The sequence below is a fragment of the Pinus tabuliformis genome, chromosome J (assembly GCF_031772625.1).
Source record: "Pinus tabuliformis cultivar Carrire ecotype Pingquan chromosome J, CPIR1, whole genome shotgun sequence".
Lineage (NCBI taxonomy): Eukaryota > Viridiplantae > Streptophyta > Pinopsida > Pinales > Pinaceae > Pinus > Pinus tabuliformis.
In genome coordinates this window covers 120,087,983-120,160,071 of record NC_142295.1, presented here as the reverse complement: position 1 = coordinate 120,160,071, position 72,089 = coordinate 120,087,983, and positions in this window count along the sequence as shown.

Genomic DNA, 72,089 nt, shown 5'->3' with positions numbered 1-72,089 from the left:
TCACTAACAATCGATCTGCTATGGTGAGACTAACTCTTTGATATGTTTGTGATGGTGAAGCTAGTGAGATGATGCCAAGCTTGATCATCCATGATGGTGTGCATGCACCTCATGGTGACATCTTTCTGAAGCAAACTCTTGCTTTCATTGAAACCAATGCATTTGTTCGTGCCCTTCATCTAACTTGTCTGCTAATATGTGCATGGTCTTCTTGGGTGCGGATGAACTGGTAGCACACTAATCCATAGTGTTTGTGCTGATCTTAAAATGTGTGCTGGTGGTCATGTGCATCAACTTGCCGAAGTACCCGTTTGGCTCTTGTTGGATTTGCTTCTTGTCTTCAACTTGGTGAGTGTGTTGAATAGGTTGGATTGCATGCGTGCGCACAATGACATTCATGCTGCTAAATCCATTGCATGCAATCAACCACACTGCTCACCAAGTCTACTCTATGTTAGCAGCTGGGATAGATGTTTAACTTGTCCGTGCGTAGTTTCATCCATGAGTGCACGTTGTGCCCACTGTTATTCCTAATCCTGTTGAAACTCATTTATCTGTTCGCACAACTTCATGTTCTTCCTGAGTTGTTGCTTCAGCACATGCAACTCCTTCTTTGTTACATCTTCTACCTTTGTGTGATCTCAATGTTGCGTCGTCACTCCATAGCCGGAGTCTCCAAATTTTCTTTCATCATCAGTGGACCTGGTTGAGCTTGCAACCTTGTTCCGCCTTAATGTTGTTAACAAACCTCCTCTTGCATTCATTGCATTTGGTATGTTGTCTTCAGCTATTGTTCATGATGTTGCTCATTGTGATGTTGCCGCTTGAAGTCCATATCTACGAACATCTTGATGTCTTCATGAGTAGGCAATCTCATAGACACTTGATCAAATGCATCCCCAAGCATGCTTTGAATGATGTCCTCGTCTCTAGTCTACTGGAAACCATTTTACCTGTACTGCTGAGAAGCATATGAACACCTGCGATACCTAGAGACATGGCAACACTCATAGTAAGAAATTTGTCAGTTGAAAAGCAAAATGAACATGATAACTAACTTGCAACATACCTGGGTGAATGATCATTATGGTTGCACAATTTCGGCCGGGACTTCGGGAGACTGACTGCCAAGATTGCTCAAGGCATGGCCTAGGCTGCTAGGAGACCGGCTGACTGGTGGGGCTGCACAATCCACACTCTAGTCTGGGCTTCTAGGAGACTGGCTGACTGTTGGGACTGTGCAATGCACAGTCCAGTCTGGTTGTTGACTGTTGGGATTCCGAAATGTGTAATTCCAGCTGGGAAGGACTACTGGCCTAGGGACAAATATGCGTAATTTCTTGGGCCAAGCAGTCACTGTCCTCCAGAAATGTGCAAAACAATCCTAGAGGCCAGTGTCGGGAAAGAATGCATAAATATGGAGAGGAAGGTGAGCCTTCCTTTCCAAGATTACAAATGTAGCCTTGGTGAAGGCAGAGCCCGGGCCAAGGTTGGCCTGACTTGTTCACAGGTGACTGAAATAAAATAAGTCAGTGAATGCATGACGACACTAAGTGATAGTAGAAGTGATTGACAGTGCTTGCAAAACATGAATGAAAGATTCAGAAAACAAATCAACATGCATGTGGGCAAGGTCGTTTGTCGGTTGGGCGAATGTTCATGCAAAACAATTTCATGCATGTGACAGCAATGAGATAGAAATGAAAACTGAAACAGATCTAGGACAAGATAGTATATATGTAAATGAAAGAAAGTTTTCAAAGAGATCAAGTAAACAATACTCCTACAAGTGAAAACACAAAAAGCGACAGAAATGCAACACAAGGCATGGGAAGCGGGCTTACCCCAAAACAACTGAGTTATATGTGCCGACTGCTCCTAGATGTGATGTGGGATGTTAGAGTTGCAAGGTTGATGTGAGGAATGAGCTCTGTAGCATCTGGTTGATGAGTTTTGATAACATCAAGGTTGTGACGCGCGTGCCATGAATATAGGGGAAGCGACACTTAGTGGGAGGTTTCAGAATTGCTCCTTGCATGTAACCTCCAACTGCTAAACATAGTTCCCTAAAAGAAGGGATGCCTTTGCATGCTGCCTTCGGAGAAGCAACCCATGCATGTAAGTTTGGTTTGCTCAGTCCCAGAGGGAACTGGTCAACTCAATTGCACATGCAAGAGACTGCTCGACTGCTAGAGAAAAATGCGCATTTTTGGCTGGGAGCTGGGCTAGTTGCCCAGGATATTTGCGCAATTTCTGGATAGAGTAGATGACTGCTACCCAAATTTGCGCAAATCCTAGGTTGAACAACCTTTTGCTGGGAAAATTTGTGCAAATCCTGCTAGGAGGGTTTGCTGGAGGGATCACGCAATCTTGGAACCCAGATGGCTGTGAGAGAGGATTGCACAATTCCTCGAGGGAAGGCTGGTTTCCCTCTAGAAATGTGCAATTTTCAAGGGCAAGCTACTCAACCTACAACTGGACCAAGTCTGGGTGAGAAGCCTGTGAGGGGAATGGATTAACACTTGAAGCTTTAGTGCTTGGCGAAGCAAGACAAGGTGTTGTGTAAGGTTGGTAGGGAGACTCCAAAATAGGCTAAGGAAAAATTTTGGAGGGTGGTTGTAGCCGCTACAGTAGGTCTCATACTTATTTGAGAACCGCTATGAAGAATTGTTCCCTTATATCATTTGTTGCATTATCATCTATTATCTCATAGATATATTGTTCATTCATTTACAATTAAAAAAATGATGAGAGCCATACATAGCCACTTTCATAAAAAATATGCATAACCGACATAATAGAAATAGAAATACCAAGGAATCACAACCATATGATCCACATATAAACTAGTATAATACTCATACAATACAAGGAGAAATAACCTCATATTGATGCTGAAAAATCCAAACCCAGGATGAGACTACCACGTTCCACCCAACCATAGAATGGCTGATCCAAATATCTCTTCAGCCATTCACCCTCGTGCCATATTCCAAGCATGAATGTGGGACTCAAACAAAAAGAACAAACAAGGGCGTCCTGAGGCTAAACCACCTCACCCTCATCAAAAGAAACCATACTTTACCATAATCCATCCCGTATCACTAGGCCAACACAATAAGCATGTAATAAAAGGCTTTATCATGATCTCCAACCAATCACTTGGCCAAACAAGCATGGATGCCACTAGATATCTCCACCTACACGATGAGGAATTTTCATGTCTTCTAGTCTCTCATGATTTACCACAATCCACACCAGATCACTAGGCCCTAAACTGAGACCCACTCTTTAGGCTTACCGCATATCCCAACCCAGTATTACTAGGCCCAACGAAGATCAATCCAGCACTTGAATTTATCTTAGATCCTGCCATTCACCGAGAAGTATTCCTAGGCCCATCGAGGCAACACAATCTTGGATTTACTGCAACCCATAGTCTGGCTCAAGGGTTACTAGGCCATTGGCTTTACCGTGATCCATAGTTGGTTCTGGGACCACTAGTCCATGTGCTCTATCATTCATATATCCACCTCACTCAGCTTCAAATCCATCCAGGAATCCAACTCAACCAAAACATGAGAACCCCATCACACCATCGCTATCCAGAAATGGAAAGGCTAGGATGAAAACACTATCACACCAGGAAAACCCCATGCCATAACAAAAAAACAAACACATGCAATACCATGCATGCCAAATATATCAAGGAAAGCACACATGCAAATCGATACCTACAAAGAATCTCGCTGTAGGTACTTGATCCCACTCTTCTTTCTTGCTCCTTCCTTCCTCTTTTCTTCTTTTCCTTTCTTGATCCAATGCTAAAATGCTCCAAGAAAACTCTTAGTGTCCAAGAGTGAGAGAGAGAGAGGATAATGAGAGAGCTCCAAAATTAAACTAACAAAAGGTTACAAACTAATCCTTAGAAGCCTTTTTATCAATTAGGCCTCTATTTTCTTCATTTTCCATTATTTTCCTTCATTTTCCTCCTCACATGCATCTTGTGACCTTTCACTTTCCTTTTCTCCTAATTTTCATTATTTTCATAAATAAATGTGCCAAAAATTCCATTTTTCCTTTCCAAAGCCTTAGCCATTGCCTTTGCCAATTTCCTTAGCCATAATAACCAAATGAACACCCAATAGGTTTTCTTGCCCAACATTCATCTTGGAATAAGTGTCCCATCAACTGTGGTTATTATTTTTTCCTTTATTAACTTTTATTACATGAAAGTTTCACCAGAGTTGCTACAGGTATGGCATAGGTGCAATCCCAGTTGGATGCCTTGGCTTCCAAACTGCAAGACTTAATGAAAGGGAAAGGGAAATGGGAGGAAATTTGGTGCACCATCTGTCGAACAAAGGGTCACCATAGGAATTAATGTAACTTGTTGACTGAATATATGGTAACATGTGTAGCGAATCTGATTGCATAGGTAGAGGAATGTGGTGTGAAATTTGCAGGATATGGGGCTATATATCATCTAGTTTCCTGATGATGCAAAAATATGAGGCCATGACTTGTACTTTATTCTGAAATTTCTACAAATCTATTGGGCATGATATCCATGAATGCTGCACACTGGAGCTCATGCAAGAATGCACATTTGATTCATTTCTATTGTAGGGGCCTGAAAGGACAGAAGCAACATAAAATGGATTGAACTAGCCTACGTACAATCAAGGGAAACAATACAACAATCAATGGTGAGGACGAGGTATGGTAGCTAGGCGAACTAAAGGATAGGTAGAGGAAGAGGAGGATTTGGTTGAGGATAGAGCACCATAATTTGTTATAATTTCCAGTAGGAGGAACACTTGGCTTGAGATTACACCAATCTCTATTGCACTTGTATTTATTGAAAATAGTTAGATCATCCAACAAATAATTGTCCCTAATTGTTCACCAAGTGGCAAGGAAAAAGTGGTTTAATGTACAGATGATAGATGTCGAGCCAAGAAGGACTCAACAATGGATGGGCACGATAACATGAGGAGGTGTCAGAACAAGATCCGATGCTATGAAGCCCCAGACATCGTAGCCCCAATAGGATAATAGAGGCCCTCCAAATTTTGACCCGGTCAGAGGAATGACCACATATAAGGAGGCCCAATGGGAAATAGTTATGGAGGAATGGAATAGGTTGGAGTGTAGGTGCAAAGTGACCATGCCAGAGATATTTGATGCTACTATAGGTAGAAAGTAAAGGAATGTAGTAGATTTAGTCTAGAGTCTGCTGCAGAGTTGCTTGGAGTCAGTAAAATATCTATAGGCCTTGAAGAAGTTTAAAAGGATGGTAGAACAATGCATTAGCGGAACTAAGGAGGCTACTATGTGAGCTTTACCATAGGTGGTGAATCAAGTTGATCACAAGAAGAGGACTAGTAAGGAATTCTAGATCCACACATAAGTTGGTGAGTACCAGATGGAAAACTTTATTCTAGACCTGGGATCAGATGTAAATATTCTCCTGAAAAGAACATGGGAAATTATAGGGAAACCCAAGTTGACTTGGTCACTAATTCAACTCAAATTATCCAATTAGTATCATATTTTTCTTATCAGATGGTTGTTAGGGGTGTCTATGGAGATTGATGGGGCATCAAGCATTGCCGATTTCGAGGTAATCAAAATCATAGATGATACCGATCCCTATCTTGATCTTCTAGGGATCCCCTGGGCCTTTAATAACTAGGTAATTATAAATTTAGGGAGAAGCCAAATGATATTCTAGGGTGGAGACATCCAAGTCATTACATCATTGGACCTACATGAAGGGTATCAAACCTATGAAAGGTGGGCTTAGTCAAAAGGAATTGGATAATATTTATAATGACATAGCTCGATGGGATGACTATGTAAATCTGACAACATGTAGAGTGCTAAGATGGCACAGCATTGGATCCTGTGCCTATGACTTGGAATAAGCCTTAGATAATTGGAAGAATTGGTTGCATAAAGTTAACACTAGGAGATGCACACTTGTTATAGGGATGGTGCACTAACCTAGGGACTTATGTGCATAGTCCACCTCATTTTGATGGGTTGTTGGAAGTAGATATTTTTGTTCAAAAGTATGAAGATCAGATACCAGTGTCATAGGATTCTCTCACAAGACATTGTGTTGCGCACCATACTAGCTAGGTGGTATGCTGCACAAAAGGAGCGAGTTGTGGGGTGGTGACAATGTTAGAAACTATTGAAAGTTAGGTTTGGGAACATCTCTAGGGTTCCTAGAGGTAAATATTTAGGCATGGAATGCCCCAGGACCCACCTAAATTGGTGTATTGCAACATGGATGAGAGGACAGGTACCAAAACAAGAATGGGTACATCTGTTTATACACACTTTGGATGTTGTTCCAACCAACTCGTATATTGAAACAGAGGTGCATAGAAAAACACAATATTGGGATGAAGTGGCACAATATTTCAGGGCAACGTTTAACTTTGAAGCAAGAGAGCCAACGCTAGAGGAAGCCCTAAAGGTGTTGTGATGAAGCATATTCATTGTTAATGATCTCTTCATGACTAGGAATGGACAGCTATGTGCCACACAAAAACACTTACAACAGGTACATGAGTTTCTATAATGTTAAAACATTGCGGAAAAGGGAGAAGATGATGAGGATCCCTAGGATATTCAAATTCCAAAAGTTTAAGGTGAGCGCACAGTGGAGGGATCACTATTGTACTCCAAGGAGTATGTGCAACTGATCAGGACAAGGAAGGTAAATATAAAAAATGACGAAAGTCCCAAGATGGATGCTGTTAGAGATTACTAGGATGAGGATACATGAAAAAGGTTGCAAACCTGCTGCATGAATACCATGACCTGTTTCATAATACATTTGAAGAAATGAAAGGGATTGTGGGAAAACTAGGAGAAATGAGGATTCCCCTCAAGCCTGATGTGAATCCAGTAAAGATTATACTATATCAACTGAACCCTATTTACAAAGAGAAGGTAAAAAGGGAATTATAGAAGATGTTGTAGGAAGGTGTCATTAAGTTGATGGAGGAATAATAGTGGACCAGTCTAATGCTGGTTCAAAATAGGAAAACAGGTGAGATAAAAATTTGTGTGGACCTGCAAAAGCTAAATGATGTCTGTGCGCATGACCCTTTCCCTACCCTGTTCACTGATGATATTCTAGAAAACGTGGTTGGACAAGAAGCGTACTCTTTTAGTGATGGATTTCCCATGTACCACCAAGTGTGTTGGGTATACGACCAAATTCCCACATTGACTAGAAGTGGGTAGGATCATGGGTATATAAGGATGGACAAATATCTCCATTGGTATGAGGCCTTTTGGGGTAAAGCCCAAAAACAAATCCATGAGGGCTTAGGCCCAAAGTGGACAATATCATACCATTGTGGAGATATGTGGTGTCCAGAGTCCTAACAAGTGGTATTACAGCCATGCCCCGAAGTTAGCCAAGTGGATGAATTCTCGGAATGCCGAACAAAGGTGGTGGGCCCCGGTAATATCATGATGGGATCCGTGGATGAGCTTGGTTAGACAGGCAATGTGCTCCAGATTCTTCATGGACGTGTCCTGGTCCTAACACAGTGAAGAGGAGTTGACCTGGGAAGAGCAAGCTCTCGAGGAAGGTGGTGCTTCCATGTAAGGTGTGTCCTTCCAACGCATTGGAGCAGAGAATCCTGGTTGGTAGAGAGTGGACGGATGGATAATCGTTTGAGGGGAGGATTGTTGGGTATACGACCAAAGTCCCACATTGACTAGAAGTGGGGAGGATCATGGGTATATAAGGATGGACAAATATCTCCATTGATATGAGGCCTTTTGGGGTAAAGCCCAAAAACAAATCCATGAGGGCTTAGACCCAAAGTGGACAATATCATACCATTGTGGAGATATGTGGTGTCCAGAGTCCTAACAAAGTGAGAATTGATAAAGAGGACTGATATAAAACCAATTTTGCAATAGAGTGGGCCGAGCTATTTTCAGTATATGACAATGTCATTTGGCCTAAAGAAAGCCCCAATAATATTTTCCAGAATAATGGTGGCGGTGTTCAAGGAATTTATTCATAGACTCTTAGAGATTTATTTAGATGATTGGACGATATATAGTTTATAGAAAATAAATATTAAGGTATTGTGGCTGATGTTCGATAGGAGTAGACAACTGTAAATTTCTTTAAATCTCAAGAGGTTTATATTATGTGCTCCCTTGAGTATCTTGCTAGGAAACATTGTATGTAAATAATGGTTGCTGGTAGACCCAACCAAGATCACTATCATTATGGACCTGCCACCACCTACTATAGTACAATAGATGAGATCCACCTTGGGCCATACATGGTACTATTGAAATTTCATACAAGGATATGCCAAGATCAATGTGCCTATGGAGCTCGTATTGAAGAAAGGGATAAAATTCCAGTGGACCGAAGAGTGCAAATGATCTTTTGATACTTTGAAAGAGAAGATGGTATTGATACCCATTCTACTCTTCCTGGACTGAAGTAATGAGTTTCACGTAGCCATCGATGCATCTTTGATCACACTAGGAGCGAAATTGGCTCAGTCAAGAGAAGGATAGGATCATCACCCCATTGCCTTCGCTAGTCATAAATTATCAACTGCAGAGAATAATTACACTGTTATATAAATGGAAGGGATAGTGATGTTTTATTCCCTCCAAAAGTTTAGACATTATTTGTTGGGTAACAAATTTAAGCTATACACATACCATTCTACTTTAAAGTATCTAGTTAATAAGCCTATGTTAGGATAGACGACCTACAAAAGGTTTTTATACTTTCAGGTAGTAGTTAAATCAAGATGACGAAATTTAGGGCCTAATCACCTGTCATGTCTAACTTCAAGTGAAGAGATGCAAAATTTGGAGGACAAATTTCCATACATGCAATTGTTCACAGTAACCATGGTATATGATTATTTTGCAAAGATTTCACATATTTTGAATACCAATATGGAACCAAGAGAATATATAGTTGCGCAAAAGAAACAATTTGTGGTCAAGGAAGAGAACTATCAGTTGATTACAAGAGTGTTATATAAGCTAGGGGCCAACAAATTCCTGAAGAGATGCATCATGGAGCATGAAATACCTATGATCTTGGTGGAAGCACATGTAGGAGACATAGGGGGTTACTACGTAGGTCAGGATACAACGCAAAATATCTTATGTACTGGACTATGGTGGACCACAGCACATGCTGATGCCAAAGAATATTGTAGGACCTATGATGTATGTTAAAGGGTGGGAATGTCATCTTGGCAGGACGAGATGCACCTAAACCCCTAGTTCATCCTATGGTCATTTGACAACTAGGCCATTGATTTCATCAGACCAATTGACCCACCTGTGAAAAGAAATGGTGCACGGCACAATATTACCACTTAAAATTATTTGATAACATGGGTTAAGGTTGTTTCTATGAAGGAGTGCAATGTAGAGACTGCTACATGGTCTTTATCTGACCATGTGGTAGCCAAGTTTGAGTGCCCCAAAATTTTAATGAGCGACCAAGGGAAACATTTTTTAAACAGGACCATATAAGAAAAATTAATAGAAGAATTTGAGATCTATCATCATAAGAGTAACCCATATCATCCCTAAGCCAATGAGACAACAAAGGATTTCAACAAGATCTTACAAACTGCACCGACCAAGGTATGTAATGTGGAATGTCACGATTAGGAATTGGGAGTCCCTGTAGTTTTATGGGCATACAGGACTACATGTAATAATTTGAATGAAAAAAACCCAATTTGATTGGTGTATGGGATGGAATTTATCACGTTCATGGATTTCTTGGTACCTAGCCTGTGCATTGTGCTAGCTACCAAAATGAGAGAATATGAAGTGGTGGAAAGGAAATTGCAAGACTTAAAGAAATTGGAATAAGATCGGGTATTAGCATGTTTCCACCAAGAGGTGAATAAGGCCTGAGACAAGGCATGGCATAGTTAGATCATTAAGCATAAAACCTTCCATGAGGGAGATTTGGTATTGTTGTATGATAGTAAGTTCCTGAAGCATCGAGGTAAATTCTGAATGCAATAGATGGGACTGTATGTTATTCAACTTGTGACTGATGGTGGCACGGTGAAACTATAGAATATAGATGGCATGCTACATGAAGGTTGTAAATGGGAGTAGTATAAAACTATATAGGGATAGCCAAGCTCCTACACACCTTGGATAGATGATGGAACAAGCCAATCTACTAGTTGTATATAAATAAGGTGGAATGAAGTTATGAGTAGAAGAGTTAGAAAGAGAACAGATTAGGCTAAGGGAATTTGTTCTATCTTGAGTTATAGAGGAATGGATCACCATGCACATGAAGAGGTTGAAGGTGTACCGTGTAGTGGTGGGGGTGCCCATATCCAAAATTAACAACTGAATGAGATAACATGACTAGACAAATGGCACATGGAGCATTGTTAAGAGGGGTCCAAATTATGATAGTTATGTTATGGCTAATGGAAAATGGTGGTGAGAAACATAATCAGTGGAGAAATATAATGAATATTTAATGAGAATTCTTTGTGCAAATAACTGACAATTATGAAGTGAATCAGGGTCATACATGGAAATTGTTATCGAAAATATTGCAATCATAGTAGGAAAAGGTGATTGTCCTGTTCACTTGTAGTAGAAGAATATTTTTTATAATGGCAGGTCGTGTTAGATGGTGGTGTCAAAAATAATTTATGCTTCAGGGAGGAAAAAATGGACAAGTGAGTGAATGCACACAAGTGAGCAATATTAGTAACTATTGGGTGGGTCATAAACCACAATTTTGTGGAAGGGTTCAAAATTGTGAAATAAAAGAATTAAGAAGTGAGGAGAGCTGAGGGAAGAAGTGATGGTTGAGAAAGAGTAGTAGGTCAATCAGAATGGAAGAGGAAATCCCAACAATAAAAGAGCAGAAGACGCGCAAAATACACCATATGTCCCCATCAGAAGAAAATAAAAAGAGGGTGGTAGAAAGCAAGGCAACTCCAAATAAGAAAATATTTGAGCTAATTATAGAGGATACAAGCTCAAAGCCGAGTGAAGAAGAAATAGATTTAATAATGATTATGGGTTGCGAATATGATATAGGGTATACGTCGTCGTTAACAGGGCCTCAAGAAATAATGATGACACCTAAGGGAGGAAAGTATACAGTGTGAATTCCACCCTTGCCACCAAGAGTGATTTTCAAGGGAAAAGCGAGAAATATTATGGAACAGATTAAACACTTTGACCATTATTGGTGTGATCCCTCTGGGCATCCTGATCTCCAAGATTACATGTAGCTAGTGTCAAACCTGCATAATGTACTAGAGCTGAAACAACAGTTGTGGGCTGAAGGGTTGGAAACTGTTTGTATTTTTAATTTATTTCATATTTTGCACTTCAGATGGAGAGATGGGGTAACCTTTGTCACCAAGCTACTATTGGCCTATGTGCATGAAAGATATTTATGGCTCAGGCAATCGGTACCCATTACCACTGAGGTAATTCAAAATATTCTCGGTCTCCCAATGTGTTAGTGTTTATGAGTCACCAATGATCAAATGTTCTCTTTCAATGTTAGTTGATAGGGTCCTAAGTCAAATTGTTATAGTTTCAAATAAATTTTCTAATAAAATTTGATCATTGGTCAGTGTTTAGGTCATTACTACTCCCTCCATATTCATGGTCTTGTCATCACTCCTTGTGATGAGCCACTAAAAGAGTATTTTCATCATTATTTAAGGTTATCATGTCATTATCATGCATACTGAAAAGTTTCAAAGGTATTTAATCATGGTATTACATATGCATTTGGTGTCGTCATTAGGTCATGTCATCATAAGTCACAAAGGAGTCATATCACCACCACAGTCATCATCAAGGGAGTTAGTAATTAGGGAAAGGTGTTTTCAAAAGATTTCAAAGGTACATGTACCACTCAATAAATATGTAACTTTTCTTAATTAAGTTACAAAGTTGTAGTACACTATCCTATCATTTCATTTCTCAAAAAGACATGTGATGCCACTCCATGACCTAAGAAAAAAATAAAATTTTGAGCTATTAGAAGACCATCCAAGGATTCTAATTCCTCATTTCAGCTTCATTGAGCACCCCTCCATCATCGAGCTTCATCCTAGCCACCAAAGCAATGAAATTCCTCATTAAAACCCTTGATTATCTAGTTTCGTCACGCTTATGGCAATTTCGTTGCACTTCTCGCACCTTCGTTTCGCTTTTGGAAAAGGAGGAAAATAAAAGAATTGAAAGGGTCAATTTAGCATCAAATAGGTTCTCAATATTCCCAATGAAGTAAGTGGCCTCTCATCAACTCTTATTCAGTTAATTATCTTCAGTAAATGGTGAAAATCCCTCTCTTAGGGTTTTCATTGTGTTTTTGGTTTCCTTTGGTGTTTGGTAAGTTTTAGTGAGAAAAACCCTAGATTTTCTACTTTATCACCCCCATACATACCTCATCTACATCACCCAACTATTTCCTATACCCATTCCCTTAATTTCCCTTCATTTTCCTTAAGACCCTAAGCCTATGCTACACTTTTACATAAATCCTAGGCTAGGACTATGTTTTGTCATTTTTCCTTACTTCCCCTCACTATTTTCAAGAAATTTCACTTCCCTAGCCTCCCTAACATCTATCCCCACCCCCTATAATTTTCCCACAAATTTCACTAATCCCTATCCACTCCATTCCCTTTCCTAAACTAGTTGTCCTAGTTTCCCTTGTTTTCCCAATTCTACCCTACCCTTTCCTCCTACCAAACCTAGGGTTTCTATCATGCTAACTGAAACCATGGACAGTGAGAAAATGAAATATAATAAGGGAGGTCCTGTATCCATATTTGGGCCATCCAACATCAAAGATATTTATTTTTCATCATGCATCAAGAAATCATTTGAAGATGTTGGTTGCCTAGAGTTTTGTGAAAGAATTTAGGAGGTAGGGTGCCATACCAAGTTGAAAAGCATCTTTGCCACAAATATCAGGAGGGATAAGACCACACAGTAGGGATTGACTTCATCATATCAGCATAAGCCATAGCTTCATCCACTGGTATCCCTAACCATGAAGAAATCTGGTTTAAAGGGATGGATTTGGACATTGAGAATTACAAAGTTTTCCTAAAGCCATATTACAAAAATGCTCTGACACACATTTTTCCATTCAGACAATTTCTTGACAGGTATTCTCCTTTAATAAGTTGGCCATGAAATATTTTACATGTGAAGGGATAGTTTCAAGGTTGTACCAGTATCACATAAGGCTACAGATGCATTTCACTACCATCAAAACACTGAACTTGCCTCATTACTTATTCAGAAGCATAATCAAGATGATAGAGAAGGTAAAAGAAAAGGAAAGATCACCAACCAAACCTATTTCATCATGGCTTGGTCAAAGTCATTGTTCTACATCAGCTTTCATAGGTTAACCTATCTTGGGAGTCATTCATGCAATCGGCTCCTCTTTTGCCTCCTACTAGTCAACCTAGTAGTCAAAGTACTCCATTGGCATCACCAAGGCCTCAAGAGGTTCAATCTACAAGCAAGCCTAAAGTGAAAAATATACCTAGGGAAGAGGTGAAAAAGACCTATAGTAGAGGTAAAAGGCTTGTATTTTCTCCTAACAGTGTGGAAAGAGTTCAACCTGCTATTGTTGGACAAGAAACATCAGGACACCAGCATGATGCACCATTGCATGAAGAAGAACAGGTACCTTTTGATGATGACATGGCTGACCTAGAAGATCATGAGAAATACAAGTCATCTAAGAAAATAATCCAAGAGAAAGAGGTAGAAATCAGAGAGCTTAAGGATGATTTGGCAAAAGCAAACTTCATGATAGCATTGTTACAGCAAAAGAACAGGCAACTTAAGGCAAATCAACTTTTTCTCAATAGACCTAAGGTTGATTTGGTTGCAGAGGATGAAAAATTTAAGGCTGTAAAATATGTGTAGAAACTTGAGGATAACCAGATCAAGCCAAGGAGGCCAAAGACAAGAGGACCTAAGAGGCAGAAAGGACAAGGGAGTGAGCCATCTCCTCGACTAGGTCAATAGGACATTGAGGATACCATTGCAATTGATCTTGAAAAGGACAAAGAGAATTGGCTTGGTAGGTTCACCTAGAGATTCTCTTGAAGAAGGCCAATAGAGACACCAATATCCAGAGACACATGGCAAGGAACTACTTCACCAGGAATCAAATTTGCAAAATTAGGGTTAGGAATATGAAAAAGAATCTAAAGAAAAATCTAAATAAGCTAAAGAAGAGAGACAACCTTGATATCCTTTTTGATGCATCATTGATCATCTAATCCATCACTTAGAGAGAAAAAGAAATAAATTTCAATGAATTTTGGAAATTTTTGGTGATTTTTGAAGTTTTTAGCAGTTTTGGCAATTCATGATGCATGAAAGCGCAATGAGCTCACGTTGCGCTTCATCAAGGGGGCCTCCAAATGACAAGTGGCTTGCACATATGGATAGTGCTTGACCTATACATTGTAGATATACACTTGGTTTGCCATGTTAGCTCATAATTTTGATGTCAATAAACAGGTCAATTTTCATGTTTCTGCCTCCTTTTTGGACCCCTCGTTGCGCTTCTAGAGTAGCCTTGGGAAATTTTATTTTTAGGTGCCTTGGAGAAGGATTTTTGCAGGTTTAAGGCTTCATAGGGATAGTAGAAACCCTAAGATATCTTCACCAACCTTTAGGTCAGAAAAAAGATCAAGGAAAATCCCTCAAAAGCCCCCAAAAGTAGCACATTGCGCTTATGTCTCTCACGTTGCACTTATGTCTCTCACGCTGCGCTTCTAAGAAATTTCGTTGCGCTTTTGACAGGAGGTCAAATTTTTGGGTTTTATCAGTCCAGGTCAACTTTTCATGATGTATTTTGTCTACTTGGGTTTTCACATGATTTAATTAATTGTAATGGAGCTTGTAAATGTCAAATTAATGTAGATTCATGCTCATTAATGCCTGTAAAGTCAAACTGAATCAACTAGGTCTAAATAGGGAATTAATTTCTAACTTCCCTAGTTTTAGTTTTGGTTAGAGAGATTGATGTAATCAATTCCTAGGTTGATGGATTTGACCCCTAAGAGGGGGGATGCGGTTTTTGGTTTATGTGTATCCTGATTTAAGTCATAGAGAGCGTTGGATTCTTGTGAGTCAAAGGCTTTGAAGCTAGTGTACACTATCACTTTTGCAAGAGTAATATAGGCAGTTTGCAGCTATTGTCTTGAGATTCCTATGGTATGATTTTGTGACAATGTTTATTCTTTGTTTTATCATCAGTATAAATGTTATGTCTCCTTACTTCCATATTAATTCTTTCACATGATCATCTCAATAGTATTCAAACATAATTCATATGTTTATGCTATCTTTTGATGAGATTTTCATGTTTATGTTTAATTTCCTCCGATAAATGAATTCATAACTCATATGCTCATTTTAATCCTTCACTTCTTCAACCCTACACCACAATGACAACTCGAAAATTCCACTGAACATATCTACCTTGCCCCATTATATCTCTGTAGCCAATCTTTTGAAACCCTGACCTAGTTCCCAAACCCATGACCCTGGTCCAACAAACCCTAAAATAAAACCCTAGTGAGCTGAATATCTAGCCTAAGATTTATTTTCCTTCCCAGTCATTTTATTAGCTATGAGATTCTTGAGAGAACCCTCTCTGATTTGGTAGGGCTAGCTACCAGATCTAAAGATTGGTTTTAGGTTACCTCTGTCGGTCTCCTTTCTTAGCCTTGGGACAATGAGGAGTGCTAACATAATGGAAGGATAATATCTAGGGATACATATTAATGATAAGACTCACACTACAAATATGGTCAAAACATATGAGATGGAGAGGGGGAAACAAGGGTTCATAATTTCAATGATACCAGACCAAGCTATTAGGTTCGTGACACATGACATTGCGTGTAAGTTATTGCGCAAGTGTAAAGTGAACGAGGTGCGTCCGGAAGTCATTGTTGTGGCAAATCAATGTGCCAAGGGGGATAAATTCACATGGGTTCCTTTTATGTTGAAGGAATTCAAGCAAGACTGCTTGGACACAAAGGATCTAAACATAGAGTTTCATTATGCCTGGATATTAATTATGATAGCATTGGTCAAGTGGGAAAGGCTAGAACACTTCAAACCTGTAGTGGACACTTCCAACTGACAGTGGACACTTCCAACCAATAGTGGACACTTCCAACCGATAGTGGATCCAACAAAACCCATGGCGGTGGCTGAGTTTCAGAATTTGTGGGCTTCTAATAAGCTTGAGCATAAAATGTTCAATACTCTTGTGTTTTGCAAGTATGGGGATGTGATACGAAATATCATTGAGGAAGCACTACGCTTGCTCGCCAAAAGCGTGAAAACATATAAGGGTATAGTGTAGTTTATGGCAGACCCTCACCATATTTGGGTTTTGTTATGAGGATTCCCACATAAGTGCTAGCAGAAGCAACCTTATATATTGATTACGAAAGAAATTAAGGATATCGTATTAGCATGGGACCCTGCATGGGGAACCCAAAAGGAAGGCACTTTTAATGTTGATACAATATCGAGTGGGGAGGAAATGAATGGAACCCTATTAGGCCAATATCAACAAGAACCACAGTTTCTGGTGGTTTGAAAACTAGAACCGCAAGAGGAACCTGTATCTCCTGGAGGGAAACCGCAGTGAAGAAATAAGATAATATTGAGGAGTGGCATAGGAAAGGTGTCTACAACAAAGGCGAGAAAAATGTAGAAGACTGATATTGCATTCCCAATCCAGACAACATTGATAGAGGATGACTTTGAGCACATTGGAGACAAAATGGTAGATGCCACTGCGGCCAAGTATGATAAATTGAAACAACTAATAAGTGATATGAATGTTGAATTGACTTTTTCTTCCATAAAAATAGGACTGGGGAGTAGGCCTTCTATGACAGCTAGGTCGTAGCCCTAGGCTCAAGTGAAAAACCATGCAAACTCATCAACCCAACAACCAAGAATGATATATAGGATATCAAGTGTTGCAATAGAAATATGGGAAGAGCCAGCACAAAATCCCTTAGCTACCTCTACACAAGTCAAGTTATATTATCAGAGTTGGGTTCAAAGGATTTGATGCAAATATAGCACAATGGATCCCAAGTGCTACAAGGCAGAATTTCATCCACACAGGCAGATTTGAAACAAAATTAGAAATTAGGGGAACAACTGCACCAGGAGTAGCAAAATCTAAGAGAGGATCGTCTGGAATGGTGCAATGCCCTTACCCATGTTTATGAGGAGTGCATTGAAGGAGCAGTGGATGTAATAACCCCCACCGAAGAGGTAGCAATAATAATTAAGGAATCCATTCAGGGACTAAAGGAATTAGTGGTAGAGGCTAAAGCCAAGCAACAACTACACATGTCATTAGAGGATCAATAGTGTGAGGATCCGGCTCGAAAGAACAAAGGAAAATTGGTTGAATGTGAGAGGAAGTGTTAGGATGTGACAACCAAAGGTGATAATTTATGGAAGGCACTGTCCAAGATTCCAGTTGTCAAAAGGTTAAAAAAGTAAATACAAGAAGCAAATGACTAAATTCACCAGATTGATCAAACTATGGAAAAGATGAATCCCACTAATAGAAGGTAAGGAATGCATGATAAGGCAAGGCTCGGGGAATTTATGTGAAAACTCCATGAAGAATAGAAGTCCTGGACAAATCTACAAGATTAGGTTGTGATGATTGTGGATGAATTCAACAACTGTTGAAGAATGTGTATATTGTAACCAGTGAGGACGTTGATGTTGTCATTGGATAACTGACCGCTGAGATAAATAACATAAAAGGAATGACCAAAGTTTAGGAAGAAATATGGAAAACCTTCCAAAAGGATATGAAGGAGAAGCTTTCTTCGATGTAGGACTAAGTGGCTAGAGGACGAGCCACTTTTTTGTGTTGAGGACTTGTTGGAACTAACTTTTTTTTTTGTGAATTTTTTTGGCATTGTAGAACTACAGGGCAAGGATGAAGAGTGCGAAAAGGATAAGGTAGAGTGCAACATAGGGCTAGCTCAATAAGTAGATAATGACATAGGGATGATACAGTAGGTAGGGCATAGAAAAAGTGGACACCGTACAATACACTAATAGAGGCACTTGAGGAAGGAAGACGCGTGCAAAGTAATATTGATGATTACAACTATGTAACTGTCTATAGAGGATGGAGTCGAATAGGGAGATCGTGGTGAGAAGATAGTTGGAGATATTTTGAAGAAGAGATGGGGCAATGTGGAGTCAAATGATAGAAAATATATGTTTGACAGTTGTTAGCCTGCATGGGACAACTCAGGGGGATAAAAGGAAATATCTTAATAGTTTCTTAAGAGAACTAGATTGGTTAGGCAGGAAGATGAGAGGATTCGAGAGGGTTCCAACTAGTTATAAAAAACCCATTGAAGACAAAGTAGGGGTTGGGTAAAAGAATTAGCAACAGTTAGTGACAAAGGAATATTGATTGATGGTCGAGCATCACCGAGACAGAGTCACAGAGTCTGTATATGGTGTCTGTATCTATTAATTGTAATCTAAGGGTATATAGTTAAGTTGCTACTTCGCAGCCTGCATGTAATGGCTTTAGTTCCTATTATACAAGTATGATATTCATGCTCATAGTTGGGCCATTGGTACTATGTAATGATGCCATGGAAGGCCGATGTTCCCATTTTCTTAACCTATGCAATCTTTGAACCCATGCTTCTTCTACTAATATGAATGCAAATTGGTGATTGGGAGTTATTTTAACCTTTGGTTGAAGATCTAAATGAATGTTTTTGTGTTAGTTTATAGTATCTCTTACAAGAAGCTGATGGATTATAAATTTAGTTAATAATCAAAATGTCTATGTGAATAACATGATAATATGGGATTTTTTGTATGATGATGATATATTCTGGTATGGACCTATAATGTTGTATGTGCTGAATTTCTTGAATGAGCATGAAGGGAAAAATAAGTGATAGTGGGTCGAAGTGTTAATCAATGTTGAGTGTCCATAACAGAGTTGTTAGAGTTTGGTGTCGACTTTGCTACCAATAAACCGAGTCAGTGCTTGAGGTCATATGTTGTACATATTTGTTATGTACTTGCATTGGTGTATGGGTAGATAGGGTTAGTACCTTGTGCAGTGCGTAATAACAATTAGGTGAGGTAGCATGTGACAGTCGATAGTATTTTTCGTAAACCATAAGGCTGTCCAGTTAGACTATGAAAACTTGGTTTCAACATTCACCCATTATCATCTTGAGTGAGACTTCACTCACTTCAAGGGTGTTTCCAAAAGTGTCGATGCTAAGTTGGTCTCTGTTGGTCACCACGTCGCAAATCCTGGGCTTGTCAAAATCCTCCTCCACACATCTTACCCACCCATATAGAGTTGTTGGATATTCCTAGTAGGTAGAATATTTTTATCATAATAGATGTTGAAAGAGGGTGAAGAGAGTGATAAAGGATCTAAAGAAGGGATTGGAGAAGAGGAGGAAGGACCTCATAGAGGACCAAAGTTTTAGAGAGGTGCAGGGCTAGTATTTGACCTAGTCTATTCATAGACCAAGGAAACACAATTCCTTAAAATTGTTGAAGCTTACTAGATCCTAATGACCATATTAGCTTAGGATTTGTAGAAGACTCATGCATTCAAATGAAGATATATTTCATACTATTCATGTATTTAAGGGAAAGTTTGAGGTAATGTGTAAAGGAGTGTTTGAGGTGAGTTTCTTAGTTACTCCACTCATAGAAGAAGAAGTTACCCAACCTTGAGATGAGAAAGAAAATGACACCTCATCTAATACAATTATTGTAAAATCAGGGGACCAACCTTCAGCTCCAAGGCATCCATGGGACAAAAAAACCATAGGAGCCAAGGAAGGGAAATTGGTAGAATAACTCTATTTTTCCCCTAGAATGAGGTCATGGTTTGATTATTGTTATTTTTTTCTCTTATATTGTTTCACGGAGGCTTTAGTGGGGAAGAAATATCATACCACATGTATTTATATTGGGGGATATATTGAGGAAAAAAACACATAATATATTGGGGGGTATATATAAGGTAAAGTGTTATTATATTTGCAAGTATAAAAAATATAGGTCAAAGTTAATGAAAAGTATAAAGGGGTATAAAAAATATTAATGAAAAATGGATACTACAATATCTAGTGAAGGTAGGGGTTTTTTAAATTAGGAAGGTTATTGAGTTCATAGTAGGGGTTAGATAATGATTTTTTTGGAGGTAATTTCCAATATGTAGTCAAATAAGGGGTATTGTTTAGTATGTCATGAACGCACATGATATGTCATAGGTTCATTGAGTGAAACCCCTGTATATTGTTTATAAGGGTCTATTTGTAAATAGAAAAAGTCATTTTTTTGTCATTTGTTTTTAAAAAACTATTTAGTAAGCTATATAGAATCATGTTCAAAATGATAGACCGTAAATTGGTGGGAACACTAGTTTCCCTTGAGGTAATCACCCAACAATAAATTGGATTTACATTTTTTTCTCCATATTATAATATATTTGTGTTCTCTGTAACTTGAAGAGAAAATATGATTTACATAATCTTTAATAACCAAAATTATTATTTATGAATATTGGGTTAAACAAATTGCCTATAATAAACAACATGTTCGGAATATAAAATCTTAGTAATTGTGAAAAAAATAGAAAATAATGATGAACCAGATTCCTATATCAAATTTTAGGGAATAATATGTACACAAAAATATTTAATATTGAAAACATAAATCAACCCATATAATAAAATGATAAATTTATAATTATTAATTCTATAAACCTTAAAGAAGATAAATCACTCTTTTATTTTTTATATGCGATTAAAAATACACATAATACAATTAATTTTATAAAAACATAATGTTATATATAAACTATGAATACACCATGTTTTATTATCTATTTTTTTTAATATTCCATTAAATATGTTATTCTTTTCTTATTTGATGTAATGATAGGGAATAAAATAATTTAGGTAACATTATTTGTTTTAACGACATTTTTATTTTTATTTTTATGTTCATTATGATTGAAAAGTTTCATATATTTTTCTCGTTAAAAAATTAATATGATATTAAATGATGCAGGAGCATTTAGCTCAACATTATCATTGTATTTTAGTAGACATAGGGGGTCTTGTGTTTTAAGGGAGTTGGTTTCCTAAGTATTGAATTAATGTAATTATTTGGGCTTTTGAGTGATTTTAATGAGAATAGGATTTAATTAAATATTGTGATGCATATTTGTAAATATTCTCGAATGTAGAAGAATATGAGAGATTTAGAATAGTTGAGAGATTGAGGAATTTGAAAATTAATTGTAAATCTTGGATTAGGAGTTGGTTCATGATTTTGTGGATTGGAGAGGATCCTTAGAGATAAAGAAGAGATTTTAGGATTTTGTTGATAAGCTTATGGATCTAAACCAAAAATTGGTTATAGAATCCTTTTGTATAAATGTAAGCCTAAAAGGCATAGAAATAGGTTAGATACATGGTTAGTTGGTTAGATAATTAGAGTGTGACTGTAAGCCTATGGGCAGATTGCGAAACAGAGGCCATTGACATTAGAAGATCAGGCCTGAGAGATAAAGTGTGTAAATGTTTGTTTATATATACATAAATTTAGTTCCAAAATGGTATAAGTGTGTGTTTTGACTATTGAATGATAAATTATGTGGGAATCAGAGTTCTGCATAGTATATGTATGCAGGCAAGTTCAGGCAGAACACAAAGAAGAAGAATGATTCAGAAGAATCGTAATGGATCTTTGAAACTGATTGAAAGACCAAAGTAAAGTCCAGGAGTGACCGTGATTAAAGAATCATGCAAAGTTAAGCTTAGGAGGGAGTTGCGTAGCAGAGCAACGGAAGGACGAGAACCCTGAAGTAACCCAAAACCTCAAAAGAACACTGAAAGAATGGCATAAAATCCAAGTGAAAAGAGGAACGAAGAAGTAAAGTGTTGATGCACAGGATTCGTTGGATCTTTACGATCAATGGACAGGATTAAGTCACATGGAATGGAGCACTTAGAATCACATCACAACATATTTCAGGAGTGAATGAACCCGACCTTAAGTGATTTGTGATTGCGATGCGTGACATCATTGCTAACTGTTGGATCAGGTGCTTTGATCAATGGTGGAGGATCATTGATAAACCCCGCATCGTAAAATTTCAATTATGAATGAATTAACCTTGGGCCACGATAATATGCAATGTGTGATATCTGATGCGATCGACGATTAGTTCACATCGCAAATATTCATGGTGGATGTACCTTGGCCCTTAACAATTGCGACATCCAATATTGTGACATGCAATGTTGAGTGGACTAAGAAGTCTTGTGACGTGTGATATTGAGGTCTTGCGACATGCGATGTGAGTGGACCCGATAAGGTATGGACACGGTTTTATTGTATTTGGAACCCGGGTTGTTAATCGCATATCAGATGCGAAAGGAGAAAGACATGTTAGTGTGGTTCGCAAGAATTGTAATAGCGATGGATCTGATGGAGTAAACCAATGGTGAGGAATGAAGGCGTAAAGATAGAGAATCGAGAACAAATATATAAAATTCGTGGTATGGTGGAAAGTGTGATTTCATCCCATAGATCGGAAGTTCCGAATTCTAGATTCTGAAGAGTCCTTTTGAAACCCGCGATTCCGATAAATGAAGCATCGGTAAATGTGCAGAGGCGAGGAAATGCGGAAAGGTAAGTTTATGCATGTTTTCTGTGGATTTCTATTATAAAAGTATTATAAAAGAAATAAAGCGCGATATATGGTTTTGTGGTTTAAGTCTGTGTATGACCCAAAGTATAAAGGTTTTATGGGTTTTGGTTATATATGTGCGGGCATAAATCTTTATGAAGGTTTATGAGGGTAATAAGTCCCAAAGGAAAAGATTTATTAAGGGACAGACTATAGTTAAAAAACAAATCATTCCGTGGAGATTTAATTCATAAACATTTGACTCAGCAGGGAGTCTAAAATTCCTAGGCAAAACAGATTTTGCATTTCATATGCATACTGTGGGTATTCGCAGGTTTTCCTACGTCATTTTGGTATTAGAGCAAAATTGTGACTGAAACATTTGATATTAAAGCACAAATAGATTATGTGTGAAAGTTTCTTTGAAAAGAATTTAGAATAGAGTTATGTGTTAAGATGTGTATGCAGGCAAGAGGAGATCAGATTCTAATCTGACAAACAGTAGGCAAACAGGGATAATGTGTAGCAGGACTTGCAGATGTAAGAGACAGAGGACAATCCATTCAAAGTGAAGGAAATGGTGGAACAAGATCATGCAAAGATCTTGAAGGTGAGATGGTATGTTTTTGTTTTAATCTGATTTGAAGATTGGAGAGTTGTGGTTTTTATAATGATGCACAGGTAGCAGCATAAGAAGGTGAGAAGATTGTGGCAACCAAGAGCAATGAGTGCTCAAGAGAAACTGAGAACAACATCCAACTGTGTTTGGGTAGGAGTTGTTGAGGCAACTCCACAGTTGCGATTGTGGGTAGAGTTGTCTTAGAGATAACAATTCTAGCAAAAGAAGTGTTGGGTAGAATTTCTAGTTAGCAAGAGGTTCGAGGAAAGAACCAAAGAGATGCTAAAAGACTAAGCTCAGAGGAGAGAAGTTGAGTGAGGCATATGTAGCAAGGAGGAGACTTGTTACTGTAGAGGCATTATTGCAGATTACAAAGGCAATTCCACAAAGTATGTGGGTAAAATTGCTAAGTATTGAAGGAAGTTGGTAAGACATTCTAAGTGAAATAAGAGGTGGTTAGAACCAAGTATTTCATTGTGATTGAAATACAAGAGAACACTTGTGTTCTTAGAAGGTGCAGATGAGTTGAAGCCTAGGAGGAGTAGAGAGAAGTGCTCAAAAGAGGTTCCAGAGATAGAGAACCAAGTTCTTGCCAAAATACCAAGTACAGAGGAAATCTTGGTGAGGTAAGTGGCAGCAGGGAGGACTTGTTGTTGTAGAGGCTTTAATGTAGTTCATAGTAAATGAGTGAGGAACTCATAGAGATGGAGAAGAAGATGACTATTGATAGTCAGGGTAGAGGTTTTGAGGGAGACCATAGCAGAAGAAAAGTGAAGAAGGAGGATGCCAAGACAAATGGCAAGAGAATGAGTCAAGAGGAATTTGACAAAGAGATTGCAGTGATGAAAGAACAACTCGATGTATTGAGGAAGATACTAGAGGAAAGCCAGAGACAAGGTTGGGTATTAAAGAAGAAGCCAGTGAAGTAGCATAAGTTAGAGAGAAGGCTACAACAGAGACAAGTAACGTGGTTGATGGAAAAACTTAGAGAAGCTCAGTTGGAAATGAAAGTGTCTATTTGTAAACCAGAGTAGGGTGAAGTTTTAGGTGAAGAAGAAGGAATTATTGATGATTTTCTGAATTGTTGAACAAATGTAGACCAACAGGAGAATGTAAAACCTTATATTGTTGAATCTAATAATTTTGATGTGATTACAGGGTTTGCATAGGATGAGCAATCTTTTGAAGCTGTCAAAAGTATGGAAGTGTATCTTTTAGAAGATAAAAAATCCGAAGTGAAGAATGATGGAGAATGTCTTGTGACTGAGGAAAGCGGTGAATTATTGCAGCAGAAAGAATTTAGTAATACATTGATGTTTGAAGTTGTGACAACACAAGAAAAATTTCTTGTGAAAGGAGATGAAATTCAATCTGAAGAACTGATATGTGAAGCAACAATTGAGATTGTTGAACCTTGTAATTTTCAAATTGATAATTTGTGTATAAATGTAGGAATCATAAGTAATGATGAAGTACTTATCAAGTGTCACAGAGAAATTGAATTGCTGGAGTATTTGTTGGGAAATTCAGAGTATGACAGTGTGATTGCGGAGGAAGGAGTCCACTACAATGGACAATATCAGAAAGACATCATTAGAGAAGATGATGTGGAGAGAAGACTAACTGATATCCTTGAGAGTATATTAGAGAATTCTTTAAATAATTCTTTGAAGAGGTTCAGTCAGCATACTGATGTGCTAATAGAAGAGGAGAAATTAGAGCAACATACTGAAGTGTTTCCAAAGGAAGAGGAAGTACTGAGGCCTTATGTTTTTTATTTTAGCAATTGTTTTGTGATTGCAGGTTTAGTTGCAGATGCTGGAGGAAATTTGGTACAGATGAGTAGCAAAGTAACGCTGGTAGAAGAGAATTTTGTGGAAGAATTTAATCCATGGAAAAGATATGTTCGATTGCTGGAGAGAATGCTGGAAAGTCAGGATTCAATGCAGAAAGAGATTACCATGAAAGAAATTAAGGATGAAAGGAAGGTAGAAAAAGTAAATAATATAATTCGACAACTTCAAGGAGAAGAATAGTAGTTTGAAGAGTTAGTGGACAACAACAACAACCTAAAACAAAGAGAAAGAGGAAGAAGTAAGTGGCAGAGTATGGACCAGTCCAAGGATGTGCTGGGAATAGAGATTGAAGAATTATGGAAGTTGACGACGAAACAATTCATATGGAGGAGATTGATAGTAGCTGAAAGGATGATAAATCAGAAGTTGAACCTGATTGACAAGGAGAGGAAGATGAAACAAAAGACAGTAGACATACAGCAGTAGCAAAAGTGCAAGGCATTTGGGCAGTTACAAACTAAAGTTTGGGACCCTGGAGGTTTTCTATTCACAACTGAACACACATGGTTAGGGGATCATGAATGTTTTCTAGTTTGGGAGTCTGATGCAGGAGCATTCAACTCAACCTTATCATTGTATTTTAGTAGACATAGGGGGTTTTGTGTTTTAAGGAAGTTGGTTTCCTAAGTATTGAATTAATGTAATTATTTAGGTCTTTGAGTGATTTTAATGAGAATAGGATTTAATTAAATATTGTGAGACATACTTGTAAATATTCTCGAATGTAGGAGAATATGAGAGATTTAGGATAGTTGAGAGATTGAGGAATTTGAGAGTTAATTGCAAATATTGGATTAGGAGTTAGTTCATGATTTTGTGGATTGGAGAGGATCCTTAGAGATAAAGAAGAGATTTTACGATTTTGTTGAGAAGCTTATGGATCTAAACCAGGAATTGGTTATAGAATCCTTTTGTATAAATGTAAGCCTAAAAGGCATAGACAAAGGTTAGATAGATGGTTAGATGGTTAGATGTTTAGATAATTAGAGTGTGATTGTAAGCCTACGGGCAGATTGTGAAATGGAGGCCACTGGCATTAGAAGATCAGGTCTGAGAGATAAACTGTGTAAATGTTTTGTTTATATATATAGAGATTTAATTCCAAAATTGTATAAGTCTGTGTTTCGACTATTGAATGATAAATTATGTGTGAATCAAAGTTCTGCATAGTATATGTATGCAGGCGAGTTCGGGTAGAACACAGAGAAGAAGAATGATTTGGAAGAATCGTAATGGATCTTTGAAACTGATTGAAATACCAAAGTAAAGTGCAGGAGTGACCGTGATTAAAGAATCATGCAAAGTTAAGCTCAAGAGAGAGTTGTTCAACAGAACAACGGAAGGACGAGAACCATGAAGTAACCAAAAACCACAGAAGAAAACTGAAGGAATGGCATAAAATCCAAGTGAAAAGAGGAATGAAGAAGTAAAGTGTTGATGCACAAGAGTCTTTGGATCTTTACGATCAACAGACAAGATTAAGTCGCATGGAATGGAGCACTTAGAATCGTATCACAACATATTTCAGGAGTGAATGAACCTGGCCTTAAGCGATTTTTGATTGCGATGTGTGACATCATTGCTAACCATTGGATCGGGTGCTTTGACCAACGGTGGAGGATCATTGATAAACCCCGCATCACAAAATTTCAATTGTGAATGAATTAACCTTGGGCCACAAAAATATGCAACGTACGATGTCCGATGTGATCGGCGATTAGTTCGAATCGCAAATATTCATGGTGGATGTACCTTGTCCCTTAACAATTGCAACATGCAATATTGTGACATGCAATGTTGAGCGGACCGAGAAGTCTTGCGACATGCTATGTGAGCAGACCCGATAAGGTATGGACGTGGTTTTATTGTATTTGGAATCCAGGTTGTTAATTGCATATCATATGCAAAAGGAGGAAGGCATGTTAGTGTGGTTCGCAAGAAGTGCGATAGCGATGAATCTGATGGAGTAAACCAATGGTGAGGAATGAAGTCGATAAAGATCGAGAATCGGGAACAAATATATAAAAGTCGCGGTATGGTGGAAAGTGTGATTGCATGCCGCAGATCAAAAGTTCTGAATGCTAGATTATGAAGAGTCCTTTTGAAACCTACGATTGTGATAAATGAAGCATCAGTAAATGTGAAGAGGCAAGGAAATGCGGAAAGGTAATTTTATGCATGTTTTATGTGGATATCTATTATAAAAGTATTATAGTAGAAATAAAGCATGATAGATGGTTTTGTGGTTTAATTCTGTGTATAAACAAAGGAAAGAGTGTGGTTTAGTTATAGGTGCGGGCATAAAGATTTATGAAGGTTTATGAGGGTAATAAGCCCCGAAGGAAAGGATTGATTAAGGGATAGTCTGTGGTTAATAAACAAATCATTCCATAAAGATTTAATAAAGGGGCCTTAAACCTTAATTCATAAAGAATTGACTTGGCAGGTTCTCTGAAATTCCTGGGGAAAAATAAATTTTGCATTTCATATGCATATTGTGGGTATTCGCAGGTTTTCCTGTGTCATTAAAGTAAGAAAATAGTAATTAAAAACTGAATGAAAAAAATATATATTTAGTTTGAATTTAAACATTGTTTGTTTTAACAACCTATTTCTTTTTGTTCGTTCTTTTCTATGTTCAATATGATTGAAAAGTTTAATATACTTTTTAAGTGAAAATTTTAATATGATATCAAAGTAAGAAAATAGCAATTAAAAAGTGAATGAAGAAAAAAAATTAGTTTAAATTTAAACTGAAATTGTTATTATTCTTTTCTGTATTATGTAAAAAGGAGTTCGGAAAATAAAATATGAGAAACGTAAAATAAATAAGAGTTTTATTACTTGAAAATAATGGAGAAAATAATTCTTACGTTGTTTTGATTTTGTTTGTATTTAGGACATAGATCTTATTTTTTTGGGATTTGTTTTGATCTTCCTATTCAAATGTATCTTTATGTGAATTTCTTGATTGTTTGATTAATCAATCGAAAGCAATATTGTGGTAGCCTCAGTGGCTCCTCACGTAATGTTGTGAGTTTCATTCATATACTATTTGTTTTGTTTTCTTTAATTTCAAATTGGTACTAGAGAACAATGGATGTTGAACACAATGGATATAAGCGTTAGTCGAGACTAATGTTTTTTTATGTTAAAGTCTTAGAGGAAGCTACGATCTGTCGAGTCTATGATCATGTATGAGATAAGAGGTGATTTGTGTGGCTATATGTGGACTTCATACCTAAATAGTACCTGTCGCTTATTCTTCCTAGTTGTTGGTGATCTCATACCTAAACAATACCTGTGTAGAGTATAAGTCGTTGACTGGAGTGGTTATATGTGACCGGTGTGTATGACAAAGGTGTTGACCATGTGAAAGAGAGGGTCAAAAGATGATATGGCAAAGGCGCTTATTATGTTAAAGAGAGGGACGATTGACAATCACTTCTCAAGAAAATTATAGTATGTGGCTGTGTAAGCTTGGAGGATTCAATAGTTGAATTGGATCAAATCGTGAGTGAGCACACAATGGCTCTGTGTTGTGTGATTCATCCAATTACCAATTATGTGTTGTGTGTGTGAGGGTAGATGATAGTGCAGAGACACCTGCGGAACCAGCCAGAGTATTCACATGGCCTGTGGAGGTCCTGTAACGTGGTTAAAGAGATTTTTTCAGTTGGTTTGAGTGTAGTGGAAGAGTGGTCCTATAGTGCAGCAGAAGATCATTGTCTATCATCGATTTATGCCCATGTTTTGTGTTCTTTTTATGAGTTTGTAATGGTCCAATCCTCATTATAAAGAGCCAACCTATGATTGCAGAAGATGACTGTAAATAGAGTTTTTGTATGATTCTTAGTGAGTCATGAAAGTTATTATCGACGATGAAGACACTATAAAAGGTTGAAGGAACAACGCGAGCCCTAGGCAAGCTGTTGAGCGCATTGTCAGTTTTCTTGAATTGTTGGTGTGTTGATTGAAGTGACAATGCACACTCCATTAAGAAAAAAGTGCGTGATGAAGTGAAAATTTCCCACTGCAGCATATTAAAACAATCTTGAATGGAGCGCTGACGAGAGAACAAATAATTATATAGTGGACTCATGTGAATCAAATTTTTTATAGTGCTTTCATACGTGAATTTAATATGGATCGCATATTCAAAGAGGTTTATTATATTAATGCTTTGTATATGTAGGAGAAGAAGTTTTTTTTATCACTAGAGCCTCTCTCTAGATTTGATTTGCGAACATATTTGGAGTTGTTTGTGGTGTTTGTGAAGTGTGAAGCAAAACGTTGTTGTAGGCTAGTTTTTTCTGTCAAGATGATGAATCCACTTACAAATACTTGAATGCGGCTAATAAATTGGATGACACCAACTATGTTAACTAGAAATTCAATCTATAAAGACTATTGGAAGGCTATAGTGTTTGGACCATCACAAAGGGACAAGAAGCAAAACATGTTGCAGGCAAGACAACTGCATCGATTCAAGCCTAGGAAAAGTGGGAGAACCAAACAAAGGTATTAATAAGGATGTCCGTTTAATATAACATAATCCCTAACATTAGTGATTGTAAGACATTTAGTGAAACCTGGAATATGCTTAAGAAATTGTATGAAACCAAAAATACAATTTGAGTCCTCTTTCTTAGAAGTAATCTCATGTATATTAAAATGGAAGAAAATGAATTCGTTAGTGATTTTGTTTCAAGAATCAAAGACATGAAATATAAGCTGGGAGATATAGGAGAATCAATACCTGGTATTTATCTTGTGACAATCACTTTAAGTGGAATGTCAAAGGGAATATCATATATCTATTACAGGTCTTGCAGCAAGGGAGAAGCTCCCAATTTCAAGGAATTGATAGGAATATTGATGCGGGAAGAAGAGAGGCATAAGAATTTGAAACCTTAAAATCTAGACTTAGCACTTATGGCAAAGAATAATTTCTTCAAAGGAAATCCTGGAGGAGGAAGTAAAGGTTGAAGCCCATCTCAGATAAGGCCATTTTGAAATACAAATCAAGGTATGTCATCTGCCAGAAATGATTCTGGAATGAAATGTTTTTATTGTGGTAAAAGTGGGCATCTTTCTAGATACTATTATAAGAAGAAAAGTGATGAAGCTCAGCATAAGCACATAATACATTTAAGACATTTTGCAAGAGAAGCCTTGAATTTTGATCTCAAAAATCTTAAGTTTTTTGTGTCTAATGTTGCATTGTCATTTGAAAAAAATGATGTGAATGTTTGGTTTGTGGTCTCTGGAGGCTCGATTCACATGACATGTAATAGGAGCTAGTATTAGAACTTCAATGAAATAGGCAATGGTGCCAACATTTATCTTGGAGATGATCATGCACATCAGATCAAGGGATATGGAGACATTCTTGTAACATTTCCAAATGGAAGTGTTAGACACATTCACAATGTTATGTATGTGCCCAGGATTAAGAAAAATATTATCTTTGTGTCCATAATTATAAATCATACTGAAAGTTGAATTCTTCAAAACACATCGTATAGTAAAAGACCTTCTGGATCACAACAAACCTGTTGCTTCAGGAGTAAGAGTTGGAGGTTTGTACAAGCTTGATGTCACTAGCAAGAGTCATCAAGCACTGGGTTTGACAACTATGTCAACTAAAATCCTTTGGCACCAGAGGTATGGGCATATAAATTATCATGATTTGTTGTTTTTGTATTAAAAAATTGTTGAAGCATTCTCTATGTTAAAGAAAGAGTATGCTTCCTGTGAAGGCTATGCATGAGGAAAAATTCACAAAGATGAATTCCCCTCTAATTCTGATAGGAGAAGAAGAGATGTATTAGAACTTTTGCATTCTAATGTTTGTGGACCCATGCAAACAAAATCCCTAGGATGTGCTTATTATTTTCTATTGTTTATTGATTATTGCAAAAGGTACACTTGGTTTACTTCCTCAGGAAAAAGAGTGTTGTCTTTAAGTATTTCAAAGAATTAAAAAACATGAGAGAGTAGGAAACATAAAAGTTCATAAAGACTTTTCATTCAGATCAAGGGGGAGAATACAAGTTGTGGAAATTCATTAAGTACTACAAGAATCATGGAATTGTGCATCAAGTTACAATACCCTACACCCCATAGTAGAACGATGTTGTAGAAAGAAAAAATGAAACATTGGTGGAGTGTGCTCCGAGTATGATTAAAGGTAAGAATCTCTCATATAATTTTTGGGTAGAGGCCATTAGTACTGATGTTTATTTAAAGTAAATAAGTCCATCAAGAAATCTTGATCTCAAGACCCCATTCTATGACTTGTATGGTTTTAAACCAACAGTTCGTCATTTCAGGGTATTGGGTGTAAGGGCTTTGCACATATTCTAAAGGAGAACATAAAGAAAATTGATGCTAAAGGTATCAAATGCATTTTTGTAGGATATTGTTCAGAATTTAAAGCATATAAAATGTTTGATCATCTACTCACAAATTATTTGCAGGTAGAGATGTAATTTTCCATGAACAAGAAGATGAAGAAAACAAGGACAACAATTATGAAAGGTTACACATACTTCTTGAAGTTGAAGGCAATAAAGAAGAAGAGTAAATCAATGCCCAGTGAAGTGCGAGGGAGATCTACTTGAAATATTCTTCTACCTGAAAGGTATAAGGACTATGCGCTGATGAGGAGTGTTTTGAATGTCATAGAACCCATGAGTTTTAATTAAGCTAGTTAACATGAAGAGTGTAGAAAATAAATTAAGGAAGAATATGAATCTATAATTAAAAGAGCGCATACGATTGAAATGGTTATACAAACCAAAGTTTAATGCAGATGGTAATATAGATAAATATAAAGCCAGTGAAGTGGAAAAAGGGTACTCACAAAAACATGGCATTGATTATGCAGAAACATTTGTGCTTGTAGCTAAACCAAACACTATTATATTATTAATTACATTAGCTACAAAGTACCATTAGAATTTGTGCCAATTAGATGTAAAAGATGTTTTTCTGAATGGTGATTTAAAGGAGGAAGTGTATTTGAAAAAGAGATTGCAATGTTGAAAGAAAAACTCGATGTATTGAGGATGATACTAGAGGAAAGCCAGAGATAAGGTTGGGTCTTAAAGAAGAAGTCAGTGAAGTAGCATAAGTTACAGAGAAGGCTACAACAGAGGCAAGTAAAGTGGCTGATGGAAAAACTCAGAGAAGCTGAGTTGGAAATGAAAGTATCTATTTGTGAACTAGAGGAGGGTGAAGCTTTGGGTGAAGAAGAAGGAATTATTGATGATTTTCTGAACTGTTGGACAAATGCAGATCAACAGGAGAATATAGAAACTTATATTGTTGAATCTAATAATTTTGATGTGATTACAGGGTTTGCAGAGGATGAGCAATCGTTTGAAGTTGTCAAAAGTATGGAAGAGTATCTTTTACAAGATAAAAACTCAGAAGTAAATAATGATGGAGAATGTCTCGTGAATGAGGAAATCAATGAATTATTGCAGTAGAAAGAATTTAGTAATACATTGATATTTGAAGATGTGACAACACAAGAAAAATTTCTTGTGAAAGGAGATGAAATTCAATCTGAAGAACTGATATGTGAAGCAACAGTTGAGATTGTTGAACATTGTAATTTTCAAATTGATAATTTGTGTATAAATGCAAGAATCATAAGTAATGATGAAGTACTTATGAAGTGTCATAGAGAAATTGAATTTCTGGAGTATTTTCTTGGAAATTCATAGTATGACAGTGTGATTGCAAAAGAAGGAGTTCAGTACAGTGGAAAAGATCAGAAAGACATCATTAGAGCAGATGATGTGGAGAGAAGACTAACTGATAGTCTTGAGAGTACATTAGAGAATTATTTAGATAATTCTTTAAAGAGGTTCAGTTAGCATACTGATGTGCTAATAGAAGAGAAATCAGAGCAACATATTGAAGTGTTTCCAAAGGAAGAAGAAGTACTGAGGCCTTATGTTTTTTATTTTAATAATTGTTTTGTGAGTGCAGGTTTAGTTGCATATGCTGGAGGAATTTGGTACAGATAAGAAACGAAGTAGCGATGGTAGAAGAGAATTTTGTGGAAGAATTTAATCCATGGAACAGAGATGTTCGATTGCTAGAGAGAATGCTGGAAAGTCAGGATTCAATGCAAAAAGAGATAACCATAAAAGAAAGTAAGGATGAAAGGAAGGTAGAAAAAGTAAATAATAGAATTCGACTACTTCAAGGAGAAGAGTAGTTTGAAGAGTTAGTGGACAGCAGCATCAACATGAAACAAAGAGAGAGGAAGAAGTAAGTGGCAGAGTATTGACCAATCCAAGGATGTGCTAGGAATAGAGATTGAAGAATTATGGCAGTTGATGATGAAACAGATCGTATGGAGGAGATTAATAGCAGCCGGAAGGATGATCAATTAGAACTTGAACCTGATTGATAAGGAGAGGAAGATGAAACAAAAGACAGTAGACATATAGAAGTAGCAAAGGTGCAAGGCATTTGGGCAGTTACACACTAAAGTTTGGGACCCTGGATGTTTTCTATTAACATTTGAACGCACATGGTTAGGGGAACATGAATGTTTTCTACTTTGGGATTCTGATGCAGGCACATTCAGCTCAACATTATCATTGTATTTTGGTAGACATAGTGGGTCTTGTGTTTTAAGGAAGTTTGTTTCCTAAGTATTGAATTAATGTAATTATTTAGGCTTTTGAGTGATTTTAATGAGAATATGATTTAATTAAATATTATGAGACATATTTGTAAATATTCTCGAATGTAGGAGAATATGAGAGATTTAGGATAGTTGAGAGATTGAGGAATTTGAGAATGAATTGTAAATCTTGGATTAGGAGTTAGTTCATGACTTTGTGGATTGGAGAGGATCCTTAGAGATAAATAAGAGATTATAGGATTTTGTTGAGAAGCTTATGGATCTAAACCAGGAATTGGTTATAGAATCCTTTTATATAAATATAAGCCTAAAAGGCATAGACAAAGGTTAGATAGTTGGTTAGCTGGTTAGATAATTAGAGTGTGGCTGTTAGCCTACGGGCAGATTGTGAAACAGAGGCCACAAACATTAGAAGATCAATCCTGAGAGATAAACTGTGTAAATGTTTGTTTATATATAGAGATAAAATCCAAAACTGTATAAGTGTGTGTTTCGACCATTGAATGATCAGTTATGTGTGAATCAAAGACCTGCATAGTATATGTATGCAGGTGAGTTCGGGCAGAACACAAAGAAGAAGAATGATTTAGAAGAATCGTAATGGATCTTTGAAACCGATTGAAAGACCAAAGTAAAGTACAAGAGTGATCGTGATTAAAGAATCACGTGAAGTTAATCTCAGGAGGGAGTTGCGCAGCAGAACAATGGAAGGATGAGAACCCTGATGTAACCCAAAACCATATAAAGGAATGGCATAAAATCCAAGTGAAAAGAGGAATGAAGAAGTAAAGTGTTGATGCACAGGAGTCATCAGATATTTACGATCAATGGACAGGATTAATTTGCATGGAATTTAGCACTTAGAATCGTATCGCAACATATTTCAGGAGTGAATGAACCCAGCCTTAAGTGATTTGTGATTGCGATGTGTGACATCATTGCTAACCGTTGGATCAGGTGCTTTGATCAATGGTGGAGGATCATTGATAAACCCTGCATCACAACATTTCAATTGTGAATGAATTAACCTTGGGCCACAAGAATATGCGACGTGCGATGTCCGATGTGATCGGCGATTCCTGATGGATGTACCTTAGCCCTTAACAATTGTGACATGAATATTGTGACATGCTATGTTCAGCAGACTGAGAAGTCTTGTGACATGCGATGTTTAGGTGTTGCGACATGCGATGTGAGCAGACCCAATAAGGTATGGATGCGGTTTTATTGTATTTGGAATCTGGGTTGTTAATCGCATATCAGATGTCAAAGGAGGAAGGCATGTTAGTGTGGTTCACACGAATTGCGATAGAGATGGATTTGATGGAGTAAACCAATGGTGAGGAATGAAGTCGATAAAGATAAAGAATCGAGAAAAAATATATAAAAGTCACAGTGTGGTGGAAAGTGTGATCGCATGTCGTAGATCGGAAGCTCTGAATGCTAGAATTTGAAGAGTCCTTTTGAAACCTGTGATTGCGATAAATGAAGCATCGGTAAATGTGCAGAGGCCGGGAAATTCGGAAAGGTAATTTTATGCATGGTTTACGTGGATTTATATTAGAAAAGTATTATATTAGAAATAAAGCGTGATAGATGGTTTTGTGGTTTAAGTCTGTGTATAAACAAAGGAAATAATGTGGTTTAGTTAAAGGTACAGGCATAAAGATTTATGAAGGTTTATTAGGGTAATAAGTCCTGAAGGAAAGGATTGATTAAGGGATAGTCTGTGGTTAATAAAAAATCATTCCACAGAGATTTAATAAAGGGGCCTTAAACCTTAATTCATAAATATTTGACTCGGCAGGGAGTCTGAAATTCCTGGGGAAAAACAGAGTTTGCATTTCATCTACTGTGGGTATTCGCAGGTTTTCCTGCATCATTAAAGTAAGAAAATAACAATTAAAAGCTAAATGAAAAAAAAAATAGTTTAAATTTAAACACTATTTTTTTAACAACCTATTTCTTTTTGTTCATTCTTTTCTATGTTCATTATGATTGAAAAGTTTAATATACACTATTTGTTTTAACAACCTATTTCTTTTTGTTCATTCTTTTCTATGTTCATTATGATTGAAAAGTTTAATATACTTTTTTAGTGAAAATTTTAATATGATATTAAAGTAAGAAAATAACAATTAAAAAGTGAATGAAAAAAAATATATATTTAGTTTAAATTTAAACTGAAATTGTTATTATTCTTTTATGTATTATGCAAAAAGGAGTTTGGAAAATAAAATATTAGAAATGTAAAATAAATAAGAGATTTATTACTTGAAAATAATGGAGAAAATATTTTTTAGGTTGTTTTGATTTTGTTTGTATTTAGGACTTAGATATTATTTTTCTGGGATTTGTTTTGATCTTCCTATTCAAATGTATCTTTATGTGAATTTATTGATTGTTTGATTAATTAATGGAAAGCAGTATTGTGGTAGCCTCAGTGGCTCCTCACCTAAGTGTTGTGATTTTCATTCATATATTATTTATTTTGTTTTCTTTAATTTCAAATTGGTACTAGAGAACAATGGATGTTGAACGCAATGGATATAAACGTTAGTCGAGACTAATGTTTTTTTATGTTAAAGTCTTAGAGGAAGCTATGATCTGTTGAGTCTATGATCCTGTCTGAGATAAGAGGTGATCTATGTGGCTATATGTGGACTTCATACCTAAATAGTACCTGTCACTTATTCTTCCTAGTTGTTCGTGATCACATACCTAAACGATACCTGTGTAGAGTATAAGCCGCCAATTGGAGTGGTTATATATGACCGTGTGTATGACAGATGTGTTGACCATGTGAAAGAGAGGGTCAAAAGATGATATGACAAAGGCATTTACTGTGTTAAAGAGAGGGACGATTGACGATCACTTCTCAAGAAAATTATAGTGTGTGGTTGTGTAAGATTGGAGGATTCGATAGCTGAATTGGATCAAATTGTGAGTGAGCACACAATGGGTCTGTGTTGTGTGGTTCATCCAATTACCAATCGTGTGTTGTGTGTGTGAGGCTAGATGATAGCACTGAGACACTTGTGGAACCAGGCAGAGTATTCACATGGCCTGTGGAAGTCTTGTAATGTGGTTAAAGAGATATGTTCTATTGGTTTGAGCGTAGTGGAAGAGTGGTCCTATAGTGCAGCGGAAGAGCATTGTCGATCACCGAGTTATGCCCATGTTTTGTATTTTTTATGAGTTTGTAATGGTTCGATCCTCATTGTAAAGAGCCAGCCTATGATTGCAGAAGATGACTGTAAATAGAGTTTTGGTATGATTCTTAGGGAGTCATGAAAGTTATTATCAATGATGAAGACACCGTGAAAGGTTGAAGGAACAACGCGAGTCCTAGGCAGGCCGTTGAGCGCATTTTCAGTTTTCTTGAATTGTTGGTGTGTTGATTGAAGTGAAAATGCACACTCAATTAAGAAAAAAGTGTGTGATGAAGTGAAAATTTCCCACTGCAGCATATTAGAACAATCTTGAATGGAGTGCTGGCGAGAGAAAAAATAATTATATAATGGACTCACGTGAATCAAATTTTTTATAGTGCTTTCATATGTGAATTTAATATGGATCGCATATTCAAAGAGGTTCATTATATTAATGGTTTGTATATGTAGGAGAAGAAGTTTTTTTTATCACTAGAGCCTCTCTCTAGATTTGATTTGTGAACATATTTGGAGTTGTTTGTGGTGTTTGTGAAGTGTGAAGCAAAACGTTGTTGTAGGATAGTTTTTTCTGTCAAGATGACGAATCCACTTACAAGTACTTGGATGCAGCTAATAAATTTGATGACAACAACTATGTTAACTAGAAATTCAAGCTACAAAGACTATTGGAAGGTTATGGTGTTTGGACCATCACAAAGGGACAAGAAGCAATACCTACTACAGGCAAGAAAATTGCATCAATTCAAGCCTAGGAAAAGTGGGAGAGCAAAACAAAGGTATTATTAAGGATGCCTGTTGAAAATAACATCCTCACATTCATGATAGTTAGACATTTAGTGAGACTGGGAATACGCTTAAGAAATTGTATGAAACCAAGAATACAATTTGAGTCCTCTTTTTGAAAAGTAATCTCATGTATATTAAAATGGAAGTAAATGAATTTCTTAGTGATTTTGTTTCAAGAATCAAAGACTTGAATATAAGCTGGGAGATATAGGAGAATCAATACCTGGTATTGATCTTGTGACAATCACTTTAAGTGGAATGTCAAAGGACTATCAGATATCTTTACAGGTCTTGCAGCAAGGGAGAAAGCTCCCAATTTCAAGGAATTGATAGGCATATTGATGCAGGAAGAAGAGAGGCGTAAGAATTTGAAACCTCAGAATCTAGACTTAGCACTTATGGCGAAGAATAATTTCTTCAATGGAAATCCTGGAGAAGGAAGTAAAGGTTGAAGCCCATCTCAGATAAGGCCATTTTGAAATACAAATCAAGGTATGTCATCTACCAGAAATGATTCTCGAATGAAATGTTTTTATTGTGGTAAAAGTGGGCATATTTCCAAATACTATTATAAGAAGAAAATTGATGAAGCTAAGCATAAGCACATAAGACATTCAAGACATTTTGCAGGAGAAGCCTTGAATTTTGATCTCAAAAACCTTAAGTTTTTTGTGTCTAATGTTGCATTGTCATTTGAAACAAATGATGTGAATGCTTGGTTTGTGGACTCTGGAGGCTCGATTCACATGACATGTAATAGGAGCTAGTATTAGAATTTCAGGGAAATAGGCAATGGTGCCAACATTTATCTCGGAGATGATCATGCACATCAGATCAAGGGATATGGAGACATTCCTGTAAAATTGCCAAATGCAAATGTCAAACACATTCACAATGTTATGTATGTGCCCAGGATTAAGAAAAATCTGATCTTTGTGTCCACAATTATTGATCAATACTGAAAGTTGAATTCTTCGAAGCACATTGTATAGTAAAATACCTTATGCATCACTGCAAACCTATTGCTTCAGGAGTAAGAGTTGTAGGCTTGTACAAGCTTGATGTCACTAGCAAGAGTCATCAAGCACTGGGTTTTACAACTATGTCAACTGAAATCCTTTGGCACCAGAGGTATGGTCGTATCAATTATCATGATTTGTTGTTGTTGTATAAAAAAAATGGTTGAAGCATTCTCTATGTTAAAGAAAGAGTATGCTTCCTGTGAAGGCTATGCATTAGGAAAAATTCACAAAGATGAATTCCACTCTAATTCTGATAGGAGAAGAAGAGATGTATTAGAACTTGTGCATTCTAATGATTGTGGACCCATGCAAACAAAATCCCTAGGATGTGCTTATTATTTTCTATTGTTTATTGATTATTGCAAAAGGTACACTTGGGCTTACTTCCTCAGGAAAAAGAGTGATGTCTTTAAGTATTTCAAAGAATTAAAAAACATGACAGAGAAGAAAACATAAAAGCTCATAAATAATTTTCATTCAGATCAAGGGGGAGAATACAAGTTGGGGAAATTCATTAGGTACTACAAGAATCATGGAATTGTGCATCAATTTACAGTACCCTGCATTCCATAGTAGAACGATGTTGTAGAAAGAAAAAACCAAACATTGGTGGAGTGTGCTCCGAGTATGATTAAAGGTAAGAATCTCTCAAATGATTTTTGTTGGAATTATGATACAAGTGTTGTCCTTGATGGCAACTCACTCAGAGGCAGGTACAGGTGATGGCAACTTAATCAGAGGACAGATCTTAGTACAGCAAGACAAGAAAGAGATATACGCAGGTTCATTAAGGAAAATCAGCGTATACACGCAGGTTGGCTTCAGTAAAAGCGCGTACATGTGGAAAACCTACCTTTGGTCCATGGCGGTTAGTCCTTGGAATTTGTGCCTATGGTTTTGGACCATGGAGTCTCGACAGACGTGTTGATCCCTAGTATTGAGTTGATGGTATTATGTTACTATGGTTTTGGACCGTGGTATTGTGAAGGGCCTAAGCCTATATAAGGAGAAGATCATTAGGCCAGATGAGTAGTGTGAGAGTGTGTGAGTGACGAATATCTGATGAGGTGAGAGATCCAAATGCTGGTTATGGGTTGGTGATCTGAACCAAGGTTTCACTCATGTGGAGGATGATGATGAACGATGGAACGGGATCTCAAGGCTTGGAATGATTATCTTCATATGGTTTGACTGTGAATAGACTAGATCTATTGACGCATGTTTATTTTTATGATCTGGGTATGTTTTGATGTCTGATATAGCTGCGGAGTTTTAAGTTTGAATTTACAGATCTGTACGCAGGTTGTCTTTGGTAAAAGAGCGTATACACGCAGGTTGGGTTCGTCGAAGTAGCGTATACAATGTGAAGTATGAAGATGGAGTTGGATCTGGTTGTTGTTATGTTGTCTGTGTTCTTGACAGGGTTTCAGTGATTCAGTATTGGGTGATTCAGAGATTGATGATGCAGGTTGTACTACAATGGTGATTGTTTCATAGATCCAGTATGAGAATGTATGAAACGTGGTCCCGGGAAGATCGTAGGTTGGCACCTACGTACTGGTAAACATATCAGCCAGTACAAGAGCCAGGGGGTTGTAGCTCCCTTCCAGAAGCAGCTGGAAAACGAGTAAAGGTTGGAGCATTCTGTAGGTAGGCACCTACGTACTAGTAAATGGATCGGCTAGTACAAGAGCTATGAGGGTTGTAGCCCTCTGCAGGTTGTAGCCTGCGTACTGGTAAAGGACTGCACCAGTACATTGTAAAAGAAGTTTCTTATTAAAAGAAGATAGAAACAAATTGCAGCAGGTGGTTTTCACCCACATTGGGTTTCCACCTTATATCATGGTGTTCATGTGTGTGGCCTTTGTGTGATGATCTGTTTTGTTATACTGCACCTGTTTACTATTAATATGGTTAATAATGTTCTGATGCATTTACTGAAGATAAGCTAACTAAATCATAAGATCTCTGGATATACGCTAGTTGCTTTAGACACAGTAGCGTGTACACGCGGGTTCACTTAACTGAAGTAGCGTATATGTTTCTGAGTATGAAATTGGAAAGGTTTTACTGATCTGATAATACTGATTCACCCCCCCCCCTCAGTATTATTTTCAACAATTGGTATCAGAGCCGGTCCTTAAGAGAAGCTTGATCTCTTGAAGGAGATTCGTAGAACAATGGGGAAGAAAGCGCGTCAGAAGAAGAAGACAACTCAAAGGAATAATGACATCCTGCCGTTGAGTGGAAGCAAGTATTCAGATCCTGAATCACCTCAGATTGAAGATGGAAAATCAAATGAAGCATCAGATCAAATCATAGATCAGCAAGATCTACCTAGCAAAAGGGAGAATGCCCTCAAAGAAGAAATCATCAGATTAAAAGATCAGTTGGAATGTGCCTCCAGAATTCGACAAATGCTGCTAGCGCTAAATGAAGAGCAAGAAAACGAGATCCTCAAACTAAGGCATCAATTGGATGAAGGAAGGAAAGCTGAAGAAACCTTGAAGAAGCAATGACTGGAAAAGGTAGAACAACATCAAGTTGAGGTAAATATCTTGAAAAGTAAATTAGAAGAAAAAGATAAACTATTACGATTTCAAGATAGTACTAAGATCTTGGATGATATTCTTAGTAGTCAAAGGTCCCCCGCTATCAAAACTGGTCTTCATTTTCATGAGTCTATTGAAGGTGAATCTGGTTCACAAAGTAAGACAAGAAACTCTAATGCAAAATCTGAAAGGCTCTACAAGGAGATGAAAGGACAACCCCATCAACAATCAAGGAAAGAGACTCCTCAAAGAAAATCTTTTACTCCTCCCATGAATAATGTTGAATGCCATGTATGTCATAATCTTGGATATGTTGCAGCCATATGTAGAAGAAGAAGGTTTCAAGACCATCATGCAGAAAGATCATCACATTCAAGGTACTTTAATGGATATTGCTTTTCTTGCAATATGTTTGGTCACAAAGCTGCCGATTGCTATAGGAGGAATATGAAACATGTAAGATGCTATGCATGTAACAAGTTTGGACATAGAGAAAAAGATTGCAGGAACAAAGCTCATGATAAAAAGAAATCATCAACATGCTTGAAGATATGGAAGAAGAAGGAAGTTCAGTCAAAAAGATGTGGCACAGCACAGGGTACTCAGCACAGCACAGACATAACAAACTCAGGGGGAGCTAAAAGTGTCAAACTTCAGTGTTCTAATTCTCATACGCAAGTTTCATGAAGGAAATCCGCGTATATACACGAGTTTCACACTGCAAAATCACGTATATGTCAGTTTGAAGAAATGCAGTGGGGATAGGTTCAGAAAAGGGGTTTGATATGATTCAGTCCAATATCTGCTTTCTTGGTTAACAATTACAGTCTGCTGAGGATGTTTGGAAATGTTTTGATACTTGTAAGATGTTAGAAGTGTTTAATCCTAACCTTATGATGATGAGATCTTGATGCTTATTACTGATGTATGCATGATCAGATCTAACTACAGATGGCACAGGCTCAGGGGGAGCATATACTTCAAATAATGCATTGTTGGCATTATGGTTAGAAGTTGTTGATAAAGTCTATGAAGCTAAATGATACATCTTGCTGTTTGATCAAAGGAATGGTATTGCAGGCTTATGCTTATGGTACAGATCATATATGATGAATGATAGTCATGGTCTTGAATGAATGGCTGGTCTTAGAACTTGCATCTGCTCAGGGGGAGCATGGATGGATTGATACAACTTGGCATATACAAAGGGGAGCCCAATCAGAAATTTCAGCATGTACTCAGGGGGAGTATGGATAGCAAAAGGTATACCAAAGAAGAGAATATCTTGGTCCGCCCTTTGCCCTTGATGTCAAAGGGGGAGAGTGACTTGGTGTGGTGGTTGCCGTCAAGTCCAAAGGGGGAGATTGTTGGCATTATGATACAAGTGTTGTCCTTGATGGCAACTCACTCAGAGGCAGGTACAGGTGATGGCAACTTAATCAGAGGACAGATCTTAGTACAGCAAAATAAGAAAGAGATATACGCAGGTTCATTAAGGAAAATCGGCGTATACACGCAGGTTGGCTTCAGTAAAAGCGCGTAAATGTGGAAAACCTACCTTTGGTCCATGGCAGTTAGTCCTTGGAATTTGTGCCTTTGGTTTTGGACCATGGAGTCTCGACAGACATGTTGATCCCTAGTATTGAGTTGATGGTATTATGTTACTATGGTTTTGGACCGTGGTATTGTGAAGGGCATAAGCCTATATAAGGAGAAGATCATTAGGCCAGATGAGTAGTGTGAGAGTGTGTGAGTGACGAATATTTGATGAGGTGAGAGATCCAAATGCTGGTTATGGGTTGGTGATCTGAACCAAGGTTTCACTCATGTGGAGGATGATGATGAACGATGGAACGGGATCTCAAGGCTTGGAATGATTATCTTCATATGGTTTGACTGTGAATAGACTAGATCTATTGACGCATGTTTATTGTTATGATCTGGGTATGTTTTGATGTCTGATATAGCTGCGGAGTTTTAAGTTTGAATTTACAGATCTGTACGCAGGTTGTCTTTGGTAAAAGAGCATATACACGCAGGTTGGGTTCGTCGAAGTAGCGTATACAATGTGAAGTATGAAGATGGAGTTGGATTTGGTTGTTGTTATGTTGTCTGTGTTCTTGACAGGGTTTCAGTGATTCAGTATTGGGTGATTGAGAGATTGATGATGCAGGTTGTACTACAATGGTGATTGTTTCATGGATCCAGTCTGAAAATGTATGAAACGTGGTCTGGGGAAGATCGTAGGCCGGCACCTACGTACTGGTAAACATATCAGCCAGTACAAGAGCCAGGGGGTTGTAGCTCCCTTCCAGGAGCAGCTGGAAAACGAGTAAAGGTTGGAGCATTCTGTAGGTATGCACCTACGTACTAGTAAATGGATCAGCTAGTACAAGAGCTATGAGGGTTGTAGCCCTCTACAGGTTGTAGCCTGTGTATTGGTAAAGGACTGCACCAGTACATTGTAAAAGAAGTTTCTTATTAAAGGAAGATAGAAACAAATTGCAGCAGGTGGTTTTCACCCACATTGGGTTTCCACCTTATATCATGGTGTTCATGTGTGTGGCCTTTGTGTGATGATATGTTTTGTTATACTGCACCTATTTACTGTTACTATGGTTAATAATGTTCTTATGCATTTACTGAAGATAAGCTAACTAAATCATAAGATCTCTGGATATACGCTAGTTGCTTTAGACACAGTAGCGTGTACATGCGGGTTCACTTAACTGAAGTAGCGTATATGTTTCTGAGTATGAAATTGGAAAGGTTTTACTGATATGATAATACTGATTCACCCCCCCCCCCCCCCCCTCAGTATTATTTTCAACAATTTTTGGGCAAAGGCCATTAGTACTGATGTTTATTTAAAGTAAATATGTCCATCAAGAAATCTTGATCTCAAGACCCCATTCTATGACTTGTATGGTTTTAAACCAACAGTTTATCATTTGAGGGTATTCGGCGTAAGGCCTTTTCACATATTCTGAAGGAGGACATAAAGAAAAATGATGCTAAAGGTATAAAATGCATCTTTGTAGGATATTGTTCAGAATTTAAAGGATATAAAATGTTTGATCCATCTACTCACAAATTATTTGCAGGTAGAGATGTAAATTTCCATGAACAAGAAGATGAAGAAAACAAGGACAACAATTATGAGAAGTGGCATGTACTTCTTGAAGTTGAAGACAATAAAGAAGAAGCGTAAAACAATTCCCAGTGAAGTGCGAAGGAGATCTACTTGAAGGATTCTTCTATGTGAAAGGTATAAGGACTATGCCCTGATAAGGAGTGTTTTGAATGTCATAGAACCCATGAAATTTAATGAAGCTAATTAACATGAAGAGTGTATAAAATAAATTAATGAACAATATGAATCTATAATTAAAAGAGCCCATAGGATGTAAATGGTTATACAAACCAAATTTTAAAGCAGACGGTAATATAGATAAATATAAAGCCAGATTGGTGGTAAAATGATACTCACAAAAACATGGCATTGATTATGTAGAAAGATTTGTGCTTGTAGCTAAACCATACACTATTAGATTGTTAATTACATTATCTACAAAGTACCATTAGAATTTACACCAATTAGATGTAAAAGATGTTTTTCTGACTGCGATTTAAAGGAGGAAGTGTATTTGACAAAGAGATTGTTGTGATGAAAGAACAACTTGATGTATTGAGGATGATACTAGAGGAAAGCCAGAGACAAGGTTGGGTCTTAAAGAAGAATCCAGTGAAGTGGCATAAGTAACAAAGAAGGCTACAACAAAGGTAAGTAAAGTGGCTGATGGAAAAACTTAGAGATGATGAGTTGGAAATGAAAGCGTCTATTTGTGAACCAGAGCAGGGTGAAGTTTTGGGTGAAGAAGAAGGAATTATTGATGATTTTTTGAACTGTTGGACAAATGCAAACCAACAGGAGAACGTAAAACCTTATATTGTTGAATCTAATAATTTTGATGTGATTACAGGGTTTGCAGAGGATGAGCAATCTTTTGAAGTTGTCAAAAGTATGGAAGCGTATTTTTCAGAAGATAAAAACTCTGAAGTAAAGAATGATGGAGAATGTCTCTTGAATGAGGAAAGAAGTGAATTATTGCAGCATAAAGAATTTAGTAATAAATTGATGTTTGAAGCTAGGACAACACAAGAAAAAATTCTTGTGAAAGGAGAAGAAATTCAGTCTGAAGAACTGATATGTGAAGCAACAGCTGAGATTGTTGAACCTTGTAATTTTCAAATTGTTAATTTGTGTATAAATGCAGGAATCATAAGTAATGATGTGGTACTTATGAAGTGTCACAAATAAATTGAATTGCTAGAGTATTTTCTTGGAAATTCAGAGTGTGACAGTGTGATTGTAGAGGAAGGAGTTCACTACAGTGGACAAGATCAGAAAGACATCATTAGAGCAGATGATGTGGAGAGAAGAATAACTGGCAGTCTTGAGAGTACGTTAGAGAATTATTTAGATAATTCATTAAATAGTTTCAGTTAGCTACTGATGTGCTAATAGAAGAGGAGAAATCAGAGCAACATACTGAAGTGTTGCCAAAGGAAGAAGATGTACTGAGGCCTTATGTTTTTTATTTTAATAATTGTTTTGTGAGTGCAGGTTTAGTTGCAGATGCTGGAGGAAATTTGTTACAGATGAGCAGCAAAGTAACGATGGTATAAGGGAATTTTGTGGAAGAATTTAATCCATGGAACAAAGATGTTCTATTGTTGGAGATAATGCTGGAAAGTCATGATTTAATGCAGAAATAGATAACCATGAAAGAAAGTATGGATGAAAGGCAGGTAGAAAAAGTAAATATTAGAATTCGACAACTTCAAGGAGAAGAACAACACTTTGAAGTGTTAGTGGACAACAACAACAACTTGAAACAAAGAGAAAGAGGAAGAAGTAAGTGGCAGAGTATGGACCAGTCCAAGGATGTGTTGGGAGTAGAGATTGAAGAATTATGGCAGTTGATGATGAAACAGATCATATGGAGGAGATTGATAGCAGTTGGAAGGATGATCAATTAGAAATTGAAATTGTTGACAAGGAGAGGAAGATGAAACAAAAGACAGCAGACATACAACAACAGCAAAGGTGCGAGGAATTTGGGCAGTTACAAACTAAAGTTCAGGACCCTGGAGGTTTTCTATTAACATCTGAACACTCATGGTTAGGGGATCATGAATGTTTTCTACTTTGGGAGTCTGATGTAGGAGCATTCAACTCAAAATTATCATTGTATTTTAGTAGACATAGGGGGTCTTGTGTTTTAAGGAAGTTGGTTTCCTAAGTATTGAATTAATGTAATTATTTAGGCTTTTGAGTGATTTTAATGAGAATAGGATTTAATTAAATATTGTGAGTCATACTTGTAAATATTCTCAAATGTAGGAGAATATGAGAGATTTAGGATTGAGAGATTGAGGAATTTGAGAATTAATTGTAAGTCTTGGATTAGGAGTTAGTTCATGATTTTTTGGATTAGAGAGGATCCTTAGAGATAAAGAAGAAATTTTAGGATTTTGTTGAGAAGCTTATGGATCTAAACCAGGAATTGGTTATAGAATATTTTTGTATAAATGTAAGCCTAAAAGGCATAGAAAGAGGTTAGATAACTAGTTAGCTGGTTAGATAATTAGAGTGTGAATGTAAGCCTACGGGCAGATTGTGAAACAGAGGCCACTGACATTAGAAGATCAAGCTTGAGAGATAAACTGTGTAAATGTTTGTTTATATATATAGAGATTTACTTCAAAAATTGTATAAGTGTGTGTTTCGACTATTGACTGATAAATTATGTGTGGATTAGAGTTATGCATAGTATATGTATGCAGGTGAGTTCAGGCACAACACAGAGAAGAAGAATGATTCGGAAGAATAGTAATAGATCTTTGAAATCGATTGAAAGACCAAAGTAAAGTGCAGGAGTGACCGTGATTAAAGAATCATGTGAAGTTAAGCTTGGGAGGGAGTTGCGCAGTAGAAAAACGAAAGGACGAGAACCCTGAAGTAACCCAAAACCACAGAAGAACACTAAAGTAATGGCATAAAATCCAAGTGAAAAGAGAAATGAAGAAGTAAAGTGTTAATGCACAGGAGTCGTTGGATCTTTATGATCAACAGATAGGATTAAGTCACATGGAATGGAGCACTTAGAATCGCATCACAACATATTTCAGGAGTGAATGAACCCAGCCTTAAGCGATTTGTGATTGCAATGTGTGATGTCATTCCTAACCGTTGGATTCGGTGTTTTGATCAATGGTGGAGGATCATTGAGAAACCCCGCATCACAACATTTCAATTGTGAATGAATTAACCTTGTGCCACAAGAATATGTGACATGCGATGTCTGATGTGATCAGCGATTAGTTTGCATCACAAATATTCATGGTGGATGTACCTTGAGCCTTAACAATTACGACATGTGATGTTGAGCAGACCGAGAAGTCTTGCGATGTGTGATGTTGAGATCTTGTGACGTGCGACGTGAGCAGACTCGATAATGTATGGATGTGGTTTTATTGTATTTGGAATACGGGTTGTTAATCGCATATCAGATGTGAAAGGAGGAAGGCATGTTAGTGTGGTTCGCAAGAATTGCGATAGCGATGAATCTGATGGAGAAAACCAATGGTGAGGAATGAAGTCGATAAAGATAGAGAATCGGGAACAAATATATAAAAGTCGTGGTATGGTGGAAAGTGTGATTGCATCCCGCAAATCAGAAGTTCTGAATGCTAGATTTTGAAGAGTCCATTTGAAACCTCCGATTGCGATAAATGAAGCATCGGTAAATGTGTAGAGGCGAGGAAATGTAGAAAGGTAAGTTTATGCATGTTTTATGTGGATTTCTATTACAAAAGTATTATAATAGAAATAAAGCGCGATAGATGGTCTGGTGGTTTAAGTCTGTGTATAAACAAAGGAAAGAGTGTGGTTTAGTTATAGGTGTCGGCATAAAGATTTATGAAGGTTTATGAGGGTAATAAGTCCCGAAGGAAAGGATTGATTAAGGGATAGTCTGTGGTTAATAAACAAATCATTCCATGGAGATTTAATAAAGGGGCCTTGAACCTTAATTCATAAAGATTTGATTGATGGAGTCTAAAATTCTTGGGGAAAGACATATTTTGCAGTTCATATGCATATTGTGGGTATTCACAGGTTTTCCTGCATCATTAAAGTAAGAAAATAGAAATTAAAAACTGAATGAAAAAAAATATATATTTAGTTTAATTTAAACACTATTTGTTTTAACGACCTATTTCTTTTTCTTCGTTCTTTTCTATGTTCATTATGATTGAAAAGTTTAATATACTTTTTAGTGAAAATTTTAATATGATATTAAAGTAAAAAAATAGCAATTAAAAAGTGAATGAAAAAAAATATATATTTGGTTTAAATTTAATCTGAAATTGTTATTATTCTTTTCTGTATTATGTAAAAAAGAGTTTGGAAAATAAAATATGAGAAATGTAAAATAAATAAGAGATTTATTACTTGAAAATAATGGAGAAAATATTTGTTAGGTTGTTTTGATTTTGTTTTTATTTAGGACTTAGATCCTATTTTTCTGGGATTTGTTTTGATCTTCCTATTCAAATGTATCTTTATGTAAATTTATTAATTGTTTGATTAATCAATGGAAAGCAGTACTGTGGTAGTCTTAGTGGCTCCTCACCTAAGTGTTGTGAGTTTCATTCGTATATTATTTATTTTGTTTTCTTTAATTTCAAATTGGTACTAGAGAACAATGGATGTTGAATGCAATGGATATAAGCATTAGTCGAGACTGATGTTTTTTTATGTTAAAGTCTTAGAGGAAGCTATGATCTGTCGATTCTACGATCCTATCTAAGATAAGAGGTGATCTGTGTGGCTATATGTGGACTTCATACCTAAATAGTACCCGTCACATATTCTTCCTAGTCGTTGGCGGTCTCATACCTAAACAATAACTTTGTAGACTATAAGCCACCGACTAGAGTGGTTATATGTGACCGGTGTGTGTGACAGAGGTGTTGACGCTGTGAAAGAGAGGGTCAAAAGATGATATGACAAAGGCATTTACTGTGTTAAAGAGAGGGACGATTGATGATCACTTCTCAAGAAAATTACAGTGTGTGGTTGTGTAAGCTTGGAGGATTTGATAGCTGAATTGGATCAAATTGTGAGTGAGCACACAACGGCTTTGTGTTGTGCGGTTCATCTGATTATCAATCGTGTGTTATGTGTTTTAGATGATAGCGCTGAGACACCTGTGGAACCAACCAGAGTATTCACATGGCCTGTGGAGGTCCTGTAACATGGTTAAATAGATTTGTTCAGTTGGTTTGAGCATAGTGGAAGAGTGGTCCTATAGTGCAGCGGAAGAGCATTTGCGATCATTGCCCATTTTTTGTGTTTTTTTATGAGTTTGTAATGGCCTAGTCCTCATTGTAAAGAGCCAACCTGTGATTGCAGAAGATGACTATAAATAGAGTTTTGGTATGATTCTTATGGAGTCATGAAAGTTATTATTGACGATGAAGACACCTTAAAAGGTTTAAGGAACAACGTGAGTCCTAGGCAGGTCATTGAGCGCATTGTAAGTTTTCTTGAATTGTTGGTGTGTTGATTGAAGTGACAATGCACACTCCATTAAGAAAAAAGTGCATGATGAAGTGCAAATTTCCCACTGCAGCATATTAGAACAATCTTGAATGGAGTGCCAACAAGAGAAAAAATAATTATATAATGGAATCATGTGAATCAAATTTTTTATAGTGATTTCATGTGTGAATTTAATATGGATCGCATATTCAAAGAGGTTTATTATATTAATGCTTTGTATATGTAGGAGAAGAAGTTCTTTTTATCGCTAGAGCCTCTCTCCAGATTTGATTTGTGAACATATTTGGAGTTGTTTGTGGTGTTTGTAAAGTGTGAAGCAAGACGTTGTTGTAGGCTAGTTTTTTCTGTCAAGATGATGAATCTACTTATAGATACTTGAATGGGCTAATAATTGGATGATACCAACTATGTTAACTAGAAATTCAAGCTACAAGGACTATTGGAAGGCTATGGTGTTTGGACCATCACAAAGGGACAAGAAGAAAAACCTGCTACATGCAAGACAACTACATCGATTCAAGCCTAGGAAAAGTCGGAGAACAAAACAAAGGTATTATAAAGGATGTCTATTAAAGATAACATAATCCCTCACATTCGTGATTGTAAGACATTTAGGGAAACCTAGAATACACTTAAGAAATTGTATGAAACCAAAATTACAATTTGAGTCCTCTTTCTGAAAAGTAATCTCCTGTATATTAAAATGGAAGAAAATGAATTTGTTAGTGATTTTGTTTCAAGAATCAAAGACTTGAAATATAAGCTAGGAGATATAGGAGAATCAATACCTGGTATTGATCTTGTGACAATCACTTTAAGTGGAATGTCAAAGGACTATCTGATATCTATTACAGGTCTTGCAGCAAGGGAGAAAGCTCCCAATTTCAAGGAATTGATAGGCATATTGATGCAGGAAGAAGAGAGGCGTAAGAATTTGAAACCTCAAAATCTAGACTTAGCACTTATGGTGGAGACTAATTTCTTCAAAGGAAATCTTGGAGGAGGAAGTAAATGTTGAAGCCCATCTCAGATAAGGTCATTTTGAAATACAAATCAAGGTATGTCATCTGCCAGAAATGATTCTGGAATGAAATGTTTTTATTGTGGTAAAAGTGGGCATCTTTCTAGCTACTATTATAAGAAGAAAAGTGATGAAGCTAAGCATAAGTACATAAGACATTCAAGACATTTTGAGGAGAAGCCTTGAATTCTAATCTAAAAAACCTTAAGTTTTTTGTGTCTAATGTTGCATTGTCATCTGAAACAAATGATGTTAATGCTTGGTTTGTGGACTCTAGAGGCTCGATTCACATGACATGTATTAGGAGCTAGTATTAGAACTTCAGGGAAATAGGCAATGGTGCCAACATTTATCTTGGAAATGATCCTGAACTTTAGATCAAGGGATATGGAGACATTCCTGTAACATTACCAAATGGAAGTGTCAGACACATTCACAATGTTATGTATGTGCCTAGGATTAAGAAAAATTTGATCTTTGTGTCCATAATTACAGACCATACTGGAAGTTGAATTCTTCGAAACACATTGTATATTTAAAGAACTTCTGGATCACTACAAACTTGTTGCTTCAGCAGTAAGATTTGGAGGCTTGTACAAGCTTGATGTCACTAGAAAGAGTCAACAAGCACTAGGTTTGACAACTATGTCAACTGAAATCCTTTAGCACTAGAGGTATGGTCATATCAATTATCATAATTTGTTGTTGTTGTATAAAAAGAAATGGTTGAAGCATTCTCTATTTTAAAGAATGAGTATGCTTCTTGTGAAGGCCGTGGATATGGAAATGTTCACAAAGATGAATTCCCCTCTAATTCTGATAGGAGAAGAAGAGATGTATTAGAACTTTTGCATTCTAATGTTTGTGGACCCATTCAAACAAAATCCCTAGGATGTGCTTATTATTTTCTATTGTTTATTGATTATTGCAATAGGTACACTTGGGTTTACTTCCTCAGGAAAAAGAGTGATGTCTTTAAGTATTTCAAAGAATTAAAAAACATGACAGAGAAGAAAACATAAAAGTTCATAAAGACTTTTCATTCAGATCAAGGGGGAGAATACAAATTGGGGAAATTCATTAAGTACTACAAGAATCATGGAGTTGTGCATCAATTTACAGTACCCTACACTCCACAGTAGAGCGATCTTGTAGAAAGAAAAAACAAAACATTGGTGGAGTGTGCTCCAAGTACGATTAAAGGTAAGAATCTCTCAAATGATTTTTGGGCAAAGGCCATTAGTACTAATGTTTATTTAAAGTAAATAAGTCCATCAAGAAAGCTTAATCTCAAGTCTCCATTCTATGACTTGTATGGTTTTAAACCAACAGTTCATCATTTGAGGGTATTGGGTGTAATGCCTTTTCACATATTCTGAAGGAGAACATAAAGAAAAATGATGCTAAAGGTATCAAATGCATTTTTGTAGGATATTGTTCAGAATTTAAAGCATATAAAATGTTTGATCCATCTACTCAAAAATTATTTGCAGGTAGAGATGTAATTTTCCATGAACAAGAAGATGAAATAAAGCAAGGACAACAATTATGAAAGGTGGCACATACTTCTTGAAGTTGAAGACAATAAAGACGAAGCATAAGACAAGGCCCAGTGAAGTGCGAACGAGATCTACTTGAAAGATTCTTCTACCTAAAAGGTATAAGGACTATGCCCTAATGAGTAGTGTTTTGAATGCCATAGAACCCATGTGTTTTAATGAAGCTAATTAACATGAAGAGCGTAGAAAATAAATTAAGAATATGAATCTATAATTAAAAGAGCTCATAGGATGTAAATGGTTATACAAACCAAATTTTAAAGGAGATAGTAATATAGATAAATATAAAGCCAGATTGGTGGCAAAAGGGTACTCACAAAAACATGGCATTTATTATGCAGAAAGATTTGTGCTTGTAGCTAAAACAAACACTATTAGATTGTTAATTACATTAGCTACAAATTACCTTTATAATTTGCACCAATTAGATGTAAAAGATGTTTTTCTGAATGGTGGTTTAAAGGAGGAAGTGTATTTGACACAATTTGAAGGGTCTGTGAAAAGGGGCAGCAACATTTATTTTGCAGATTAAAGAAATCTTTGTATGGGCTGAAGTAGGCACCCATGCCATGGTATGAAAATATATATTCCTTCTTTCTTCAACAGTGTTTTACAAGAAGCCAAAGTGATCCAAATTTGTATACCAAATTTGATGCAAAGGGGCATGTTGTATTGATTTCCTTGTATGTTGATGATTTAATTATTACAAGAAATTCAGTTGAACTAATTAATGGAATTAAGGTGTAGATATCACAAGTATTTGAGATGAAATATCTTGGTGAATTACATTATTGTTTCGGTCTTAAAGAGTTGAGAAATGTTGGTCAGACGTTTGTCTCTCAAGGTAAGTATGTCTGAGAATTTCTTAAAAATTTTAGGATGGATCGGTGCAAAGTTGCTTTTGTTCCAATGAAATAGAATATAAAACTTCACTTTGACGATGGCTTAAATGAGGTTGATGGTACAATATATAGACAGCTGGTGGGAAGGTTGAACTATCTTACTACAACCAAACCTAATTTAGCATACTATGTTAGTGTGTTAAGGAATTTTTTGGCGAGACGTCTAGAAATCCATTAGAGAGCGGTGAAAGATGTACTCAGGTATCTTAAAGGAATAATTAATTTTGGTCTTAAGTATATTGATTCATTTGATGTTGAGCTAACAAGTTACTCAGGTTCAGATTGGGCTAGTAATCTATATGATAGGAGATCTACCACAGGTTATACCTTTAGCTTTGGATTCAGGATTATTTCTTGGAGTAACAAGAATCAACCAACTATATCATTATTGTCATCTACTAAGGCATAATATAAAACATTTTGTGCAACAACCTGTGAAGTTGTTTGGTTGAGGATAGTTCTTTAAGATGTTGGAGAAAAATAAAAGAAGGCTATAGTGATCAAATGTGACAACCAGAGCTCAATCAAGTTGGAAAAAAATCGAATTTATCATACAAGAACAAAGAATGTTGATGCTCAATTTCATTTTGTTAGAGAGAAGATACAGTCTAAAGAATTTTTTCTTGAATATTGTAATACTTGTGAAAAAGTTGTTGATATTTTCACTAAACCACTTGGGAAGATGAAGTTTGAGTTTTTTAGGGAGATTTTAGGTGTGGAAATAAGTTCATTCTCCATTAAGGGGGAAACTTGAAAATAATGGTGAAAAGAATTGTTAGGTTGTTTTGACTTTGTTTGTATTTAGGACTTAGATCCTATTTTTTTGGCATTTGTTTTGATATCCCTATTCAAATGTATCTTTATATGATTGTATTGATTTTTCTATGAATCAACGAAAAGCAACATCGTGGCAGCCTCAAGGGCTCCTCACTTGAGTGTTTCATGTTTCATTCATCTATTATTTTGTCTTCTTTAGTTTCAAATCCTATTGTTACTTAATAAGCCCCTTCTATGTTTAGATTAGTAAAATTTAAGGAGGATTTCTTATTCAAAAGTAAGATCACTGAACATGTAAGTTTGGGTGATCTCAATGAGTTAGAGTGAAGACATCAAAGTTACAAAGGAATTTATAGCTGAAAGAACACACTGAAGATATTATATTTAATGCAGATTTACTATAATATTTAATTAATTTAAAGATAAATATCTCATAGGGTTAAATATTTACTAAATTTATAATATTCCATCTATAGTAGGAGAACGTTATAAGATTTATAAAGAAAGCCAAAGCCTTCATTATTATATAATACTAGTGAAAACTTATAAATTAAATGCTTGGTAAACACAAATAGACATCAATATATAAGAAGTATCAAAACACTCATCATATACCTCACATTATTAAAATTTTAAAAAATCATAAAAACTAACTAAAATATAACTTTATTTTAAATTTGTTATTATTAATAATAAATACTAAAAAATATTAATAAACAAGTTAAACATATATTCTTTTAAAAAATATGGAATTGAAAACATATTTATTCTTCATCAAATCTCTATTAGGAGGCAAAATTATACAACCATTACAAATTTTAATTCATGCCCAAACTAGTTGGGAGCACTATACTACACAAAACTATAACATGTAAACCAAAATTTCTCCCTAGAATGAGCATAGGGTCATTACACAAAGCTACTAATGCTAACTTGTAAATTTTTTAGAAGGTAAAACAATAAATAAACATGTACATAATATATACACACAAGTTGTTTAACCCCTTCATCTAGGGAGAGGCCCTGAAATCGAGCAAACATCATTATCCACTTGATGTTTAAGACATTAGGAGCAATGAGCACATTTACCACCAAAGCTCACTGCTTCCTGATTGACCTTGAGGCTAAAATCCTCCAACACCCCTTTTACTTTAGCAAACTTTTCTTCCATGCTAATTACCCTGACTTATAACTCAATGATGGCTTCAGAAGCTATGGTGGAGGAACTGGAATTGAGTTCTTTGTTTTTCACAATTTGATTTATATGCATACATGAAGGTGATGATCTCCTTGAGACCTTCAAAGATGGTGTAACGGAACATCTTGCATGAAATCCAGAATGATCCCACACAACCTACTGCTCAAACAAGACCCCTCCATAGTTAGACGAGGGTGCCACCCCCAGGCTTTGCCAAATCAAGGAAGAACTACTTGTTAACTATGAAGGGTATATGTGGAGGGGCCACCTATTAATTGATATTAACTTACACTTTACAATGTAGAATTTTAATCTATAAATAGGCTTTGTTATAATACCATGGGCCAATACAATGGCTTATCATACCACATGCCCAAAACACCATAATTTACTTCATGTGACATTTATTGATATGATTTTTTTAATTAACCAATTTAATTAAAAGGATAAAAAGGACATAACTACTTCAGAGAACAAACTCAACCTTCTATTTATGTACACTACTATGAATATTCTATAATATTCGATGGATGTGAAATATCTAAATGGTTAAGTTTAAGCTTTTAGGATAGTTTAGAAGTATTTTCAATAAAAATAGGATAAAGGACATTTTATTAGGGTCACTCTATATGGATGTAGCACACTTTTATGATGAGAATAAATCTCCTTTTAAAGGAGAGGACTAGGACAGGGGATCACAAGGAAATGAAATAGTATTGGTGTTTTTCAAGAAGAGATTTGAACATTCCAAAAAAACGCACCATATATTTAAATAAACGTTTCTCTCCTCTTTAAACTAAGGGAAGGGAAAATTTAAAAGAAGTTAGAAATACAAGAAAAATATTCATAATAAAATAAAGAAATACAAAAATAATATCACACTTTAATTGGTTTTGTTTCATAGTCTCAATGGTTAAAGCATTTTTATTTAGAAAACATTGAATAATCCAATTATGTGAATTCTAATAAACCATCATACGATGAAATGCATGGTGGGTCCTCTATAAACTTCAGTAACAGAGAAAACTGCGCAGAGAAAAAAAAGATCATATTCATGTACCCGACAATTAAACCTAACGTAAGAAAAAGAACATATTATGAGAAAAAGGAACATTCATTATGCTCATAGTTTACCACAAGAGCTTATTACATATGAAAATGACTATCATGTAAAAATCATGAAGTTGAAATTGGAACATGTCGTTTTTATAAAGAGCAGAGAGGAGGAGAAGCCAAGTGTGGAGTTGGCCAAATCGAATTGGAGTAGATTTTCTTGCATCTGATACATCCCTATCACAATTGATGTTACTAGATCCTCCCCTACATCAAAAAATTCCAGACACAACACCTTATCAATCACGACCACCATTGAGTTAGCTCCAAAGATCCTCCAAATTGGATGGCACCAACTATGTTAACTAGAAATTCAAGCTGCAAACGCTACTGGAAGGCTATGGTGTTTGGACCATCAGAAAGGCAGAAGAAGAAAAACCTGGTACAAGCGTGTCAATTGCATTGATTCATGACTGGGAGAAGTGGGAAAACAAAGTAAAGTTATTATTAAGGATGCTTGTTAGATATAACATAATCCCTCACATCCATGATTGCAAGACATCTAGTGAAACCTGGAATACACTTGACGAATTGTATGAAACCAAAAAGAAAAATTAAGTACTCTTTCTGAAAAGTAAACCCATGTATATTAAAATGGAAGAAAATGAATATGTTAGTGCTTATGTTTCAAGAATCAAACACTTGAAAGATAAGCTGAGAGATATAGCAGAATCAGTACCTAACACTAATCTTGTGACAATCATGTTAAATGGAATGAAGAGGACTATGATATATTTATTACAGGTCTTGTAGAATGGGAGAAAGCTCCCAATTTTGAGGAATTTACATATATATTGATGCACGAAGAAGAGAGGTGCAAGAATTTGAAACCTTAGAATCCAGACTTAACACTTATGGTGAAGAAGAAGTTTTTCAAAGGAAAAATGGGAGGAGGGAGTAAAGGTGGAATCCAATCTTAGAGAAGGCCATTTTAAAAGCCAAATCAAGGTATGCCATCTGTCAAAAATGATTATGGAGTAAAAAAAAATTATTGTGGTAAAAGAGGGAATCGTGTAAGAGATCATTATAAGAAGAAAAGTGATGAAGCTAGGCATAAGCACATAAGACATTCAAGACATTTTGTAGGAGAAGCCATGAACTATGATCTAAAAAACATTAAGTTGTTTGTGTCTAATGTTTTGTTGTCTGTTGAAATATATGATGTGAATTCTTGGTTTCTGGACTCTGGAGCCTCGATTCACATGACATGCAATAGGAGCTGGTATGAGAACTTCAAGGAAACACGCAATGGTTCCCACATTTATCTTGGAGATGATCATGCACATCAGATCAAGGGATATGGAGACATTCCTGTAAAATTTCCAAATGGCAGTGTCAGGAAAATTCATAATGTTATGGATGTGCCCACGATCACGAAAAATCTGATCTTTGTGTCCACAATTACAAATCTGAATCTTAAGGTTGAATTTTTTAAAACACATTGTATATTAAAATACCTATTGGATAACTGCAATCATGGCAGGAGTCGGAGTTGGAGGCATCTACAAGCTTAATGTCACTGACAAGAGTCATCAAGCATTAACAATGTAAACTTTGAAACGGGAACTATAAACTCAAAATGGGAACTCTTGCCAAAAAACCACATAAAAACATCAAAAACAGTGCTAAAAATGAAAAGTGTATATATTGGAACGATGCTTCTTTTTTAGGCTCAATTTTGAACATGTTTTAAAAATGGAAATGAAAACGAATTTTTCGTGCAAAAATTGTGCAAAAAACACCCTGAAAACGAAAAGCGTTGATACTGGAACGATGAATTTTTTTAGGGTCAATTTTAAACATTTTTAAAAAATGCCAGTAAAAACAAATTTTTATATGCAAAAAAATAGTTGTTTTGGACGAAAAAACACACTAATGTTTTTGGTAGAATAATATTTTTCTTTCCTAAGTATAAATTCAACATGTTTTAGTAATGCCGATAAAGATAAAATAATGGGATCTGAAACACATTAAAATTCTATTAGTTTTCATCCATGTTATTAAACATATAATAACGTCACACTAGAGATCACTAAAATTCTAATTGTTTCCAACCATAACATTAAAGATACAAAAAAATTTGGAAATTTTTCAACCATAAAATTAAAAAAACATGTCATTATGAACAAATTACATGACTAAATTAATCAAAATGTCATTATTTGTACATTGAAGGAAACATACATTATATCTATAATTTATTGTTGCATTGTAGATATTCTAAACAATAAAAATCATCATAATTAAAACACATAATCCAATAACATAAAAATGACTCATAATTTCTGATTTAACACCATATGGAAATCAAAATTTTTATTTCAAGATACGATGCAAACATCAATTATATAAACTGTCTTAGATAATTATTCAAAATCACTTATATTTTCTTGCACACCATCAGAATTCACATCTTCAGATGAATGACTGGATGCAGACGAAGATGTTCCATATTCTTCTCTTTCATCAACTAGTGCCCCATCTGAGTCCACGTGCATGCCCACCATTTTAGGTTTCAAAATTCTTTTGGATCTACGATTGGTTTCAACAGACTCCCATCTCAACATTGTTCCTTCTGGTAATAATCTTTTCAAAATCTCTATCATCTTGAACTGAATAGTTCCTCTCTTAGTTAAATTGAAGTCATAAACAAATATGTCAGCATCCTCGAATTTTAAGAGGTCTCTGCAACGGCGATTTATATTTGTACCCTTTATTTTTCTCTTTTCGCTAATTTTTTTATTAACTACCATCTCTGGCTTATACACACCATTGAATCAGTGTGTATTTATGGCATACCAATGTACTTCAACACCTGTAACATCTTCATTTTATATAAATACCTTTATAACCTTAGCAACCCAAAACAGATAGCCACTGGTATCTCCATCTGCTACCAACGCGATCATGCAACCCTCCTTAATATCCTATATTGAACCCCTATAAAGGTCTTCCATGGCTTCACATTGTGCATGAGATCTTATGGAACCAATATACATCTCTCTTTCCTCTGACTGTGAAGAATTAATAATACCTTGAGATTGTTTATTGTCGACAATGTTTCTTTCCTCATGTTCATTTGACACATTTTGTCACCAAATAAATGGATTTTTCAAAGGTATATCTTCATTTGTTGTTCTTGAAATGATATCACTTTGATTATTAAAAAATGACTCCCACCAAACTGTATCAACAATGTCAAAGTACTCATATGTATATCTAATACTTGTTTAATTTCTTCCAAGCAATTAGAATAATTTATATATTTATTCTGTCTACATGCATTATGAACTTCACCAACTGATTGTAATAACAATATTTTTTATGCGAATATTGGATGATCTGGAATGAACTGCAAAAATTCCAAACCTGATGACAGTGCCCATTCTACAGTAGTTGAATACTTCTTGCCCATATTAGTGTTTTCCCATCATTTTTTTTGATACGAAATTGATGTTGGAAGCTAATGTCATTAAGTTGTTCAATGCATTTCTCCTCACCATGCGATCCCAGAATAAACCTTCACATGTCAACAGTTTCTTCCAACACATCAAAAGTAGGCTTTGGCATGTATGATTTCTTAATACATTCAATTAATGATTGCAAGCTCCCAACTTCCTTCCTCCTCAATGTGACTGAAAAATGACTGAACATCTGATCAATATGGTCATGAGTGTTCCGAACAAGAAGGAAACCAACCTTTACCTTTTGAAAAATTCTCAATTCAACAAGCATGTTTAGATATCCGAAAACAACCTGATTTTTGTTTTCACGGCAAGTGTTGTCCAATTATAAATACAAAAATTCAGGAAGATTACAAAACCAATGAGAAAGCACATCATGAATAATGGTTATTGTTAGATGAAAGGGATTTTTCCTTAGCCCAAAATCAACCTATCGGAAGTGTTAAACATTGCACTTAGTCTCAAAACCCGAGACCATACAACATATCGGAATACAGGAATACACAGGATACATAGGAAAAACCTGAACTGAATGCTTAAGAAGGACTTCAAAAAAAATTCACCCACAACAATAATTATCATTGGGTCTGCTCATTCCAGCCTTTCGACAATGCTCTCTGACCTATGCATTCTCCAATCTCTAATCTCTGAATGGTTTTATTGGATATCGGCAATATCGCTTATCAGCCCATCAGCTATCGGCATTCCACGGTCCACTGTCACATAACCTTTCAATATCTGATCGTCAATCAACCAACTTGCATGAAAATCTTCCACTGCAGATCTAACACACTTTATCTAACAGCTAAAAGAGATTTCGGGTGCACAACTTGCACGGAGAGTACCCGCCCGAAAAAGCAGTTTTCCCTCTCCACCTGAGTGCTATGTGTCCTATAGTTAGTGGAATCGGGTGCTCACCTTGAAATACTACTTACCACTTCTACCTTTCACAAAATACCACTTTGTCTCGATAAACCACCTCTTCGCTAATTATCTTCTGCGCTCTTCCACCATGCGATGACCGTTGATCTATGAGATCCAATGACCCCTGTGAATTCTTGTTTGTTTCCTCCTTAACTTAATCTCGCTTGCTTCTGATGGATATCTACAGTAAAACACAGATTTGCCACACTCTGTTTAACACACGACATTCATATATCGATTCATTCACTTAATATTGGATCGCCATCGATCCATTCAGTGATCGATGGTTGATCAAAACCGCAACACTAACACATTCAGGTTATATATGAACACACAGGCACACAATTTCAACACTTAAACACACTTTCATATTATACACGATATGAATATAGATCTAAGGCATTTCAGCCTTAGGAACAAGCTCCCTTCAATTACATTTTGTTTTACACAAATTCTATTTGTCACTCTCCATCCCCCTCTCTTTCTATGCAGGTTCATATATATATATATATATATATATAAGAAATATTGGATCAGATCACGGGAAGGATCTGATCAAATCCTTCCATGATTTCCTCTCGCAAATCACTCAACTAATCTCTCTATATGCATACATATGGCAGATTACATTTAATTAAGTCCATCAAACTAGCTCTATTTTAACATAAATTTCCCCTATTTAGCTCTGATGGTCGACGTACTCCTTGCTCTGCTTTGGATTCCTCATTTGATTAAGAGTGTCGGATACTCCTACATAATCATATTTGCATCATTATGAATATTTGGAGCTGTGAAGTACACCCTTGGCAATATTTTCCCATTGAAGACCATACAATCGACCAAGTGATACTGAATAAAATTTTCCTCCTGTAAAATTTTGGGTGTGTGAACAAAATGTGGCAAAAGTGTTTTCTTATGGTCCATACCGTCAATTATCAAACACAAATATTTATTTAGATTATCATAACACTTCTTTCGATGCTTGTACAACTTTTTCCTTTCACTTGTTTATTGTTGGCAATGCTCCTAAAGTTCTTTGACAATGGAATCTACACAACATAAAAGAATCATTAAGAAATACGTTTTCATAGTTGATGAATCTACAACTTTAAAAGTTAAAGTTATGAATGCTTACCTCTTTCTGACCCTTCACATTTATCCCTTTTTGATTTAAGAGAAGCACATGTACTACAAATCCCAATCCTTGTCTTCTTAGGAATACGGACATTATTGAATTATTTCTTCCATGCCTTCACAAAATATTGATATGTAATAAACCGACCATGTCCCTCAAAACCTTCTGCATATTCTTTGAACAAGTTGTACAATTATTTTCTTGAAAAACTATATGGAATATGTATTGTCTCTCTATTTGGCATACACTCTCCATGCTTTGAAAATAAATCTTTCGTCCATGACATTGCACAATTTTATAATGGCCCAAGCTGTCATTTATGACGTACTTCTGAATAAAATGTGGGATCCTTTTCCAAATTTTCTTGGATTCTTGAGAGACGAAAATTAACCATCGAATGAAACATTTTGAAAGCCTTTCTATAGATAAATAGCAATCCAACATAATAATCATAACTTGACAATGTAGATTGCATGCACCTAACTAAATATGAATTTTGCATGGTTTTATTCATTGACAAATATCTCTTCCTTTTCTCGAATGCAAATTTGAAATCCATATGTTTCAAGAAATCTTTTTGACAACATTCACTTGAAATGAGAGCACTAATAGAACTTCTTCTCATCAGATATTCTGCTCTACACCTTGTATAACTAGAACATCTTGGATTGATATGAAAAGGTCTGCGCCTACTCCTCGATACGATATTTCCTCGAAACATCTCCATCATTGGATCATAATTTGTATAATCATTTTCATCATCATTTTGAGAAATGTTATCCTCACTATGATCATCTGTGTCTTTGAAATACTGACTTGGAGGTATTTTTTTCATCTTCCCCTTCTTCAGTGCTACTGTCATAGTCCTTAGAATTAGGAATAAATGGAAAATTTGACTCGATGTTTATTGGATATTCTTCCTCATGTGCATTGTCAGTGCTACTCTCATAGTGCATAGAATTAGGACTACGTCGAAAATGTCATTGTTTACTTACTGAAAATTCTACATCCTGTTCTTTGTCACTGCTACTCTCATAATCCTTCAGATTAGGACTATGTGCTTCATCCCATCCTTCATCACTACTGCTCTCATAGTCCTTAGGATTAGGACTAAGTGGAAACTACGAGTCTTTATTTATTTGAAAATTTCCATCATGTTCATCACTATTTCTCTCATAGTCCATAGGATTAGGACTAAGTGTACTCTGTGACACTCTATTCATTTGAAATTTTTCGTCATGTTGTTCATCATTGTTGCTTTCATAGTCCATAGGATTAGGACTAAGTGGACACTGTGACACTCTATTCATTTGAGATTCTTCATCATGCTCTTCATCATTGCTGCTCTCATTGTCCATAGGATTAGGACTAAGTGGACACTATGACACTTCATTCTTTTGAATTTCTTCATCATGTTTTTCATCACTATTGCTTTCATAGTCCATAGGATTAGGACTAAGTGGACACGGTGACACTCTATTCATTTGAGATTCTTGATCATGCTCTTCATCACTGCTACTCTCATAGTCCATAGGATTAGGACTAAGTGGACATTGTGACACTTCATTCTTTTGAATTTATTCATCATGTTTTTCATCACTATTGCTTTCATAGTCCATAGGATTAGGACTAAGTGGACATTGTGACACTCTATTCAGTTGAAATTCTTCATCATTGTTGCTCTCATAGTCCATAAGATTAGGACTAAGTGGACACTGTGACACTCCATTATTTTGAAATTCTTTGTCATGATGTTCATCATAGTTGCTCTCATATTCCATAGTATTATGTCTAAGTGGACACTCTAACGCTCCATTCTTTTGAAATTCATCATCATGCTCTTCATCACTATTGCTCTCATAGTCCATAGGATTAGGACTAAGTGGACACCATCACACTCCATTCTTTTGAAATTCATCATCATACTCTTCATCACTGCTTCTCTCATAGTCCATAGGATTAGGACTAAGTGGACACTGTGACACTCCATTTTTTTGAAATTCTTCATCATGCTCTTCATCACTATTTCTCTCATAATCCATAGGATTAGGACTAAGTGGAAACTGTGACTCTTTATTCATTTGAAATTTTTCATCCCATCTTTCATCAATGCTGCTCTCATAGTCCTTAGCTTTAGGACTAAGTGGAAGAATTGACTCTCTATTCATAGTGGAAGAATTTTTGTTATATTTATCAATATGAATAGAGTTGTTACGTGACGAAGATGTTGATGCTTCACAAAGCGAAACTTCACTATCATAAGAATCCATGCCTCTCAAATAGAAGAGGTTTAATGATATAAATGCAAACTCTCAAAATGAAAATATATAGCTTAAAGAATGAAAATTTCCCTCCAAAAATTTTTCGCCAAAATTTTTCCCTCCAAAAATTTTGTTTCATGTATTTCCCTCCATTATTTTCTTCTACAATTTATTGAAAAAATTTAAATATTTTTTATTTATTTTTTTATTTATTTTTATTTATTTTTATTTTTTAATGAAATATATCTTTAAAATTAAAACTGTAAACTAAATTTTTTACCTAAATTAATTTATTACTTAAACTATGTAATATTTACTAAACAATTGAATGTTTTTTTAAAATTTTTATTATACCTTCTAAAACAAAATAATCCCACATTCACCGTGCTATAAAACAATTCCGTAAGATTCGCTTTATCATAGTTTCCTATTCGCCATAACAAAATTAACATGTTAAAATTTATAAAAACAAATTAATCCCACATTAACCATATGGTACAACAATTCTATAATTTTCCTTATATAATAAATTTCATTATCACTATTCCTCACATCACATCAAGGTTTTCTTAAGTTCGTTTAAAGACTTGGAGTGAATTTGTGGAGTAGTTACATTGCTATCAACAACATATTCAATGAAGGATTATCACATTTGAAAGGTCAGTTAATTTTTCTATTGTGAAAATTTTAAAATTAAATAAGTTTAATGAAATTTAAATTTTCTTTAGTAGTTAAAAAAATTTGTGGGACAGATTTACCCACTACGTCCGCAATGGGCATGGTGGGACCAATAATGCTCCCGGTGGACCAATGGGCCCGTGAGTGAGGGTGGGGGGGCTGGTTTCCCAGCACCCCGCCCCACCCCTGGCGCCCAACACCCCACCCCACCCCTAGTGCCCAACCCCCCTGCCCTGGGATTTCTAGAAGTCACATCATCACCATTATGGATATTTGTGACATTTCATTCAGACACACAATTGGCAATGTTATTGTCAAGCTTCAAGGGGAAAACAAACTCAAGGATGCAGGTTACATGCTAAGATGTTGAAAATGCATATTTGATTAATGTTAAAAAATTTAGTTATGTACAAGTTAATTGAACTTTTACTATTTCATGTTACAGGAAAAAGAAAAATCTTCTTAACCGTGAAGATCAACCATTTATAAATGATTGTGATTTCATCCATATTGATAGTTGGGCAAAAGATGATAGCTATATGTCTATTATTTTTAATCAGTTAGATGGAAAGAGTCATAGCCAAGTACTGGCTTATGATGTTATTGTAATAAAACTAACATATGAAGACAAAGAAGCAAAAGGAGATTGGGTTAATTGATTAACTATGTTATAGACACATGTTCAAATGAAGGTGACTGGGTTCTGGATTTATTTTCTGGCTTAGGTAAGTTTTATTATATGGAATTGAATTTCAATATCTTATTTCTTAATTTATATGTCATTGTACTAATTTACTTCATTATTTCTTTTGTGCTTGATAATTAGGTAGAACACTAGCATGTTGCCTTCAAAAAGGAAGGAATTGCATTTCCATTGAAAAAGATCCAATACAATGTAATTTTATTCAGCAAAAAATTAATGCTCTTCAATTTCTTCGAGATGAAATGCAAGAAATTGGGTTGAAGAAAGGGGACTTTAGTGAATCACATGTGGCAAAAAGGTAAAGGAACCCCAACCACCATTACATGGAATGATTAGAAAGGCACACATTGGGAGATTCGCAGACATCAAAGATTCATTAGAAGAGGAAAATGAGCAAAATGAAGTAGAAAATATTGTGGAACAAGACAATGATGAAACTCTAGAGGATGAAGAGTTTGGATTACATGATACTGTTGATTAACTTTAAGTTATCCTTGGAAACCAAGCTCATCTTTTGCAACTATTAATTAGTTATACATGTAATGTTTTGACTTTGACATTTTATGATAAGAATAAGCATTCAATTAATGTTGTTATGTGTTCAATATTTGTATTATGTGATTTTCGCATTAATTTTTATGTTAATCATTATTTTTTGAAAAAACAGTGATTATTACTATTTTTTTGACATGAAATTCATGAAAAAAATAAATAAATAAATAAATAAAATAATATTTAACCATTTTTAGTTAAAATTTTTCTATAAAAATTGTGATTTTGACATGTCATTTCTAGCAAACAATTACAAAAAATAATCAAAATGTGTTATTTTTTAGTTATATTTATGTTGGAAATGGTTATTTTTATGTCAATTGTTAAAAAATATTGTATTTTAGAGACAAATATTTCATGTGCATTAAAAAATTAATTAATGATGTATAAATATGTATAATATCGAAACTTCAAAATATCGACCTTCTTCTTTAAATATGCAAAATAATAAAAACAAGAAAATATGAAGAAGAAGACCACTTCAAAAATTGTTAAATTTAGAAAATAATTATTTACATTTCATACATTAGAAAATTTAAACTCAAAAAATAGGTCTTTTAAAAAAAGGGCCCGATGCAGAATCACCACTTTTTTAAATTAGCATGCAAATCACTAACATTCTAAAATGTAATATACATAAAAAAAATTGAAGTGTCAAAACTATGCTCTAAAAAAATATGTGTGTTCTGCATCGCCCCTTTTCAAAATCAAGTCACCATTTTACTATCTCTACAAAACGGGTAACAGTATCAGTTCCTGTTTCAAATTTTACATTATTCATTGACATCGACAACTATATCAACTAAAAGCCTTTGGCACTAGAGGTATGGTCATATCAATTATCAGGATATTTTGTTGTTGTAGTAACAAGGAATGGTTGAACGAATCCATATGTTAAAGAATGAGTATGTTGCTTGTGAAGGCTATGCATTAGGAAAATTTCATAGAGATGAATTCCCCTCTAATTATGATAACAAAAGAAGAGATGTATTAGAACTTATGCATTTTGATGTTTGTGGACCCATGCAAACCGGCTCCCTAGGAGGTGCTTATTATTTTTCATTGTTTATTGATGATTACAGAAGGTACAATTTGGTGTACTTCCTTAGGAAAAAGAGTGATGTATTTGAGTATTTCAAATAGTTCAAAAACATGGCAGAGAAGCAAACAGGGAAGTTCATAAAGATTCTTTATTCAGATCAAGGGGGAGAATACAGGTTGGGTAACTTCATCAAGTACTGCAAGTATCATGAAATTGTGCAGAAATTTACAGTACCCTACACTCCAAAGTAGAATGGTGTCGCAGAAAAGGAAAAAAAAAACATTAGGGGAGTGTGCTTGGAGTATGATTAAAGGTAAGAATGTCTCAAATTATTTTTGGGCAGAGGTCATTAATGCTTATTTAAAGAACATAAGTCCAACAAGGTATCTTGATCTCAAGACCCCATTCGAAGCCTTGTATGGTTTTAAACCAACAATTCATCATTTGAGGGTATTTGGGTGTAAGGTGTTTGCACATATTCTGAAGGAGAATAGAAATGAACTTGATGTTAAAGGTATCAAATGCATTTTTGTAGGACACTATTCATAATTTAAAGCATATAAAATGTTTTATCCATCTACTCACAAATTATTTCGAAGTAGAGATCTAATTTTCCATGAAAAATTAGATGAATGGAACATAGACAACAACTTTGAAAGGTGTCACATACTTCTTGAAGTTGAAGACAATAAAGAAGAAGCAAAAAAAAATAAGTAGCAAAAGCTTGAGGAAGAATCCAGTGATATGGACATCACCAGCAATCAGAGTTCACCTAAAGGTGGAGAAGTATCTTTATAGAACATGGTTGAAGATAGTGAAGTTCCAAGGAGATATACTCAATAGATTCGTCTACCTGAAAGATATAAGGACTATGCATTAATGAGTAGTGTGTTGAATGTCATAGAATCCATGAGTTTTAATGAAGCTAATGAACATGAAGAGTGGAGAAAAGAAATGAAGGAAAAATATGAATCTATAATTAGGAAAAAAAAAACCTATGAATTGATTGAATTACCTAAAGGTAAATATTCCATAGAATGTAAATGGTTATACAAACCCAATTTTCAAGCAGATGATAGTGTAGATAAATAAAAAGTTAGATTGGTGGCAAAAGGTTACTCACAAAAGAGCACACTGATTATGCATAAACATTTTCACCTCTAGCTAAACTAAATACCATTTGATTATTAATTGCATTAGCTACAAAATACCATTGGAATGTACATCAATTAGATGTAAAATCTTCTTTTCTGAATGGTGATTTAAAGGGGGAAGTGTATTTGACACAACCTAAATGGTTTATGAAAAAGGGGCAGGAACATTTAGTTTGCATATTAAAGAAAGCTTTGTATGGGCTGAAGCAGGCACCTAGGTCATGGTATGAAAAGATAGATTCCTTCTTCCTTCAACAAGGTTTCCAAAGTGATCCAAATTTGTATACCAAACTTGATGCAAAGGGGCACGTTGTATTGATTTCCTTGTATCTTGATGATTTAATTATTACATGAAATTCAATTAAACTAATTAATACAATTAAGCTGCATTTGTCACAAATATTTGAGATGAAATATCTTGGAGAATTACATTACTATTTAGGTCTTGAAGCGTGGAGATATGTTGGTCAAACTTTTATCTCTCAGGGTAAGTATGTTAGATAATTGCTTAAAAATTTTAAGATGGATCAGTGTAAAGTTGTTTTTGTTCCAATGCAACAGAATGTGAAACTTCACTTTGATGATGGCTCAAAGGTGGTTGATGGTATAATATATAGATAGCTGGTAGGAAGCTTGAACTATATTACTACAACTAGTCCTAATTTAGCATACTTTGTTAGTGTATTAAATCAATTTTTAGTGAGACCTGTAGAAAGTCATTAGAGAGCAATGCAAGATGTAATCCTAAAGGAACAATTGATTTTGGTTTTCATTATATTGTTTCATTTGATGCTGAGCTGACATTTATTTTGACCTCCCTATTCGAATGTATCTTTATATGATTGTATTGATTGTTTGATTAATCAATGAAAAGCTTTGTTGTGGCAGCATCCGGGGCTCCTCACCTAACTGTTGTGAGTTTCATTCATCTAATATTTTATCTTCTTTAATTTAAAATCATATGGCTACATGATAATCCCCTTCTCTATGTAGATTCGTAAAAGTCAAGGAGGATTTCTTATTCAAAAGTAAGGTCACCAAACATGTAAGTTTGGATGATCTCAATGACTGAGACTGAAGATGTCAAAGTTACAAAGGAATTTATACTTGAAAGAACACACTACAGATTTACTATAAATTTTAATTAATTTAAAGATAAATATCTCATAGAGTTAAATATTTACAAAATTTATAATATTTCATTTTTGGTAAGAGAATGTTATAGAATTTATAAATAAAGAAAATGTCTTCACCATTATATAATACTAGTGGGAACATATAAATTAAATGCTTGGTAAACACAGATAGGAATAAATCTATAAGAAGTATCAAAACACTCATTATACACTTCACATTATTAAAAAAAAAAATCATAAAAACTAACTTTATCTTAAATTTATTATTAATAATAATAAATAATTAAAATAATTAGTATACAAGTTAAACATATATACTTTAAAAAAATATGGCACTGAAAACATATTTATGTTTCATCAAATCTTTATTAGGAAGCAGAATTATAAAACCATTACAAATTTGCATTCATGCCCAGACTCATTGGGAGCACTATACTACACAAAGTTGTAACATGTAAACTAAAATTGCTCCCTGAAATGAGTACAAGGTCATTACACAAAGCTACTAACATTTACTTGTAAATTTTCCAGAAGATAAAACAATAAATAAGCATGTACATAATATATACACAAATTATGTTATGCTCTTAACCTGCAAGACGATACTAGAATACCAAATATGCGAAGAAATATACCCAGAACATAGAACAATGAGAAATAACAACAAGTATTTTATTATTCAGAAAGCAATGTTCACTTGCCGCTTCGAGGGGGAAACCTCCAATAGAGCTAATCTCAATTACAAAATAAGACACAATGCTCCTTGAGGGGAGTCTCTATCCTTTATATAGGATTCATACATGCAATACCATGGGGCAATACCATGGTTCTTATTAATACCATCTATCTAATACCATGGCCCATTTGCAACTAACTATGGTCCCTTCGTTAAATGCAGGTTAACCACTTCAAATTATTAATATGGGCTTTATTTACTCTTTACTTAACTATAACTATGACTCGATCCTATTACATAAATAAGGGGGTTAGGGTTGGACCCTAACATGCCCTCCCCCATAAGAATAACCTTGTCCTCAAGGTTGAAGCTGCAGAAACTGCTGAAGGATAGTGGCTGGTTCCCAGGTTGCATCTTCCGGAGAGGTGTCTTTCCACTTGACAAGGACTTCCTTGATCATGTGGCCATGTAGGTGTCATTCTTGTGTGTCAAGAACCTGTTCAGGTTGGAGCCAAATTGACCCTTCTTCATCCACTTCAGGTAGGCTGGTTTGAATTCTGCAATGGTTCCCAATCACTTTATTGAGGCATGAGACATGGAAGACTGGATGGACTTTTGCAGTGGGTGGAAAAGCTAGCTTCTAGGCGACTTCTCCAATGCGTTGAAGTACTTGATACGGTCCATAGAATTTTGGAGATAATTTCTGACAACCCTTGTCTTTGAGTGATGTTTGCTTATGTTAGTGTCAGCCTTTGTAGCCTTCCTCCAGTGATCAAATATGCTCTTACAAAGTGATTTTAAGGTGTCAAGGTCAATTTTGTCATTTCAAAGAGTCTTCAAGCAAAATTTGGTCACTAGGCATTAGGTCTAGGGTTTGTTTTCACTCTTTTCAAAGTTGTCCAAATGGCAGTCCATGTCATCATTCAGCTGAATGTACCATCATTCAGAGGGTTGTCATCATCATGTCAAGTTCCATTGGGTAATTCTACAGCTTATCCATGCTTCAGTTGTGCCTTGGTAAGGTCCATTTCCCTCTCTTAGGGTTTTGGAGGTAATTTCTCTTGGATGATCAAATCATTAGCAAAACTTGTATCCGGAACTTCATAAACCTTTCCCTATCCTTAAAGTACCTTATCAAACACTTCCCATCACTGAGATCCCCCAAATTCCTCACTTTTCCATAAACCCTAGTTTCTTGCTACAACCTGGCAATTTTCTAGGTTGGGCCTGTGTTTTGCCCTTTTGGACCCCTTCCCCTCACTCGATCTTTGATATTCCACTTTCCCGTGCTTCCTAACATCCCTCCCTACTTCCAAAAATTTCCCCAAGAATTTGGAAGCCCCTTATCCCCTCATTTCGCTTCATTTCGACAAAATCCCTTGTTTCACACATCGGGATAGGTTTCACTCAAATGATGTTTCTGAGCAACCAAAGATGAATTTTGGAAAACTGAGAGAGGTTTTTGTCCACAACAGGACAAGGAAGAAAAACCTCCTTTACTTTGTACACAGGTACAATGGTTTTGGGGAAATGTCAAAAATACAATCGCCTCGAGAGAATTGATGCACCTCTGAAGTGACCTTGGGAAAATCAATTTTTCTCCTAGCTTGGTTGGCCAAATAACTTTCTTGATGAGTCAAAGGATAACTAGA